Genomic DNA, 72,089 nt, shown 5'->3' on the forward strand with positions numbered 1-72,089 from the left:
TGATGAGAGAGGTGAAAACTAACATTAGTTTTTTCGACATTATAACGTTATGACGTCAAACCTTTTTATGACGTCATTGCGAATAACCTCATAGTGACGGCGTTATAACATTTTCCTGCATGAAGAAGAGGAGCGAACATTTTCGATGATGACGGTGACGATAGAGATGACCATCATGATGGTGATGATAGAGGTGACGATGACAACGTTGATAATTCATTTGTTATATGACGATGATATACATGACGCTATTTTTGAATATTATATACATTACTTTGATAAAGAAGATGATGTAGAGTACGATAGTGATGAAGACGATAGAGATTACAATGGTGATGAAGATGATAGAGGTGATGATGATGATCATAATAATGATGATGATGATGATCATGATGATGATGATGATCATGATGATGATGATGATGATGATGATGATGAAGATGATAGAGATGAAGATGGCAGCGATGATGATAGAGAGGATGATGATAGCGATGATTATAGAGATGACAATGGTAGCGATGATGATAGAGATGAAAATGGTAGCCGTGATGATAGAGAGGAGGATGATAGCGATTATGATAGAGATGAAGATGATAGCGAAGATAATAGAGATGAAGATGATAGAGATAATCTTCAGAGTATGCTCCAGAGTGACATTAGTACATCACATGGAAGAAAAAGAAGAAGAAGATAATAATAAAGATGAAGATGGTTACGATGATAACACAGATGAAGATAGACACAACGATGATAAAGATCACGATGATAGAGATGACTATCTAAGCGATGATGACAAGAGATGGAGATTGTAGCGACGGTGATAAAGATGAAGACGTTAGCGATGATGGTAGAGATGACTATCTAAGCGATGATATACATTAATATGGTAGCGAAGATGATAGGGATGAAGATGATTGCAATCATGATAGATATGCAGATGGTGACGATGATGATATGGATTAAGAAGATAGCGATGATGATAGAGATGATGACGTAAGCGATGATGATAGAGATGAAGATGATGGCAATGACGATAAAGATGAACATGGTGGCTATTCAGCATCGTGGAAGCCAAGAGGCATTGAAACTTTTGAGGCCCACACGGTAGTGTTGTTTCTGTTGTGACTGCGGTTAACAAATTGGATTTTGTTTCAAAAAAGTAAAAACTAATATAACTGTCTTCTAAATCCTTTATTAAGTTTGACTTGTGTAAGTTGACAGTAAAATTTGAAATGTGACGATATTTATGAAATTTTTTGATGATTAAATTGTATTACTTTGCTGTTTGTTACAGGCTCTTATCGGGCGAAGTAATTAGCTAAATTTCACTTACCGGTATACAACATTGAGTACATTTTACTTTCATATTAGTGAAATATTCATTATTAATAATTTAATAAAAAAATGTATATTCAAAATGTTCGATCTTAATCATTCCGTTGATAGCTAGTAAAACTACATAATTCGTTTTAGGGGCTATAATATGGGAGGTGATTTTTTAATTAAAGTGAAAAATCCTGAGCTCCAACGGGAGATTGAATCCCTGACTTCCAGAGTGGTAGACAGTCACTCTAACCACGTAAAGAGCTTAACGAACATCAAGGCTGTTGGAAGTAACCTTAAATCACTACACCCCCCACCCTCTTAGTGTTTCAAGGCCCAGACACACCAGTTTCATGTCTTGCATCCGCATTGCCCGCCCTAAAAATCTTTAAACAGCTCACACGCCTTGTCGCCATTTACGTGAAAAATCCCGAGCTTAAACGGAGTGGTAGACAGACACTCTAACCACGTCACTAAAAAACTAGCACAACAGAAAGCTGTTGGAAGTGACCTTAAATCATTTCATAATTAAAAGCTGCAGTATAAAGATAATTATTCGCTGGAGTGTGCACTGCTCACTACAAAACACAAGAGCATTTATCTGAAGACACAATTATATGGGCACTTGGTACGACGTTATTTAGGAATATTTCTTTGTTCATGTACCGGAAAAACATCGTTGCGTATAACGCATCTACTCTTTGCTTTAAGGTCGGAGACTACATGATGAAGTTGTCTCCCTTAGATAAATCGAAGGACTGCATCCGTTTGTATGTTAATATCTGTAAATATTGCCACCTTACGCATACGATTTAAAGTAGAACAAGGACAAGTTTTTGTATCAATTCAGTTTTTTTTATTTTAAATAAATGCATTTCAATTTTAATTTAAAATGTAAATAAAATATGAATCCATCTAAAAACGTATGTTTAGTGTATTACATTTTCAAGCATATGTACATTATTATGTAAAACATAAACAAATATTCACATAAACAACAAATAAAGAATACATTTCAATATTCACGTATTGAGCATTCGTTAAAAGCAAAGGCAAAGGCAAAAACATTAGTATTTTTGCGATAATTAGATCAATTAGAACCGCGTTTTGCAAAACCAAGGCTTAATGTATCTGAGTGTCGCTAAGTGTGTCGCTTTTATTTGCAAAAATCTTGTTGAAGCGGAAAGTGTCGTCCCAGATCAGCCTGTGTGGTTTGCACAGGCTAATCAGGAACAAAACTGTCCACATATGCATTAAGCCCGATCTTCTAACACGGGGCTCATTTGATCTACAATGAGTGTTCAAGCGCACACGTGTAAATATCGCTAAGTATGGATCAATAAAATCGATCCGTTATGAATCACACACAGTGTATAGTTAATACTTAAAGGGATCTTTTCACGCTTTGGTAAATTGACAAAATTGAAAAAAGTTGTTTAAGATTCGCAAATTTTCGTTTTAGTTATGATATTTGTGAGGAAACAGTAATACTGAACATTTACCATGGTCTAATATAGCCATTATATGCATCTTTTGACGATTTTAAAACCTAAAAATTATAAAGCGTTGCAACGCGAAACGATTGAATAATTTGGAGAGTTCTGTTTTTGTCGTTAAATTTTGTGAAACTACGAAGATTGCTTATATAATGTATAAAATACGTCAACTCTGTGTACTCGGCGGAATAGCTCAGTAGGCTAAAGCGTTTTTACTTCAGGACTCTGGCAGGACTCCAGGGGTCACTGGTTCGAAACCTGGACCGGGCAATGTTCTTTTCCTTTTTAAAATTTTATTCTTGATTTTTTACTGGAGCTGTTACGATCCAATATTTACATTTATCGATATAAAGCATTTAATGAATAAGTTAAAAAATGCCAAAATCTGTGAAAAGGCCCCTTTAAAAGTCATACATACACAAATTAATGAATAGCTTTTCTTTAGCATCGGTACCTCAAAATGAGCACTGCGTCAAACATTACGTTCAGTACAAAATTAAAACATCACAGGCTACAAAAAAATGAAAATGTTGGTACTAAATACGTCGATTGAACAGCATTACAACCAAAAAAACCGAAGCTGATTAGGGCTTCTGTACACCAAATCAAAACACAATGGTGAAGATCCGCCATGACCTCGACGTAATGAGATGGAAGTTCCGAATGCACAAAACGGATTCGTCAAATTGTCGCAACTAACGCACGCACGTCTACTCAGACGCACATTTTTTACCATGCGACCTCGATTCCACTGATTTGAAAAGCCGGAAAACATGCAACTCTGACTCAAGTAAGTTGACTGTCCGTCGTGAGACCAGTCACGTGATATGATAGAGACAATCTGGTTGGTTCAAGACGCATTTGTGCGGCGCTCTGGGGAAAACGGGGCTTGCTAAATGTTCGAAAATTTGCGTCCCAGATCCGCTTATGCAGTCCGAACAGGCTTATCAGGGACGAAACTTTCCACCTTAACTGGATTTTCGCTAAGAAGATAAAAGGAAAAGTACCATAAATACGAAAAGTGTCCTTCCTGTGTCGCCTGCTCGGACTTCACAGGCTAATCTGGGACGACACTTTAGGCACATGAGCGCTACTCAAATATGTCACATGCATTGAGCCCGATTTTCTCAGAACGCCGCTCAAATGTGTCACGTGCATTGAACTCCGTTTTCCAAGAACGCCGCTCAAATGTGTCACATGCATTAAGCCCAGTTTTCACAGAGCGCCGCTCGCATGAGTCACATGCATTAAACCCCCTTTTCCCTAAGCGCGACTCATTTGAATGGTTCCTTCTCCTACAACCATGCCTCATAGCATTTTTCTAGAATGGTAAACAGGACGACAGAATTCAGTGATGTCTTTAAGATAATGTAAGAAGAACACAATGTATTTGTTTTTATCAAGTAAATTCTTTATTTAGATACAAAAATATCACGAACGAAAACTGTTCGCCAATAAGGTGGTCGACTGGGTTCGTCAAAATGAGTCCTTGGCCGCGAATATGACATCATATCGGCGACTACATCACAGGAGAGCGAAACGTGCGAAAGCGATGGCAAAGAATGATGGCACGGAAATTAAACTCTTAACGTATATACATATATACAGAATACATAAATTTAAGAAAGATTGTAAACAGTGTCGTTAAAAGCATCGTAGAGGCCCAGAGGCAGTTAAACTTTGGGAACGGCTGACGGATTTTTGTTATAAAAACTTTAACATGTTATTCTGAAATGAAGTAAAGTTAAACATAATCGAATATGCAATCATTGATCCAATATATAAATGCGGTGTTAACGCGCGAATGATTTATCATTTAGTACCGTTAGAATATCGCGTTGCATGCTAAGTAGTTTTTTTTTGTATTTCGTCAAATTCGTATGGGGCCCCTAAAAATCGCGAGGCCCATAGACATTTCATACTGTGCCTTATTTCAAAATGTGTAATCCGTGACTGGTAGCGATGATTATAGAGATGAAGATGGTAGCGATGATGACAGAGAAGACTTTGAGAGAGATGATGATTGAGATGACGATGGAAGCAATCATGATGTTAGAGATGACGATGGAAGCGATGAGATGGCGATGAGAGAGGTGAAAACTAACATTAGGTTTTTGACATAATAACGTAATGACGTCATTACAGTATAACCCTTTTTATGACGTCATTGCGAATAACCTCATAGTGACGACATTATAACATTTTCCTGCATGAAGAAGAGGAGCGCAAATTTTCGATGATGACGGTGACGATAGAGATGACCATCATGATGGTGATGATAGAGGTGACGATGACAACGTTTCAATAGTTCATTTGTTATATGACGATAATATACATGACGCTATTGTTGAATATTATATACATTTCTATGACAAACAAGATGATGAAGATTACGATAGTGATGAAGACGATAGAGATTACAATGGTGATAAAGATGATAGAGATGAAGATGATGATGATGATGATGATGATGATGATGATGATGATGATGATGATGATGATGATGATGATAGAAATGAAGATGGTAGCGATGATGATAGAGAGGATGATGATAGCGATGATGATAGAGATGAAGATGATAGCCAAGATAATAGCGATGAAGATGATAGAGATGATGATAGAGATGAAGATGGTAGCGATGATGATAGAGATGAAGATAATAGCGAAGATAATAGAGATGAAGATGATAGAGATGATGATAGAGATGAAGATGATAGAGATGATAATGATGATAGAGATGAAGATGGTAACGATGATGATAGAGTTCGAGATAATAGCGATGAAGATAGAGTTAGAGATGGCAGCGATGATGACAGAGATGAAGATATTAGCGATGATGATAGAGATGAAGATGGTAGCGATGATGATAGGGGGGGAGGATGCTAGCGATAATAGTAGAGATAAAGATGGTAACGATGATAACATAGATAGAAATGGACACAACGATGATAAAGATCACGATGACAGAAATAGAAATGGTAGCGATGATGACAGAGTTGGAGATTGTAGCGACGGTGATAGAGATGAAGACGTTAGCGATGATAATAGAGATTACTATCTAAGCGATGATATACATTAATATGATAGGAAGATGATAGGGATGGAGATGATTGCAATCATGATAAAGATGCAGATGGTGACGATGATGATATGAATTAAGAAGATAGCGATGATGATAGAGATGACGACGTAAGCAATGATGATAGGGATGAAGATGGTGGCAATGACGATAAAGATGAACATGGTGGCTATTCAGCATCGTGGAAGCCAATAGGCATTGAAACTTTTGAGGCAAACGCGGTAGTGTTGTTTCTGTTGTGACTGCGGTTAACAAATTGGATTTGGTGCAAAAAAAGAAAAACTAATATAACTGTCGTCTAAATCCTTTATTAAATATGACTTTTGTAAGTTGACAATAAAATTTGAAATGTGACGATATTTATGAAATGTTTTGATGATTAAATTGTATTGCTTTGCTGTTTGTTACAGGCTCTTACCGAGCGAAGTAATTAGCTAAATTTCACTTACCGGTATACAATATTGAGTACATTTTACTTTGATATTAGTGAAATATTCATTATGAATAATTTAATTAAAAAATGTATATTCAAAATGTTTGATCTTAATCATTCGGTTGATAACTAGTAAAACTACATACTAGTACTTCGTTTTAGGGGCTATAATAAGGGAGGTAATTTTTTAATTAAATTGAAAAATCCTGAGCTCCGACGGGAGATTGAATCCCTGACTTCCAGAGTGGTAGACAGTCACTCTAACCACGTAATGAGCTTTACGAACATCAAGGCTGTTGGAAGTAACCTTAAATCAATACACCCCAACCTCTTATAATGTTTAAAGGCCCAGTTTCATGTCTTGCATGTCATGCATTGCCCGCCCTAAAAATCATTCAACAGCTCACACGCCTTGTCGCAATTTACATGAAAAATCCCGAGCTTCAACGGAGTGGTTGACAGACATTCTAACCACGTCACTAAAGAGCTAGCACAACAGAAAGCTGTTGGAAGTGACCTTAAATCATTTCATAATTAAAAGCTGCAGTATCAGAAGTATTTGCTGGAGTGTGCACTGCTCACTACAAAACTCAAAAGCATTTATATGAAGACACAATTATCTGTATGAGCACTTGGTACGACGTTATTTTTGAATATTTCGTTGTTCATGCGGTAGAAAAAAAAACATCGTTGCGTATAACGCATCTACTCTTTGCTTTTAGGTCGGATACTACATGATGAAGTTGTCTCCCTTAGATAAATCGAAGGACTGCATCCGTTTGTATGGTAACATAATTATGTAAATATTGTCACCTTACGCATACGATTTAAAATAGAACAAGGACACATTTGTGTATCAATTCAGTTTTGTGTATTTAAATAAATGCATTTCAATTTTAATTTAAAACGTAAACAAAATATGAATCCATCTAAAAAACGTATGTTTAGTGAATTACATTTTCAAGCATATGTACATTAATATGTAAAACAAAAACAAATATTCACATATACCACACATAAGGAATACATTTTAATATTCACGCATTGAGCATTCGTTAAAAGCAAGGGCAAAGGCACAAACATTAGTATTTGTGCGATAACTAGATCAATTAGAGGCGCGTTTTGCAAAAACAAGGCTTAATGTATCCGAAAGGTCGCTTAATGTGTCGCTTTTATAGGCAAAAATCTTGTTGCAGCGGAAACTGTCGTCCCATATTAGCCTGTGCGGAATGCACAGGCTAATCAGGAACAAAACTGTCCACATATGCATTAAGCCCGGATCTTCTAACACGAGGCTCATTTGATCTACAATGTGTGTTCAAGCGCACACGTGTAAATATCGCTAAGTACGGATCAATAAAATCGATCCGTTATGAATCACACACAGTGTATAATTAATACTAGTCATACATACGCAAGTGAATTAATAGGTTCTCTTTAGCATCGGTAACTCAAAATGAGCACTTCGCCAAACATTACGTTCAGTACAAAATTAAAACATCACAGGCTACAAAAAATGAATTTTGTTAGTACTAAATACGTCGATTGAACAGCATTACATCCATTTTGAACACAAAATCGAAACACAATTGTGAAGATCCGCCATGACCTCGACGTAATGAGATAATAGTTCCGAATTAACACAACGGATTCGTCAAATTGTCGCAACTAACGCACGCACGTCTACTCAGACGCACATTTCTTACCATGCGACCTCGATTCCACTGATTTGAAACGCCGGAAAACAGGCACATCTGACTCAAGTAATTTGACTGTCCGTCGTGAGACCAGTCACGTGATATGATAGAGACAATCTGGTTGGTTCAAGACGCATTTGTGCGGCGCTCTGGGAAAACGGGGCTTGATAAATGTTCGTAAATTTCCGTCCCAGATCCGCTTATGCAGTCCGAACAGGCTTATCAGGGACAACACTATCCACCTTAACTGGATTTTTGCTAAGAAGATACTTATTTGAAGTCAAAATACCATACATTCGAAAAGAATCCTTCCTGCTTGGACTTCACAGGCTAATCTGGGACGATACTTTAGGCACATGCATTAAGCCCCGTTTAGCCATAGAGCCGTTCATAAATGTCACATGCATTAGGCCCGGTTTTCTCAAAACGACGCTCAAAAGTGTCACGTGCATATGAATTAAGCTCCGTTTTCCAAGAGCGCCACTCAAATATGTCATGTGAATTTAGCCCCGTTTTTCAAGAGCGCCGCTCAAATGTGTCATGTGCAATAAGCCCCGTTTTTCAAGAGCGCCGGTCAAATGCGTCATGTGCATTAAGACCCGTTTTCAAGAGCGCCGCTCAAATGTGTCACATGCATTAAGCGCCGTTTTCCAAGGGCGCCGCTCAAATGTGTCATGTGCATTCAGCCCCGTTTTCACAGAGCGCCGCTCAAATGTGTCATGTACATTTAGCCCCGTTTTTCAAGAGCGCCGCTCAAATGTGTCACATGCATTAGCCCCGTTTTTCAAGAGCGCCGCTCAAGTGTGTCATGTGCATTAAGCCCCGTTTTTCAAGAGCGCCACTCAAATGCGTCATGTGCATTAAGCCACGTTTTTCAAGAGCGCCGCTCAAATGTGTCATGTGTATTCAGCTCCGTTTTCACAGAGCGCCGCTCAAATGTGTCATGTGCATTTAGCCCCGTTTTCACAGAGCGCCGCTCAAATGTGTCATGTGCATAAAGTCCAGTTTTTAAGAGTGCCGCTTAAATGTGTCATCTGCATTAAGCCATGTTTTCACAGAGCGCCGCTCAGATGTGTCATGTGGAATAAGCCACCTTTTTTACAAGAGCGCCGCTCAAATGTGTCATGTGGATTTAGCACCGTTTTTCAAGAGCGCTGCTGAAATGTGTCATGTTCATTAAGCCACTCACATGAGTCACATAAATTAAGCCCCATTTTGAAGCGCGACTCATTTAAACGGTTCAATCTCCTAAAATCATGCCTCGTAGCATTTTTCAATAATGATTAACAGGACGACATAATGTTATGAGGTCTTTAAGATAATGTAAGAATGTATTTGTTTTAATCAATTAAACTTTTTATTTTGAAGCTTAAAATCACGCACAAAAACTGTTCGCCAATAAGGTGGTCGACTGAGTTTGTCAAAATGAGTCTTTGGCCGCGAATATGACGTCAAATGGACGACTACGTCACCGGACAACGAAGAGTGCGACAGCTATTGCAAATAATGATGGCACTGCAATTAAAATCAAAACGTATAATGCATAAATACAGAATACATTACTTTAAGAAAGATTGTAATCAGTGCCGGATTAAGCACCATGGAGGCCCATAACCAGTGCAACTTTTGGGATTTCGTGATAAAAAGTAAATTCTGAAATAAAGTAAAGTAAAATATGATTAAATTTTATTTGTGGATGTATAAAAACGATGTTTACGCGCGAATGATTAGTCCTTTATATTGCATATTTAGTAAATAATCACAACCACGGGTCCCCTTTAAGTCGCAGGACCCATAGGCATTTGCCTACTCTGCCTTATGGATAATCCGGGCATGCATGTGCTTGTGATACACAATGCCCCCTATTGCGCTTTGAAGCCGCATGGCATCTATTTTAGAGAACAAAGTAAAAAAAAGGCCAAATACTTCGCATAAAATCAATGGAGCATAACGAACTCACTCTTCATTTGTAATGCCTCAGTCACAAATAATCCGGTCGCCGGCCGATGTGTCCGATCTCCAGGCATCGGGATGACTAGACACGTCGGAGTCGTCCGCCGTCCGATGAGTGACACAAACTATTTGTTATTAATCGCCAACTATGTTCACTCTTAGTGTGACAGTGATCTATGCCTTTGACCATGTGATCCCAATTTCATTAGGACCCAACTATTTGTAAAGACCAAAGCACATTAGAAGTATCTAGCCAGTTAGTCAATACGTTCACATGTTATTTATGGGAAATAATTTTATCTCTCAGTGTTACAGTGACCTTGACCTTTGACTTAGTGACCCCAATTTCAGGGTTCATCTACAGGCAAAGGCCCATTTACATGGGAAATATCTAGCAAATTGGTCAGTCTGCTCACAAGTTATTGATCAGAAACGAACTGGTCTACCGACGGACAGACCGACCGACATCCAGCAAAACAATTTACCCCCTCTTCTTCGAAGGGGTGCATAAAAATGGAAAATATCTAAGTTTATTTTTAGATAGATGTTTAATAGTTCTATGATTTTGAAAACGAATAACACTATTGGTTATATTTTACATGTGTTTCTACATGTAATTAAGTATTGCATCGATTTACATTGTGTCGCGCTTGACTAGGCAAATTGATTCCTACTTAAATATGTTTGGTTAGAATAGTCATGATATAAATAAACGCATTTTAAGTAGAAGATAAAGTTCGGATATCAGAGTGCCACATTTATTGAAAGTATCAGTTATCCGATGTGCCTTGCTTCACAATATAAAAAAACTTATACCATTGTATCAAATCCACCATGCCCCGTCTCTAAAAACCTAATGTTTTTGATAATTATAATGGAAAACAACTTACTAATTTACCTCTCGCACGTGGCTTTTGTTTAGCTCTGTTATCGAAGTGCAAGCCGTATGTCGAAGTATCCGGCTGACCAGCGTGATGTAATAACTAGTTCTTTACTGAGGCATTTGACGATCGATTTGCGTTAAAAGGTATAATGAAAAACATTTCCTTCTCTACAGGTGTACTAATTATGCCCATACTCATTTGGCTTAACCAATTATCTATTCAAGTTTGAAACATTTCGAAACACGGACGTTATTTGTTTACTATTCTGATTGGAATATTTTAAAGTATAAAAACAAACTTCCGCGCTCAATTCCGGATAGTTGTATTTTCAGTAAACAGTTCCTAAGTTTAATGTTTTAATAATTTCTTCATTCGACTCTTCAAAAACGAGACATTTGGACTAAGATTCACGATACTTTATTTGGACATAAACAAATGAATATGGTTGTCGTTGTTCTCGTTTTACTGGGCCTATCAGGTATGGAGGGTTCACTGTTATGGCAACACTTAAAAGATTTTGTTCTTGAATTTCTGCAATGTAGCATGGTTATGTTGTTATTTTTAATGCTTGTGTAATTTTACAGCAGTACATTAATACGTGTATATTCGTCTTAAGTACGACAAGTTCATACGTGGGCCAGGTTATTAAAAACGGCCCATTTATTTTATATAATAAATTACAATTAGTTCTACAAGCAATATTCTTATCACACTTATTTAAGTACCGGTACTTCAGAATAACCGTTTAAACAGATCAAACTCGAATTAAAAATTGTCCAACACAAGAATAATACAAATGAGCTTGAATATAACAACGAGACTCATTATAACCACGACGGTGGAGGTCTTATGAAACATAAGTCCGTCAATCACCGATTTATTTTGTATATATTTTTTAATATGTAGTATGTAGTAGACAAAAATACTTCTCAATACATACGAAAGTATTAAGCTCTAGCATTTTGCTGAACAAGTAGTTGAATCGCGCTCTGTGAAAACGGGGTTTAAGTGTGCTTAAAGTGTCGCCCCAGATAAGCAGTCCGCACAGATACTTTTTGCTTTTATTGTATTAAAGTGTCGCCCCAGAAAAGCAGTCCGCACAGATACTTTTCGCTTTTATTGTATTAAAGTGTCGCCCCAGATAAGCAGTCCGCACAGATACTTTTCGCTTTTATTGTATTAAAGTGTCGCCCCAGACTGCACAGTCCACACAGATACTTTTCGCTTTTATTGTATTAAAGTGTCGCCCCAGATAAGCAGTCCGCACAGATACTTTTCGCTTTTATTGTATTAAAGTGTCGCCCCAGACTGCACAGTCCGCACAGAAACTTTTCGCTTTTATTGTATTTAAGTGTCGCCCCAGACTGCACAGTCCGCACAGATACTTTTCGCTTTTATTGTATTTTTCGTTTAAAGGAAGTCTCTTCTTAACGAAAGCGAGTTTATGCGGAAAGTGTCGCCCCTGATAAACCACGTTACGCAAATGCTTAAGCCCCGTTTTCCCAAAACCAAGCTTAATTGTAAAGCCAAGGTTATACAATGTTGCAGTGGGCAGCACGTGGGCGGGCGAGTGCTGCTCAACTCACTACGACACGGGCGTGAACGAACACTCGGCTAAGTGGTGCCCGGCTTTCTGCTGCGGCTCGTCGCTGACAGGGCTGCTTACCTGTTGTGAAAACGGACTTCTTAGGGCAGCGAGCTACGACCGGTACCCGGTCTGCGCCGACTTCTTCGTCCAGAACTAGTTAGTTGCCCTGAGTGTTTGTGACGGGTGATGTTCGTTGTGTAATTTGTCTCATGCAAGGTTGAATTAATTCTTCTGATGAAGAATTGTTGTTTTTAGTTACCGGTATTACCTTTAATAGACCATGGTACGTGTTCGCGGAGATACATGTGTAAGATACGTATACATGACTGACAAATCGGTAATGTGCGTGTGTTCGATTTATTTGTCTCTACTTTATACAATAACATACATGAAAAGTATAGATGAAAGTATATGATGTTTTACCAAAAGCAATTAAAAATCTTCAAATATTATAGCAGAAGGCATTGTTCCAATACAAAAGTAGATAAACAAATTACGCAATTACTAGTACAAGATAATTAAAGAAAGTACGAGCGACGTTCGATCCGGTAGTTATAATACTGAAATCGCTTTTCCGCAAAAGATATGACGTTCTCAGTGACACCAATTATGCCAATTGTTTAACGTGTAATACTTCTTTAGTTAAAAGTTTCTGCCACTTTTCGACTTGGTATTCAGTAGGCCATGTTCCGTTTTAAGATTGCATTGTAAATTAATAACACACGGTTGCAACGTCAATTCAATTTTCATGTGTTTTAATTATGGGGGTGCTTTAATTATCGGGAAATCTACATCCGAGGAACAAAAATGCGGAACAAACTACATATACAATATTTGTAATTGACTACTTTTTATTTAATCGTTACCAATTTGCTCCAGTTTGAGTATTAACAGTATATGCTTGATGATGTGTTTCGGGGACTTGTTCACTTTTTTTTTCATTAAATGCCTCAACCTGCTTCATTCAACGGAACGGAAGAGCTGAAATTGTTTAAATGAAAACATTTTGTACCAAACGAATGATTTAAAAACAGCTAACTTCACCAAATAGACGAACATGGGTCGTCTGGATCTATGAAAAACGCTTACACCACTCAACTACGCCGACACTTCAATACCAGTAGTACCAGTATCAAGCCAGGTTTTGATACACATTTTTAAGCAAACAACAGTCCAAATGTTGCAATTGCTTTGCGTTTTTAAGGCTTTATATGTATATTTATACATTTTGTTTAGAGTTGGAAAAAAATCGTCCCATTCGAGTGGAGCGGGATTCGATAGTAGTTTCCGTTTATCCGTGTGTGGTAAAGCGGACAAGGATACGACTTTTCGTATCTTGATACTTTGTCCGTTTTCTTTCTTTTTTTATAATATGTTTAAATTGACCAGGATATGATAGTTAATATCCTATTATTGTTACTTGATATTATGCTAAAAAAGACCAGACAACGATTGTTAATGTCCATTTTTCGTTACTTGCTAATATGTTAAAATGGATCAGGATACGATAGTTAATGTCCTTTTTTCGCTACTTAATAATAAATTTAAAAGGATCACGATACGATAGTAAATGTCCGTTTCTCGTTATTTGATAAATTAAAAAAATGAAACAGGAAACGATAGTCAATATCCGTCCGTCGTGAATCGCCACCCCCCCCCCCCCCCCTCTTTCCAAAAAAACAACACCTACAAAGCCCTGACACACACGCGGCAAAATGGACTATGTTTCACATTAAGACTAAAACGGCTTTCAAAACATGCCCCCTTTTTTCAACCAAAAATACGGATTTGCACTATTTATGTATTGTAATTCACCAATGTTTCTGGCAACAAAACATCATGGCAATATTCGGAAGATCAATCTTTGTTTTACATCTAACGGCAACAACCCGTACTTCAGCCACTGGATAAGTAGTTTTGGTACATGATATTCTAATTAACCGAGTGGCTAAATAATCTTATAAATAAAATAGTTCACATGACGAGGCACACAATAATGTTTATGGTATTTTGATTCAAGTACCGTTGGTTTCGCTTCAGTTGGGTTGCGATCGTGATCGGTCTGGGCGGACTGGCCGTCTTGACGTGTATCGGGATCATCTTGGCGTGCACCATCGGGCGACCACGGCAACCCGTCGCGCCCTCGGAGACACGAACACGTATGTGTCTTATAATTGTCTATATGTAGTTCACATCTTCTCAGATACAATTAAACATGCTTACTGACTGTTTCTTTTTCGTTGAATCTATATCATCACCCCCTGCTTCTTTATTTACCATAGGCAAGAGCAACATAACAGTAAGTTAATGATATTTTCAATACTTTTTTGCTGAACCGACACCTCAGTGAAGCCTCGTGCACACTTTCACGATATTTGGTACAATAGCCCAGACTGATTTCGAACGTGGTTCAAATCGCGATCATACGATATTGCACTAGCATCGTCTCAGGTATACGTACGGTTGCTGTAAGGCGGCACTGGTAGGTTTCACCAAGATATGATACGATCTGTTGCGCTAGCGAAAAAACATACGATAAGAGACGATTGTGGCATTTTTTTTTCTGCGATTGCAGTACGATTTAAGAGAGTTAACCACGATAACATACTATTAATCAAGTACTTTTAAGACAATTTAGATACACGATACCTACCGGACCGGTAGATGTGCCTATTGCATAATCGTGAAATAATAGCCGCCAAACGTTGTTATTTCGGAGTAATATCGTGACCTACCGGTAGTCTTTGCGATGTATGGGTTCATCGTGTACACGCGTGAGATGTCAGAACAAATTTTGCTGAAGATCCTACTCGTATCGGTCAAGAACAAATGATCAATCCGTAGTATGTACGTAAATACACGTACCATATCGTACTGTGTGCAGTCTTGTTAAGTCAGCGTCACTCTGTAACGTGTTTTGTCACATTCTTGGCTCATCGTCGTTCCTCCGAATTTGTTTAAAGCGGGAAGCGGACAACGACAACGAGCGAGGCATGGTATTGTAATGCGCAATGGGGGGGGGGGGGGGGGGGGGGGGTTAGAGGGTTAGGGTAAGGGTTAGAGTTAGGGGTCGGGTTTGGGTTAGCCTTAACCCATACCTTAACCCTATCCCGACCCCTAATCCTAACCCTAACCTTACATAACCCAGGGTTTCAAGCAGGACAATCTAAGCGCATCGATCATAGCTCGATCTAGCCTATTCGATAGCATCAGCGTCAATTCGTGTCTGTTCATTTCAAATGACGGAACATTGTTATTGATGTCAAGTGTATGCGTTTTGCAGACGTAGTGTACGTATGATACGAGAACGGTGCGTATGATTGAGCTACGTTGAATGGCTTAAGTGCGTGTGTCTACCGCTTCAGTTATGATTTCAGTAGGATCTTCGTGGAAAACTATAGAATTACTATGACTTTTCACGAACATTCGAACGAGGGACAATATGGACGCGTTGCCTGTATGGCTCATTGCGATATTACTATACGAATCCCGCTTTATTTACCTCTGATCTCTTAAGATGCGACGTTGTAATAGGGGACTTATACTATATTCCATCACATGCTTTCACATGTATTGCTGTTTTTATGAGCCTGACACGGCAATATAATTTTCAAATTTCCAAAAAAATTTGCATTCGCCTTCAACCGTTGGGGCTATACGATATGCTACGAACGCTCACGTGTGACGTGGTGCATAACGATCGAAAAAGATGACCAAATATTCAAGAATCACAAACATACCATTACCGGTAATGTTTGCAAGTCATGGATTATCATAGCGAAATTCGTAACGGCGTGACAGACTTGTTCATAGCAGGATTTAATTTATTGTGCATCACATGGTGTCATTGTAATTAGTACCACAGTATCTATCAACATAGTAAATTGTCTTACATCCACCTTCCAATGTTATTAGTTTTTTCACGTGTTTTTTTCAATCGATTCTTGCAGCCGTTACAAATAGCGCCTACGCCTATGGCGCCCCAACTTACAACAAGCCGACCGGAACGGCGCACGGGGCTGGGATCAACGGGAACCCCACAAGTGTGGTATGGTGACCACAGACCAAGCCAACATGCGCTAGGATCGAGCTTAAGCTAAGGTTGCCTATCGGAGATACAAATGTATTAACAGCCGGGCTTATTGACGACATATCCACTTACACTTATTGAAAAATATACATTACTGATTTTAATATCCATTCAGTTGCAATAGAATTTAACATAAACCAGTAACTAGAAAACAAATCCTTACTGACAAGTGACCTGAATCAAACATATTTTAACGGTATATATTTTTGAATACAGCTACCTTGAATCTCAAATTTGTTTTACGCTCAATAAATCTGATTACACCTGCCTCAATAAATCTGTTTAAACACGTGCTCAATAAATCTTATTATGACTCTTTCTGGTGTTATACAAACAGGGGCCAATACATACAAGTATAGGTCCCTGATACAAATTATAGTAGATCGAGGGGGTGGCCGGGGGGAGGGGGAGGGGGCAACTCCGAAAACTACATCGGACAATACCTCCATTGTTACTTCCCATTTGAGAGTTTCTCTTTGCAGAACCTGTGAAATTTATATTGACTATACATACTAATAATTACAACTCTAGTCTTATTGTTTTCTTTAGTCTTATTTTTAATAGAATAGTTTCATGTGTATAAACCCACACTTTTCTATCTTTATTGGGGAATGTCAATCACTTTCTGATTGATTGGCCAACGTTCAAACATAATTGAAGTTTGATACTTACTTCTGGTACTATGCGCACAATGTAATAAAGAATTATATTTAAAGTGTTTATTTGTCCGATCTCTTTATTGTTAACAAAGTCATTCCATGTTCATGAAACAACACAGTAACCTGCAGCATGTTTGAATTAGAGGCACATTATGCAAAATGGGTCTTAATTAAGCAATATGCCGCCAGCATTACTACAGGCCAGTCTGGTAAGGAGCTGCATTACTACAGGCCAGTCTGGTAATGAGCTACCCTGTCCCCTATTAAGTACCACAAGATTTTGTGCTCTTATTAGTAGATAGGGTAGCGCCAGACAAAACCATGCGGATATGAGGGTGGTCTGGAGCTAAGCTAGCCACATATGGCATAAGACCCATTTTTGCATGATGCTGGTAATTAATGGCTTGTTTTCAAACCCTTTGAAAACATGTCATATATACAATGTAGGTTGCAACCAATGGTTTGCAATTCTACGCAACTTTATATAGTCAGATATCATAACAAACCACAGATAACTCTATAGTAATATAATAATATGAACATATATGTTAAAATTGACCAGGCAATAGCTTCTTTCTGTGGATTTGTTTTGTCTTGCCTTCAACAAATTCTATGGCATTTTAACCCCATGCGAACAAGGGACAACCTTCATTTATCTTCACGGGACATAACACAGCCAGTAACCACCAAAATGTCAACATGTATCTTTATGGGAGATAACAGAAATATCTTCTGCAAGTAGTTCATGTGTAACTTAATGGAGTAAACATGGCAAGTAAATTGGTTTCAATTAATGTATTGCTTGTATTTAAGATACTTTAAATCATATATGCTGCTTTGTAGGACTTGAATTTATACCAAGGTAATACACATAGGTATTTCATTGGGACAACTGTTATGACAGAGTTTCATGAAAATTGGACAATAAATGTGCCCAACAGAGCCGTAACCAAGTTTCACTATAGTGATATAAGAAATACTGCCCCGACCCCTAGCTGCCGTGTTTTTCAACAAACCTGAATAATTTTCCAACTCAGCGGAAATATCATTGGAGTGAATGTGTTGACCACGTTTCATGAAGATTGGACTTTAAATGTGAATTCTATAGTGTTAACAAGGTTTTACTCTAACCATGAAAGGAATACTGCCCCGCTTCCTGGAGGCTGTGTTTTTCAACCACCCGGAAGCATTTTTAGATGGTCGCTTTAGCGACCGTCTAAAGTGCTTAGTGTAAAATTCAGGTCGGTACGGCCTAGGTATGATAAGCCCAATTCCCGCTTACTACGCGCGAAGAAAGAGTTGTATAATTTATGCAAGAGGTTTGAGTTCTCCAATTATGTTTATTCACAAATGGAAACATTATATTAATATCGTGTTAAATGCAATAGTTTCGAATGGTGTTTTATAGAAAAGAATAAAAAAAACAATGATCGTATTGTACGTGTCGCGGAGGAGATTGTTTATGAATGATTAAAATAGTCCACTTTTTGCTGCGTCTGCGTGACGTAGTATTTTCGCTCATCTCATTCATAAATCTGAGGCTGGCGATAAACAAAGGGGAGTCCGGGTGAGAATAACGCACTAGTATAAGGTTACGCTTGTTTATATTCACAGGTCTCAATAAATAATACGTTGACCACGAGTTCAACAATTATTACAGGGATACGATAGACAACATAAGAAATGTTTCATTATCGCTGAAACTGTTGAAAAAACATTTAAATATAACAAGAATATTATAAAAAATGTAGTCTTGCTGTTTTGAAATAAGGTTTGGAATTTTGGTTTCTAAAGAACTTAATTCAAAACAAAAGTTTAATTATAGTGTTTTTTACTTTTTAGTCGCATATTTACCGCATTATAATGTGTGTTATAATAGGCAAACCATACATTAGTAAAATTCAATCTGCCTACGCACATAGAAGGAATGGGTCAATGAGGTGCTGCGTTTCCTTTGCTAACTTCAGTTAGAGGTCAGTTCTTTACGCAATAGCAATCACAAGGCCCCGGCTTCAAAGGAATTGCGGAGCGTTCTTACATAATAAAAGTCGTAGTCGCATGGTATTTGCGTTTAGCGTCCTATTTGGTCACATGGTTCTTTTTCGCAGGTGTTTTGGCAGTCATGATATGAGGCTATTAATAGATGCGCCTGTCGATAAACGAAGGAAAGTTTACGGGCGATAACAACGCAATAGGTTACGCTCTCACATACAACTCAATGACGTAGTACAGGTCGTAAATTGAGAGATTTGGGAAAAAGTTGACGCTTATTTATATTCTCAATTTATAAAACGTTTAACATAAGTTCAACAATAACTTCAGCGATACGATAGACAAAAACAAAAAAATGTTTCATAATCGCTTAACCCGAATATAACAAACAATTTATAATAATAATACGAATTACCTTTTTCATAACCTCGTTCATGCTACTACAGCGGGTATTTATGGAAAACGTTCTTTGGTTCTCAACAGATAGCGGCGATCTTTTGTATTTACGGGTGCTAGCAACGCAATAGTAGAAGGTGAGTAGAAGGTTTAGCTTGTTTATATTCACAGTTCTCAATACATACACAGTTGGATATGAGTTCATCAATTACTACAGGCATACTATAGGCAACCTCGAAAATGCTTTATAATCGCTAAAACCGAAAACAACTAAATATATTATATTAAATATATTTATAACAATAAATGTCTTTTAAAAATGTAGTCGGCGTATACGCTGACTTTGAAATAAAGTTAGCAATTTACTTTTCTAAATAATTAAATACAATTAAACAAAAGTTTAACTATTGTGTTGTGTTTTTCACTTGTAAGCTGCATATTCACCACATGAAATGTGTGTTAGCATTGTCAAACCACACATTAGTGTGAGTAAATAAAAAATATACTACGGGAGATCACTTCATATGTGTCCTCATATGCCTTGTTATGAGTATTTTTCTTCACTATCGAAATATATCGTATGTTTATATTTGATTTAAACGCAGTTTTCTTTCGACACATTTAAATCACACGTCAATAACGCCGTCATGCGAAAATGGGTCTTATGCGTTTCGGCAAGCGTTTGTTAAACCCAACATGTGCTCTTGCGCAGTCAGGCCATAGGCGATGCTGTTCGCTTTAAAATCACTCAATATGTAATGTTTCTCCTTACCAGAAGGAGGGATAGCTGAGTGAGCTATTTATATGATAAGCGCATATGGAATAAGACCCATTTTCGCATGACGAGGGTCATTACAAATCTCATTGCGAATTGAAAATGCCACATTTAAGAACAATGCTTTTTGATACAAAATTGAATTCAAAATAGCAAACTTGTTAATAATGGCAGCCTATCCACACATTAAGGAATGAATTCCAGACGTGCTGACCAAGTACGGTAAACATTGTGGTATGATAATTAAACGATTTCTCTTATCGTGACACTATACTATTTCGCTAATGATTGTTTTCTCATCTTGGAGGCGAAAGTGAAATTCTGCGAGATGGATTGTAACGCGTAATTGTAACAGGGCCACAATTTGTGTCGTTTGAGCATACAGAGAGTAGTCCGGAATTCCTTACACTGAACAGTGCTACATCCTTTGAATTGAGCACATACGCAGTGATGTAGCAAAAATTCAGAGGTTGTATCTCGAATCAGCATATTAAATATTCGAAAATATTCATGCGTGTCTGATGGCGTTATGTAAAAGTCACTAAGATGAAAACTGAAACAGCTTCGCGTAAAAGCGCATTAGTGCTCTATACCTATGTTTATGTTAGCGTTGTTGACACCGAGTGAACTGCTCGGGTAACAAGTAAAGCATAAACAGCAATGTTTATATACTTTTATTCCTCCATATACAAGATACGAAGATTATTGTATATTTTGAATTTGTATATGGTGTCAAAAATCAAAAGTTTTGTACACGGAACTTTCATTATAAATTTAAATTTATGGTGAGATAGTCATTTGATATTAAAAAAAATATTCCTTTAATATGATGGTGACTGCAAATTTTCTTTATATTAAGTTCTCATTACCATTTTCATCATACTTTCTATGCTTTCAGAACTTCCAAAAAGCATGCTGTTTTTATTTTGTCTTAGTTATTTCTATGAAATAATAAGGATGATAAAAAGTGCTCACAAAACTCGACCCGTGCGCTATGACACACACTTTATAAAGTTGAATGGCGTGTGTTCATTTCAAACTTGCGATTGATTTTGAAAAATGAATTGCGTGTTAAATTATGCAATAGCGAACATCTTCAGTGCCTTCAGCGCTTTGATTTATCTCTGCTGAGATATCACAACAGCATTTTTGTGTTTTAAATTAAACACAGGGGGGTGTCCCCACAAAAAAAGGTGATGAAGATGCAAACAAAATTTAAATCGTTTGATTAAACTTTTGTCATTTGACTCTGGGTCTCTTGTAAAGGCGATTTAATAACTTCATACATAATTATGAAGTTGAAAAGTAAATTTTCTATGTTCATGATCGTCTAATTTATAAAACTGCTTGTTTCGGATTGTCAGCAAATAAATTCTTTAAATTTTTCAATAATGTTGAAAATATTTAATTCGCTTTTTCTCAATATCAGTTTCGAAAATTTAAATTGTGGCCTACTTCACAGGTGGTTAGCTTGTGGCTATGATATTAATTAGTGAAAACATCATTTTGAATGATAAATAATCATATTATAACGAAAAATTAAATTTGATGAAAAAAAAATTCACTATCAAATATATAACAAGGTATGCAACTCAAAATCACCCCAAAATGGGGTGCGTCGCTTTGAACAGCCATATCTTCATCAATTTTGCAGTGATTTTCACGATCTCGGTCTTATTCAACGCAGAAATGAATGTCCTTTCTGGAAATGTATATGTCTTGCAATATTTTTACAAATGCTGGGTCAACTTTTAAGAAATAACACGATACACAACTCGCATGATCCAGTTGACAATGATCATGCAGTCTTTAAGACTGAAATCTTCACGGAGTAAAGGGCATCTTCCCTACAAAGTTCATGTACCTCGATACTATTATTCAACAAGAGCACCGCCTTGCAGGTCCAGACCGCTCATCTATTTTCTTTTTAAAGGTGAAGGGACTCTTATTGGGGGGAGGGGGGGGTGGGGGGGGGGGGGAGATTATTGGCAATAAAAATAAATATTTGTGTTTTTTAACTGTTTCAAAAAAAAAATTGGGGGGGTGGGGTGGGGTGGGGGGGTATAGTGTGAGGGTGTGGTGGTCATTTGTGAGATGATCTTAAAAAAAAAAAAAATAGGTGGGGGATTCGGGTCAAGGTAAAATTCAACTTGCCAGGTACAGTAACCTCATGATAGCATGAAAGAATTTGAAGTTTGAAAGCAATAGCCTTGATACTTAAGAAGTAAAGTGGATCGAAACACAAAATTTAACCATATATTCAAAGTTACTAATTCAAAAAAGGGCCATAATACCGTAAAAATGACAACCAGAGTTATGCAACTTGTCCTTTTACTGTACCCTTATGATAGTTTGTGAGTGTTCCAAGTATGTAAGCAATATCTATGATACTTTAGGGGTAAAGTGGACCAAAACACAAAACTTAACCAAAATTTCAATTTTCTAAGAATAAAGGGCCCATAATTCCGTCCAAATGCCAGTCAGAGTTACATTACTTTGCCTGCAGTCCCCTTATGATAGTTAATAAGTGTTGCAAGTATGAAAGCAATAGCTTTGATACTGTAGGAATAAAGTGGACCTAAACACAAAACTTAACCAAATTTTCAATTTTCTAAGTATAAAAAGGGCACATAATTCTGTCAAAATGCCAGTCAGAGTTACATTACTTTGCCTGCACAGTCCCCTTATGATAGTTAGTAAGTGTTGCAAGTATGAAAGCAATAGCTTTGATACTTAAGGAATAAAATGGACCTAAACACAAAACTTAACCAAAATTTTCAATTTTCTAAGTATAAAAAGGGCACATAATTCAGTCAAAATGCACGCCAGAGTTATCTAACTTTGCCTGCCCAGTCCCCTCATGATAGTCAGTAAGTGTACCAAGTTTGAATGCAATAGCATTGATACTTTCTGAGAAAAGTGGACCTAAACGCAAAACTTAACTGGACGCCGACGCCAAGGTGATGACAATAGCTCATAATTTTTTTTCAAAAAATAGATGAGCTAATAAAACGTATGAAAAAATATTATTACCATTCTTGTCGTTACATTATGCATCAAGACTAACAGTCCAGCGCTGTTTGAAACCTTTGTTTACATACATTTCAACTAACTGACATTTTAAACAAACGAGTGATTTCATTGGTCCAATGCGGAGGTGTGTCTTTACAACTGGAGATTTCATTCATAAAGACTGCATGATCATTGTCAACTGGGTCATGCGAGTTGTGTATCGTGTTATTTCTTAAAAGTTGACCCAGCATTTGTAAAAATATTGCAATATATATACATTTCCAGAAAGGAAATTCATTTCTGCGTTGAATAAGACCGAGATCGTGAAAATCGCTGCACAGTTGATGAAGATATGGCTGTTCAAAGCGATGCACCCCGTTTTGGGGTGATTTAGAGTTGCATACCTTGTTATATATATATATTTGATAGTGATTTTGTTTTTCAGAAAAGATAATTTTTCGTTATAATATGATTATTTTTGATTCAAAATGATGTTTTCACTAATTAATATCATAGCAACACGCTAACCACCTGTGGCCTACTTCTGAACTTTTTACTAAAGAAATGTTTTATCAACTTTATTCCACTATCAAATCTTATTTTGCAAGATGTGCACAAAAACAATGGTATACATTTAAATAATGTTGGAGTAGTCTGAATTCGTATTTAGAGATCTATTCAGAGCATTAATATTTTATCAGTATACTCCAGATTTTTACATAGAGAATAATAGGTTAGTGTTGATTATAGATCAGGTTTATCATGCGAGGCTTGGAAAACAAATAGCACGAGCCTTGGCGAGTGCTTTTTCTTTTCGTTTTCGTGCCGAGCATGATAAACCTGATCTATAATCAACACTAACCTATTATTCTATTTATAAAATTTTCCAAATTACATTAGAAGAAAATCTTGGATTTTGACAAATCAACACTAAACATTAACAAAGGGACACAGACATAACACTTAAATGTAAAAGAACACACTCACTGCAAGACTAAGAGACAGGGATATAAAAAACTACATGAAAATAAAGTTTATTTATGCTTATATTCCAAACTACCTGTACTGTTGTTTGTGTATTGTTGTACATTACTTAAATAACTAACTTGATTTAAAGCATGTATGTCTCCGATGGCGACGCAAATTTCAAATGATTTTAAATGAGGCCAAAACACTTAATTGCAATCTCAGGAATTCAACAATCATAAAGTTCAGTCGATTAACAATCATGTAATAGTGTAATAATAATACCTATAATGTCTCGTTAAAATACAATGTTTTGGAGAAAGTCCTTCTAAAAATAGACAAGGGCTTTTTGCTATCTGCATGGATAATATGTATACGAGTCAGATTATGTTAATGTGATTCCTACAATTTATCAAATATATGTTCTAAGTTATTTATAACTAAATAAAAAATATAGATGCTACTTCAGCCGTATTGATTTTAAAAAATCAGCTGTTCATTCTTACAACTTCATTATCAATACTAGACAATATTTGATTTCCACAAAAGAACCAAATGCCACATGTTTAGTGGTCTCATTCATTTCACTTAACAATAGCAAAGTCACAGACAAGTGAGATATGATCTGAGGGGTATCTTAAAGACGGTAGCCGATCCTTTCCGACCTCTTCCTCAGATGGAACATCCAGTAATGCCTTGACCTTGAACCCTGATGCCGTGTACCAAATGTAGTCAATGACATGACACTCCTCAGAGCCCGGCCGGATTTTCCAGGTCGTAAACTTGGGCTCCGTTTTCTTATCTGGGCTCAGGCTTGTGTAGGCGCTGGTCAGCCCACTGGACTTCATTAACTCACAGACTGGTTCTGTGGGCTCTGCGTTGAAATCACCACAAATTATGAGAGGGTAATCCTGGCAATTTTCTAGCGAATATTTACGAATGAACTCACCCTGTAGCTTTCGTTGCTCTCTGTAAGGTTTTTTGCTCTTCAAATGAGTAACACCTACATTGAACACGAAATCACTGTCAGCATTCAAGTTGAAAACAGCCATGATCATCACTTGGTTTGCAGTGTTCATACCTTCTTTTAACGGAAAGCTGTTTGAATTGCGTAGCGTGACCACTGATGGCTTGTAAAACAATGCACAACCATCCGGGCCCCAGTTTTCGGGCATTTCTAAACATGGGGAGTGTGGCTTAGGAAAGAAAAGTCCAACATACCCACAGGCAGCTAATGTCTCTGTCAGGTACTCAAACAGATCACATTCTTCCAGGCATACAATCGTAGCAGAATAACGCAGGATTTCTTCTACAATACGTAGCTTTCGTGTGTCATGTTTAAGAGCTGCTGGAGGGCATGCAATAAAATTGCCATCGCCACTGGTAAGTCCTGTAAAAATATAAAACATTTTAACAATGACATAAAAGTACTAGCATTCAAATCATTCCCTCAGGAAGGCTTTCTTTAATCATATGTGTGTTTTTCAAGGTCTATTAAGAAGTTAGACATTAGTATTCGTGATCAATGTCAGAACAATCTTTAAGTAAATGATAATAATCAAATGTGACATCAATGCCTGAAATATTTTGGAATGATTACCTTATTTAATATAATATAATTTACTGTACTAAAATGTTCAAGCAGAGCTGCAGCTGTTCATCTTGCTGATGTTGATATTTCTGTTGGTTATGTTAAAAATACCGTAGTACTGTGGGGTCAATTCATGTAATTTCTAACAGTCTGGTAACTTCGGACAAATATGCATGTAGAGATACAATACGACATGCATTCAAGGTAACTGTAAAGAATATCACAAAAGAACCGTCTTTCTGTAAACTGCATGTCTAAATATCTGTTCCAAGAATCCCTACCCTGTCTGCATTTACCCGAATTTGGGAGACATTCGTTTTTGAAATTGTATTACTTTCCAAAAAAGTGAGCTAAATAACACCAATAGTCAAATCCAATTTTCAGATCATCATGATTACATAGGGATATACTACAGAGCTAGCTTCAGCTTTTGGATGGTGAAGTTTCCTTACAAAAACTGTCTGAAATTATCCTCCATCCACCATAATGATTATGTTATAGCAAACCATATATCTTCTATGTCATAATCATTTCATCTGGTAATTTATTGTCATATATCTTCTAATATGTCATAATCATTTCATTTGGTAATTTATTGTCAATTTGAATTATATCAAGTTAAAACACTTTCTCATAATGAAAATGTTATTAATTAATTAATAATAATATATTATTTTGAAATAACTTTTTCATGCACTGTTTTACAACTTTTAGTATTTTTTATAATAAAGAATAGTTTAAAAAATACCCTGTGCAAGCATGTTGAACTGCATGACTCGAATAACAGGACCATCACAAGAAAATTGTTGGAAATTTCGTGAAATAAGAGGAGGCAGCCCTAGCTTCTTGATTTTCTCTGTTATCATCTCCATGCTGACCTGGTAGTTTCTCTCTAAAAGTAATAATAAACATGAGTATATTCGGTATTAATTTTTACACAGTAATATTTTGTTCTGTAATATTCTGCTTCATACATTGTTGAAAACTACAATTTGGTAGCTAATTATCGGAATAAAATAAAGTGCAGGAGGTTTTCATCAAACAACACTTTCGTCATATTCTTGTGTATAAGAAGGGAATGTAGGTTTTGTCACACTTACATGTTACTCTTGATAACAAGAGCGCCGCATAACGGGTTCCACGCTCAACAACGGGTGCAGTTTTGAATTAATGAAAGCTTGTCAGATTTTATTTTTTTTAGAGGTCACAGTGACCTTGACCTTTGACCTAGTGACCCAAATATTGGTGTGGCATGTAGAACTAATCAAGGTTCAGCTACCTATGAAGTTTCAAAGTTGTAGGTTGAAGCACTTTGATTTTAGAGCCAATGCTCAAAACCTTAACAAAATGTTAAGGTTTTAGCAAGATGCAGATGGCGGACGATGAGCTGAGCTGGCTATGACAATACCTCGGGTTTTCTCCGAAAACAGCCGAGCTAAAAATATGTTACAATATAAACACAAAATAGACAAGAGAAAATATACATTGACGACAAATTTGATAAAATGCAGCAAATACAAATTAGCGCCTCGAGCCAATGATGAAGATATTTTTTACATTTTAACCTACAATAACAGAATAATTCATCTTTTTATTAGGATAGGAGTTAGTGTTCATGTGTCGTACAAATAGATATTGTTGCAGGAAATTAGAATGATCCATTAAACTAAATTTAGATTCACATCGTACATGCATGATTTACATACTGGCAAATTTGACTGTACAGACATTTTCCGTTTCAGAATTAATTGCTTATTTCGCATTTTTCGACACATGTTCGTCTGAACTTCTATTTTAATTTATATTGAACAAGGGCTGTTTGTAAAACATGCATGCCCCCCATATGGGCTGTCAGTTGTTGTGCCAGCCATTGTGTGAATACGTTTTTTTGTCACCGTGACCTTGACCTTGTGACCTGAAAATCAATAGGGGTCATCTGCCAGTGATGATCACCAATGTACCTATGAAGTTTCATGATCCTAGGCGTAAGCATTCTTGAGTTATCATCCGGAAACCATTTTACTATTTCAAGAAACTGTGACCTTGACATTTGACCTAGTGACCTGAAAATCGAAAGGGGTCATCTGCCAGTCATGATCAATAAACCTATGAAGTTTCATGATCCTTTGCGAAAGCATTCTTGAGTTATCATCCGGAAACGATTTTACTATTTCGAGTCACTGTGACCTTGACCTTTGACCTAGTGACCTGAAAATCAATAGGGGTCATCTGCCAGTCATTATCAATGTACCTATGAAGTTTTATGATCCTAGGCGTAAGCATTCTTGAGTTAACATCCAGAATCCATTTTACTATTTCAAGTCACTGTGACCTTGACCTTTGACCTAGTGACCTGAAAATAAATAGGGGTCATCTGCCAGTCATGATCAATGTACCTATGAAGTTTCATGATCCTAGGCGTAAGCATTCTTGAGTTATCATCCGGAAAACATTTTTACTGTTTCTAGTCACTGTGACCTTGACCTTTGACCTAGTGACCTAAAAAAATCAATAGGGGTCATCTGCCAGTCATGATCAATGTACCTATGAAGTTTTATGATCCTAGGCATAAGCATTCTTGAGTTATCATCCGGAAACCATTTTACTATTTTGAGTCACTGAGACCTTGACCTTTAACCTAGTGACCTGAAAATCAATAGGGGTCATCTGCCAATCATGATCAATCTACCTATGAAGTTTCATAATCCTAGGCCTAAGCATTCTTGAGTTATCATCCGGAAACCATTTTACTATTTTCGAGTCACTGTGACCTTGACCTTTGACCTAGTGACCTGAAAATCTGTAGGGGTCATCTTGTTTTTGTGTAAACATCAAGGATAACAATCAAATATAACTGTTTTATTTATGAAACAAAATTTCACGATTTGTACCAAACTTTATTCGTACCAAATTTCATTTAATTATTGAAAATAACATTGATACAGATAGTCATACCTATTGATTGAAATTTTGTATACTTTATAGATTACACAGTCAATAATGAACTATGAGTGAAGACCTGTATGAGTATAATTCTGAAGGAACTGATGGCAGTGATGCAGTTATAGAGGTACAGACACTGGCAAGCAAGGGGAAAGCAAGGATTATTTGAGAAAATCGTTTTATAAATAGTTTAACAATTTGTATAAGTGCTATGTTTTAAAAGCAATACAATTTATGTAATATATATTTTTGGAAGGTATAATTATTTTATATTTTATAAGAGATATAAGATTATTAATTTAATTAAATGAGCAAATAAGATATTGATTTGATCATAACATTAATACATAAATATGGCATATTTTAGATGAAAGGAAATTATTTAACGCATTGACTTGTTTGTGTTTGACATGAAACAATAACTTGTTTGTATATTAAATAAAATATCATACACATTTTCATACTGTATAAAGTAACTATATACAATGTACAACTAATACCTATAAATAAATACATGTGTTTTAATACATTTATTACAATGTTATAATACTTTTTTAGAATAAAGATTTCAGATTCGGACGAAACTTTGCCGCCATCTGACAAAGAAACATAGCCACCTCTGGAGGAATGTGGTCAGGAAGTTGTATGATCCCAGTCACCATTAGAATATTTTGTAAGTCATGGTGAAGGTAAACATGTTAAAAAGTGTCAAGTGATTTTCAACAGGACTACAATTTTATGCCCCTGAAGGTCGGCATCTAGTAATTGCATTTCCGTCTGTATGACCATCTGTCCGTCATACTTTTTCAAATGTCTGTGCTTTGAGGTTATATTTTACTGTTTACATAGAATGTCAATGGAAGGAGTAGCAGATTGCAGATTGTAAGCCATCATCCAAGTTATAAGACTACATCAATGTTCACTTCATTTTCATCAACACACAGCAATAACATCAGTATTGTGGTCTCATTGGAGCAATTAAGCACTGAAATGGATACACATTTTTCACATTCACATGATATACCGGTAAATGCCTTCTTCATTCTTTCTAACTATCATCAACAACCGTTAAACTAACAGTTCAATTTGTTAACTAATGCAAAATAAGGTTATGGTTGTTTTTCAATGTCATTATTTGCAAATACATGTATATGGTAATCATATAGTATTGCTTATACCTATTTCATCTCTATCATTATCCCCATGTTTCGGAGAAAAAGTGGGGATATTGTGGTGATGTTCGTCTGTCCGTCCGTCCGTCCTGGCCACCTGCTCCTCCTACACAATTAGCACTAGAACCTTGAAACTTACATTCATGGTAGCTTTGAGCATATGTGCGACGTAGACAGTGACAGAATTTTGATCTGACCACTGGGTCAAAAGTTATGGGGGTTGGGGCGGAGCCGGGTCAGAGACTTTCACTCATTTTTTTTATGTTATTTTACATTAACTTCTTCATTTCTGCACCGATTTACTTCAAATTGATACTGAGCCTCTCTTATGACAATACGGTCAATCTCAACTATGCATGGCCCCATTACCAACCCTGGGGCGCCCCGGCCACGCCCACCCAAAATTGCCTTTTACTATAATTTCTTCATTTCTACACAGATTCACTTCAAATTGATACTGAACCTCTCTTATGACAATACGGTCAATCTCAGCTATGCATGGCCCCATTACCAACCCTAGGGCAACCCGCCCACAAAGGCCACACCCACATAGGCCACGCCCATCCAAAATTGTCTTTTACTATAATTTCATCATTTCTACACCGATTCACTTAAAATTGATACTGAACCTCTCTTATGACAATACGGTCAATCTTAGCTATGCATGGCCCCATTACCAACCCTGGGGCGCCCCGCCCACATAGGCCATGCCCACCTAAAATTGCCTTTTTCTATAATTTCTTCATTTCTACACCGATTCACTTCAAATTGATACTGAACCTCTCTTATGACAATTCAGTTAATCTCAACTATGCATGGCCCCATTACTAACCCTGGGGTGCCCCACCCACATCGGCCACGCCCACCAAAAATTGCCTTTTACTATAATTTCTTCATTTCTACACCGCTTCACTTCAAATTGATACTGAACCTCTTTTATGACAATACAGTCAATCTCAACTATCCATGGCCCCATAACCAACCCTAGGGCGCTCCGGCCACATAGGCCACACCCACCCAAAATTGTCTTTTTGAAAAGCATGGGGATATTGTGGTTATCTGCGCTGTCAGTCCATCTGTCCGGGCTACTATCTCCTCCTACACTATTAGCACTAGAACCTTGAAACTTACACACATGGAAGCTATGAGCATATGAGCGAACCCGCACTATTTGGAATTTTTGATCTGACCCCTGGGTCAAAAGTTATGGGGTTGGGGTGGGGCCGGGTTAGAGATTTTTACTCATTTTTTAAGGTTATTTTACTATAATTTCTTTATTTCTACACCGATTGTCTTCAAATTGATACTGAACCTCTCTAATAACAAAACGGTCAATATCAACTATGCATGGCCACATTACCAACCCTGTGGCACCCCGCCCACATAGGCCACGCCCACCCAGAATTGCCTTTTACTATAATTTCTTCATTTCTACACCGATTCACTTCAAATTGGTACTGAACCTCTCTTATGACAATATGGTCAATCTCAGCTATACATGGCCCCATTACCAACCCTGAGGCGCCCCGCCCACATAGGCCACGCCCACCCAAAATTGCCTTTTTCTATAACTTCTTCATTTTTACGCCGATTAACTTCAAATTGATACTGAACCTCTCTTATGACAATACAGTTAATCTAAACTATGCATGGCCCCACTTCCAACCCTGGAGCGCCCCGCCCACATAGGCCACGCCCACACAAAATTTCCTTTTACTATAATTTCCTTATATCTACACTGATTCACTTCAAATTGAAACTGAACCTCTCTTATTACAATACAGTCAATCTCGACTATGCATGGCTCCATTACCAACCCTGGGGCGCCCCGCCCACATAGGCCACGCCCGACCAAAATTGCTTTTTACTATAATTTCTTCATTTCTACACAGATTCACTTCTAATTGATACTGAACTTCTCTTATGACAATACGGTCAATCTCAGTTATGCATGGCCCCATTACCAACCCTGGGGCGCCCCTGGGTCAAACATGCAGCGAAGAGATACGCGTCTGCCTCTGCCGCGCCATTTCTAGTTGCATTTAAATTGTATTTAAATGAATCGAAACGTATTGAATGTTTATTTAATTTTCAATATTTGTCATCATAATTAATGCAGTAGTACTGTGGGATAAAGTAAAACCATGTATCATTTAATTTTTATTTCAGGATTATTATTTTTATATTCCATCCTATGGTAATCGGAGACTAAGAAAACAGTGTAGACAAATGAGGTATTATTGATATAATATTTAGTGTATATTATTTACATTTTGTATTTTCACAGTCGCAATTTTCAAATTATGTACACAATATTATTATTAAAAAAAATAAAATTATATGAGCCTCAATCTTGGAAAATGAGCTTTATGCATGTGCATGTGTCCTCCCAGATTAGCCTGTGGAGTCCGTAAAGGCTCATCAGGCATGACAATTTCTACCAAAACTGGATTTTTGTTAAGGGGAGTGATCCTTAAACGAAAAATACAATAAAAGCGGAAAGCGTCTTCCCTGATCAGCATGTGCTATTTATTGTACATATATAACCATTTGAAAAAATGGTTTGTCATAAAATGTCATATGAATGAACTTTCATGTCATGAAATAACATTGTGCAGGTATAATAAATTAAATACTCATAACACAATTATGCACTTAAAATTATTATATTATTACATCACATTTTCTTAACGAGGTATTTTTTTGCAAAAAAGACACAGTATTAGTATTTTTCATTATTATCATAAAAAAATGTGCATTTCAATTCATTACAGCGTGCAATCCAGGAGGGGGGAGTTCTAAATAACTTGTATACAGCCAACCGGGTTTCTTTGTCTGTGTGAAGTGTTTAATACAATGTATATGTAAAATATGTTAATGCAATCTTTAATTATGTCATTTAAACACATATACAGTACTTTTTAATGTGGGGTTAGATTTTCTTTAAAAAAACGTATATCCATTTATTACCTCCCCTGAATTTTGCAATTTGTATTCTATATTTAAACATTAACTCTTTTACATATCGGGTACAAAGTGTATATTTTCTGATTAGTATTCACTAACTATTTAAAAAAATGTATAATTTGCCATTGATTTTGGTGACATCAAAAATATGAGGTGGTTGCTACAGAGCGGCGAAACGTCCATAATTTATAAAATGCATCCGAAAACACATAAAACATATATTGTTCACCTGAAACAAAACAAGAGAAGATATAAAATAATAATACTAAAACAACAAAATATACCTTATTACTAGTCCAAATTTTTGATGCTCTCAAATATTAAGCTACTTTTTATATGGTTCCAAAGAATTTAGTTCACATAAAAAGTATCTCTAAATTCTTTGCGGGTCTTATAAATGACACTAACCTTATTACAAAAGCGAGAAAACAACCCAGTAAAGGAAACCACGGAGTGTAGATGAATCGAGTATTTGACCCTTACTGTAGTAAATTCAATCTTATGCAAAAACTATTCATCCGATTTTATTGGTTTATACGTTATCTTGTTGCTTATTAATTCCTCTTTCAAAAAAATATAACTTTTAGTATATTCCCGTTGTTATTAATGGATTTATAGCGAGTTAAACACAAGAAATACACATTTTATGTTTTACCACCGCGCATTTTAACGTGTTGTGGCTATCGATCTTTTACAATTAGCGTACAGCGAAGCGCCGAGATTATACATTTTGATGTACCACCCACTCACGTCTTTTGTTAAATTATAGTTTCATTTCTTGGCCGATTTTTACAAATTATATATCATAAGAAAGCTTACGTTACGTAGTAAACAGATATATAAATATATATTAAGTTTTTCTTCTGACTTCGACAGCCCGGCGAGTTATAACTTGAACTTTTGCAAATATCATACCGTTTTGGAGTTTTAGAATCTAGATTTACGGTTGACTTTGTTCGTACTTAATACCAATTTGTAGCGTTTATATTTGGAGTTCAGTTTTAAAAATTACATATTGCTCAGGAGAATAGAATTCTGTATACGATAGAAAAACAATTGTTTAAAAACGAAAGTAATTAAGGAATGAAGGCAGAAAAAAGTAGCGCGCGTTCCTAACGCACTGAACTGATGCTACGGTCTTGGCGATTATGCTTTCGTTTAGAAACCGGCCTTTGAATTTCCTTTGCCATATTATTATATTTTTATGGAATATATTTTAGTATTTTGTTCACGAAACATATCAATAAAGCTTATTATACATGAATCTTAATAAATTAACGATTTCAGCTCTTGTTTATAACACAGAAAGGGTGTTAAATTTATGATGAAACAGCGTATATAGCGGACCCTCTCGATATTATTCGGCTTTGCATGCATACTTGAAATAAAATGGGTGTCAAAAACATTTATCGTTTGCTGTTTATTATCAACGAGGTAATTATGTATAATTATTTGAAATGTTACTCTGGTGTCATAGTCCCATGTTTTTCCCTTAATCGAACAATAACCTTCGCAGTCTTTTGTCCCACCCCCGGAATTGCACGTAAATCTGCCTCTGATGCAGTATTAATTTGAACAACCATTTTTATTTATTTTATGAACTAAATGAAACAAGCACGGGTGTGTTGCAAGTCTATTTAAACTATACAGAGTTGTGTTATGTATTTATTGTACTCTTTAGTTTCAATCTGAAGTTACCAAAATAGTATAAACAATGTATTAAAACCAAGTTGTTGTTTGTTTGTTTTTTAATAACGATGTTAACAAAGTTCACTTAATTAATGGCAACAAAGGCCCACCATACTATACATACCAATCAAACTAATAAGACGTATGTGAGCAGCCAAGTTCCCAGCACCTCCCTCCTTCTTATCACTGCAGTAGAGCCCCTGGATGCAAACTGCAACACCTCTGTGCACCTCCGCAACCTGCGATTGCTAGAAGATTCCTTGCACAAACTGCGCCGCACCCCTGTGTACCACCGCAAACTGCGATAGTTCTAGTGCTTCTGAATAGATACGCATAAACACGTGACGTCACAGCAACAATCGTTATTTTCAAGAAAAAAACGTCTCAGACAAATTTATTATGCCAAACTGGCTCAAATTTGCCTAAAACTAGTTGTTACTGATGGATCTCCACCGACAAACGTACTCTTGACGACCCAAGCAGTGAAACCCACGGTTGCAAAAACACATGGTTTTCCAAACTGGCAAAAGTAGCATGAACCAACAAGGGAGGCAACTTGTGATGTCACAAATCGGCAGTAACCAAATAGTGGTTCTTTATTATCTCGCTTAACATGGGTCTAAATTACGTTTTAAAGCTCTTTTCTGATTGGATTAAACAGTCTGAAATCATCCAATCAAGAAAGTAGAGACATTTATCGTGCATAACATTCAATGCCATGCTCTATGCAGCTATTTAGAAAATAAAAATCGTAAACCAAAAAGTTCGGAATGTTTTTTTTCGCGGTTATAGACGGTGTTACTTGCTGAAATCAGTAAAATATTGCTTTGAAATCATTTATGTATTATTATTGAACAAGAAAGTGGTCGAAAATAAGTGGAAAACATAAGTATTGTGATTAAAACTTGTGTCTGCTACAATTTTACGAGTGGTTACGGAAATTACCGATCGTACAGATGTATTGACAAACAAAGGCCAAATGACCGAATAGCTTTCATATTTCAAGTTTATCAGCCTTGAAAGCAGCACTTTTTCAAATGAGAAGCAAAATCATACATTTATCAACCAGTAATAGTCAATAACACCAAAATCTTTGGGTACATCCATTTCGTTTTTCAGAAACCACGACATGTATTATTTTCGGAAACCGACGATCGGTCATTTCCGGAACATCTCGGTAAATTTCAGCAGACAAGTTTTCGTCAAAAATTCTTATGTTTAAATATTCTACCACTTTCTTGTTGTATACCAATACATAAATGATTTGAAAGTAATATAACATTGATTTTGGTCAGGAACACTTTATATAACTGCTAGAAAAGACATCTCAAATTTAGCACATAAACCATTGAAAAATCATACTTCAGTTTATCCTTCTTATGATTGTTTTATCAGTTACTTTAGCTTCAGCCACCCACTTATTTTTGAAATTATGACACACATATGTTTAAACTTGAGTTATTATATATTTTTAGTTATTTTTATTGAGAAACTTTTATCTTATAACACATTTTTGGTACAAAAATGTTAATTGTATATATATATTGTTTGAAAAAAATACATAGGTAAAGATTTACATAAACTTGCTACACATGTAAAATAAAATGCCAATAATTACAACAAAAATCACTTTTAAATATTATGTTTTTTTTATTAGTCTTAAACAAGTTTTATGTTTTCATTTCAAAATTATAAAACACAATACATTAAAATTATAAACTGCTCATTAATGAGCCTGCAGCAGGGATATAGACTATATCCCTGCTGCAGGCTCATTAATGAGCAGTTTATAATTTTCACAGTGTGTCACAATGTGTTCACTATATTATAGTATAATATAGTGAACACATTGTGACACACTGTGAATAATGAGACCAATTATTTGAAAGAATTCATCATAGCTTTTGTTTATAATAGTGTTCATACATGTATATGTGTGTGTGTGTGTGTGTAATCACATGAGCTTGAAATTCTATCACTACATAAAGTCTATGCATAAATTATTAAAAAAATACCCCACCCACCCCTCTTCTCTATATATAAAAAGACAAGCTGTCTTTTTATATATAGAGAAGAGGGGTGGGTGGGGTATTTTTTTTAAATAATTTATGCATAGACTTTATGTAGTGAAAGAATTTCAAGCTCCTGTGGTGTAATTCTGACAGTTAAGACAGTTTGTCTGACCACTGAAAGTTTATTTATTTTCATTACACATTTACAAATGGGAGAAAATATTGCAAACATTTTATTTCAAGGCATACTTTGCATGTCAACCAAGTTTAATGACGAACTATAGCATTAAACAACAGACCAAATCCGCAAAACATGCACCAAAAATGTTTGTCGAAGTTACGGTAATGTTTATACGGCCCCCGAGTTATGCATCCAGGTGGTACGGAATAGATACACTGACTGGCCTTTATATAATGGTGTTTATCTTTCTTAAATGAAGGTGGAAATGCATATTGATGACTGTAACGAGTAAAATATATATAATTCAAGAAAATAACACGAACCTTTTGGTAACCTCGGTCATTGAACAGATTAATGTTGTCCACCGACTTTTCAGACGTCCGAAAAAACGCGCCGGAAATTCAACCGATCTGAAGCCTCGTTTTGGAAATCCAAGCGCTGGCAGACCAAGAGTTCATACATTTTGTAAACATCCATTCAGTAGACAAAGAAATAATTACTTTACATGAAACAACAGACAAAATTAAGTTTCTAAACATACTCTCTCCGTACCAGCCATTCAATCTAGAAATATGTCGGAATCGGACAGGAGCCGGAATAGATAAACTGACTGTACGGCTAACAACACATCAAAATCAATATTATAGATATTAAAAATAGTTATCAAACACATCCAACGATTATTTCCAATATTATTTTAAATGATAATTGATTTTCTTACCTAAAACGATGGATTGACAATTTGCTTTTACAACGGCAATTCACGATTTTGACATTGTTAAATCACGCGTAACGAGACTGCCGAGATAACGTGAGATTAAGGGTTCGGGGGGGTTCTGCCAGTATTCGCTCTACAGTATACACACCTTACCTATCCGCTATATTGACTTTATAAATAAAATAAAAGCGATAAATTGCCGATTTGTAACTTATAAAAGCAATCTTTATTTTTATTATAACGTTCAACGAACATCTGCTCGATAATAGTTCAGTACCATTGTAATTAACGGCGCCGTAATTAACTACTGACAAAAATAACATGATCATACCTTACTGTACGGTTTGCAGAAACCTGTCAGAAATTAAAACAACTCCAGACTCGTATAATTTTTTAGTGCAAGTTAATTTAAACACACCCACTTATTAAAAATTAAACCTTTTTTATATTAGCTAATTTTTCTAAATTTTCAGAAATAAAAACCAATTGGTATTTGCACATTTCAGTAAACCTAAGACTACTTTATTGTTAAATATGTTTGATTTGTAAATTGTATAATAAATTAATAATCTATATATTTTTATTAGTTCTGTTGCAAGCCTAATTTAAGTTAAATATGTTTGATTTGTAAATTGTATAATAATCCATATATTTTTATTAGTTCTGTTTCAAGCCTAACTTGTGTTTTTAAAATACATAAAAATCATATTGTTGACAACTTTAATATTATTTAAGATCATTATTAAGCAAAAGTAAGTCCCCCAAATCATATCAAATCAAATAAATATTTATTTATTGTCGGTATGGTATACAAACATTATAACTTAAGCTATGAATAGCTTTTGACCGACAGCTTACCCCGGCCAGCTAAACCGGTAGAGTGCTGATCTCTGACTCGCTCATGGGTTGGTAAGTTTAAGCCTCAACTCGGGTTCATCTCTTAGAAATAATTACACCTTAGGCTACCCTGTCTGTAACCCAAATTGCAGTCGAAGGTCACCGACATACATGTATCAAATACAATGTATGTGCTTATGTTAACATTTCCTGGAGATTCAACCACTGAGCAGGATAACTAAGTTAACCCCATATTATTAATGAAACAAATTAAATATACTATTAGATGTATTAAACAGACAAACCAACTAGTACCTACTAGTACTTTCATAAGGAACATCATCCATTAACCATCTATACTCCCAGGTCTTTTGGCTCTGCTACATCAACAGGAATTAGCGTTGGGTTCATGTTTTCTGTGTTAATCATAGGGATTACAATTTATAATATTTCATCCCAACAACAAAATCTTTATAATGATAGTATTCATTTTACAGTCAGGTTTTACTTCTATTAGGTTAAAAACTAAATTGTGAATCAGTTTTTGAGATGAGCTTGTACCAAACACACACACACAAGCTCCTGTAAATTATATACACACTTTAATGAGCAAGTATTTGGACTGTCACAGTTATTGCTTGTTGGAATGTCTCAGACTAACCAGGATATACAAGCAGTCTTCACTTTAGCATTTTTGAACAACTAGCCTGAATCTTTATGCATTAATAGAACAGATTAAAATACCCACTAGCCCGACTATATGAATCAGGAAATTTTAATAGCCCAAATTTAATACATTTCACTAGCCCCTGGCTGTTGGGCTAGGGGTTAGCGTCAAGACTGTAAAAGCAATAACAATTCTTCAAACATTGATCCTTGTCTTGTTTTGAACAAATCTGCCATGACGGGTAGTTAATGGGGATAGCCCAACAAACAACCAGTTAAGGATGACTGTGATACTGATGAAAGTTTCACCAATATGTATATTTAGCCAATGGACATTTGACCAGAGACACTTTATTTAATTCGAAGTAAATGTTTTCTTAGCAGTGTTAATAGTCATGTCAACACATCACATGTTATGTTAAATGACTACATGACAACATTGGATGTGTAGCAACTTAAACCACCATCCATTTTATTATATTTCTGAATGTGTAGGATATTTTTTAATGTAAGGGTATGAAGTAGACACACATCTGAAGTATCTTTATTTTTTTTTTTTCAAAGAAGATAGTTATGTAACTGTGCTGATGTATAATATTAATTGCAAGAGTAAATAACATTCCAGGTGTAGAATTCTTGAGCTTCATGCAGAATGAGATACAGTATTCCAGTTTCTGACTTCTGTTGACACTGTGATGTTCCTGAAAAAAAAGGTTTCTAGAAGTTATAACAATAATCCATTCAATAACATTTAAAGACAGCATAGTTATCTGTTTTAAAATAATTGTTCTTTTCAAAGAAAAGTATTTTAACAAAGGTAATCAAACTTCTTATTTGCCCAAACTTAACAAATAATATATTTTTCCATACCCCACCCGCTTTTGGCATGTTTCGTTTTTACCTACTTTAAACACAATAAAATCAAAATAAAGCATAAACATGAACTACAATTAAATCAAAGATACTAAGCTAATAACAAATTACAAAAAAATCATACCATATAAGTTATATCTGCAAATTATTGGGAAATTATAATTGCATCAACACTGAACTCTATGCAGACGCACTGCACTTTATCGTATACCCCTTCTCATTTAGATTTTCATAAATATTTATGTAATTTTAAGTTGCCATTTGCTACATTATTCAATACTATTTGTATATGAAATAAATGAATTAGTGCTGCTAGAGCGTCTGTTCCTGCTTTATGATTAATTATTTGAAAAGAATGTACGGACTACAGACAATAAAGGACTTTTTCCCCCAGTTTTTGTATATCTGGAAGTATTCAATGTATGAACTTTGCCAAACATAGGAGCTAAAAAGCATTTAAATCTAAACAAATAATTCTTGCCTCAACAAGATACAAACTAGATCCCCCGTGTATTAATTAGATGTCTTAATAGCTTTACTATTTTAGACCATTAATTTTAGACCATTACATTAAAGGGGCCTTTTCACGTTTGGGTAAATTGACAAAAATGTAAAAAGTTGTTCAGATTCGCAAATTTTTCTTTTAGTTATGATATTTGTGAGGAAACAGTAATATTGAACATTTACCATGCTCTTAAATAGCTATTATATGCATCTTTTGACGATTTAAAAACCTGAAAAATATGAAGCATTGCAACGCAAAACGAATTAATAAGTTTGAGAGTTCTGTTGTTGTTGCTATATTTTGTGAAACTACAAGGATTCCTTATATAGAGTATAAAATACATTGGTTATTGTATCTGGAAGGATGGCCAAGAGGTCTAAGTTGTAGGCTTTTTATTCCAGGACTCCAGGGGTCAGTGGTTTGAGTCCTGCTGAGGTTTACTTTTTTATTTTTTTTAATTTTATTCTTGATTTTTTACTGGAGCTTTTTAGATCCAATGTTTACATTTATCAATATAAAGCATTTAATGAAAAACTTCAAAACATGCCAAATCTGTGAAAAGGCCTCTTTAATTAGTAATAACAAATTAATAGTATGTTTTTTTTTGCATTTTCCACACCGTATTTTTAACAATTGTTAAATGAAAAAAATACTTGTAAATTAAGTGCATGGTCTGTTTAACCCCAGATCAGATTTGTTTTAAATAAGAGTTGTGGGTTTTTAACATTAATTTTGGTAAAGCCTAAATATTGTATTACCGGTATATACAGTGCTTATTTTTTACAAAGATTTATTAATACACAAAGATTGGAAACATCATGACGAACTAAAAAAATTTGGGAAATTCTCGCTGCGAATACATGATCTACATCACATGATATCAATCAGGCAGTTGGTGATCTCTCTTTGTTATTTGGAGATCTCATTCAGTATGGCAGCGTGTCTGCCCAATTGATTCAAATAAACTAAATTTCATGACTTCACACAATAGAACTGAAAACATGTGAAACATGAAAAAGTTTCGATATTTATTGTAGAGTTGATATATTATCTGATTTAAAAATAAAACAAAAGATTTGAAAAAATGTATGTCTCTGAGCAAATATAAAGCAACAATACATAACAATACATAATAATAGTATTTTTGGCCCAGTAAGCTTTTTAACAAGTACACCTTTCAATATGCCATTACCTTAAACTTTATTATTTCTTTTTGGAAATAATGAAAGAAGTTTAAGTATAAAGGTGATATTACAATCTATAGTCTGTAATTTTGTGCTTTTATCTTTAATATTTGTGCAGGTATTAAATAACAATATGGCCTAAAACTACATTTTTTCTTTATAAATATTTCTGATTTACGTATCATTTTAAAGGTAATATAAAAGTATACACGGCTATGAAAATTGTTTGATTTTAACATGAATAGTCTCGAAAATATTCATAAGCAAATCTTTGTAAAATCAAAGCTATTTGCATGTTTTCTTATACAAAAATACATATCCGCCTTTGCCCTCAACTTTGCTTTTTCTAAATTAACATTTCATGTTTGAAAATTTAGAGGTAATATAAAAAGCTATAGCCGAATATAAATGTAGCTGAAGTAGTTCAGAAGATATTCATTAGAGAAACTTTGAAAAAGATCTGGCCATGGCATACTTTTTTTATTGAAAAGTTCATATCTGCCTTTGCCTTAAACTGTAATTTTATTTAATTTTTAGCCGGATTTTTTTCGAAAAAATCTCGGCTTATAGATTGATGTTGTCGGGCGGGCGGGCGGGCGGGCGGGCGGGCGGGGTGGCGGCGTGCTCGAAAATGTTAAAGTTCTTATTTCATGGTATAACTTTGGTATGCTTGGACCTAGAGTCTTCAAACTTGACATGAAGGTTGGCCAGGATTAACAGATGACCACTGGTCATTTCAAGGTCATTCATTTGAAGGTCAAGGTCACTGTGACCTTCAATATAAAAAATGTTAAAGTTGTTATAACTTTGGTATGCTTGGACCTAGAGTCTTGAAACTTGACATGAAGGTTGGCCATAACTAGTTAGTAACCACTGGTCATTTCAAGGTCATTCATTTGAAGGTCAAGGTCACTGTGACCTTGAATGTAAAAATGTTAAAGTTCTTATTTCATGGTATAACTTTGGTATGCTTGGACCTAGAGTCTTCAAACTTGACATGAAGGTTGGCCAGGATTAACAGATGACCACTGGTCATTTCAAGGTCATTCATTTGAAGGTGAAGGTCACTGTGACCTTCAATATAAAAATGTTAAAGTTGTTATAACTTTGGTATGCTTGGACCTAGAGTCTTGAAACTTGACATGAAGATTGGCCAGAACTAGTAAGTAACCACTGGACATTTCAAGGTCATTCATTTGAAGGTCAAGGTCACTGTGACCTTGAATGTAAAAATGTTAAAGTTGTTATAACTTTGGTATGCTTGGACCTAGAGTCTTGAAACTTGACATGAAGGTTGGCCAGAACTAGTAAGTAACCACTGGACATTTCAAGGTCATTCATTTGAAGGTCAAGGTCACTGTGACCTTGAATGTAAAAATGTTAAAGTTCTTATTTCATGTTATAACTTTGGTATGCTTGTACCTAGAGTCTTCAAACTTGAAATAAAGATTGGCCAGTACTAGAAGATGACCACTGGTCATTTCAATGTCATTCATTTGAAGGTCAAGGTCACTGTGACCTTAAATGTTAAAATGTTAAAATTGTTATAACTTTGGTATGCTTGGACATAGAGTCTTCAAACTTGACATGAAGGTTTGCAAGCACACTTAGATGACCACTGGTCATTTCAAGGTCATTCATTCTAAGGTCAAGGTCACTGTGACCTTGAATGTAAAAATGTTAAAGTTCTTATAACTTTGGTAGGTAAAAATGTTAAAGTTCTTATCTATCTGCTAGAACTGGTGTGATAGAAACCTTTTGGAGTGATCATAAGGCTGTCTGGATTTCTGTGTAGGTATGTGAAAGCAAAACAATAAATAGTATTATTTCATCTAAGTTTATTTTCTTACATTTGATAATGAAATTGATGGAAACTTCAAACAATATGTTACTAATTTGCTAATAAAAAAATTGAGATCAAACTTTCCTAATTGTCAATTCAAGTTCATATTTGTGACCTTAAATGTTATTGTTGTTCACACAGGTGGTTAGCGTGTGGCTATGCTATTAATTAGTGAAAACATCATTTTGAATGATAAATAATCATATTATAACAAAAAATTAACTTTTCTGAAAAAAAAATTTTCACTATCAAATATATATATAACAAGGTATGCAACTCAAAATCAGCCCAAAACGGGGTGCATCGCTTTGAACAGCCATATCTTCATCAATTTTGCAGCGATTTTCACGATCTCGGTCTTATTCAACGCAGAAATGAATTTCCTTTCTGGAAATGTATATGTCTTGCAATATTTTTACAAATGCTGGGTCAACTTTTAAGAAATAACACGATACACAACACGCATGACCCAGTTGACAGTGATCATGTATTCTTTATGAATGAAATCTCCAGATGTAAAGACACACCTCCGCATTGGACCAATGAAATCCTTCGTATGTTTAAAATGTCAGTTAGTTGAAATGTATGTAAACAAAGGTTTCAAACGGCGCTGGACAGTTAGTCTTGATGCAGAATGTTACGACAAGAACGGTAATAATGTTTTTTCATACGTTTTATTGAATTATGGTATCGAACTACATGAACTTTATAGGGAAGTTGCCCTTTACTCCGTGAAGATTTCAGTCTTAAAGACAGCATGATCACTGTCAACTGGGTCATGCGTGTTGTGTATCGTGTTATTTCTTAAAAGTTGACCCAGCATTTGTAAAAATATTGCAAGACATATACATTTCCAGAAAGGAAATTCATTTCTGCGTTGAATAAGACCGAAATCGTGAAAATCGCTGCAAAATTGATAAAGATATGGCTGTTCAAAGCGATGCACCCCGTTTTGGGCTGATTTTGAGTTGCATACCTTGTTATATATATATTTGATAGTGAAATATTTTTTTTCAGAAAAGTTAATTTTTCGTTATAATATGATTATTTATCATTCAAAATGATGTTTTCACTAATTAATATCATAGCCACACGCTAACCACCTGTGGTTGTTCATGTATATGCATGCATTCAAAACATAACACAAGGTTTGCTCATGCCTTGAAAAGTACTTACATTTCATTTTGACCTTTGAACAATATTTCAGTAATTTAAGTATTGCATTGACAAAAACACGAAAGGTACTTTCCTGTCATTTAAATCAAAAATCCGGCTTCAATGCGGTCATCTCCGACCGCGGAACTCTTGTCTTTATCAAGTATTATTAAAGAGTTAATAAAAAAATGAACAACTGAAATAAAATAGATGATTTTCTATCAAACTGTTACAGCAATGTTCTCTATATTTCTTCAACTGATCTATTTTTTATGAAATTTTCCAAATAAAGTGTAAATTTTAGATTAAAGTATAAAAAAGGGAACTCATATATTGATTTTGCCTTTACTTATTACTGATAAATAATATAAGAAACAAAATAAACATTTTGAATACACATCTGCTATAGAGGCGCAAACGCATTTCATATGCTGCATTTAACGATAATGTCTATTCCTTTGTTGGGACTATTTTAATGCTCATTTCTGTAAATTTTGCTTTTATTTTTGAAATGTGTGAAAACAATTCTTAAAATTACCCATAAGTATAAGTCAATATGTGAACAGTTCCCTTAAATAGAAAAGGCTACCTAGAATATCTTATAGAAAGAGTATAGTCTACACAGGGGTGCCATACGTGTAATAAAAAATAAAGCAGAGTCATACAGTTTTGTCTGCTGTGCATTTGTAGAGGTCCAAGATGGGGCTCTGGACCTTTCTTGAAGTAGGGTGATTAATGCAACAAATTAGGGAACACAGATAGCATTTCTGACAAATTAGGATGCCGACATGTTCAATAGATTATGTAATTGTATAATGCCTTGGTAGTTGAAGCCATAATGGGTAAGTTGAAGCCATAATGGGTACGTTGAAGCCATAATGGGTAAGTTGAAGTCAAAATGAGTAAGTGGAAGCAATAATGGTTTTAGTTGAAGCCATAATTTGTAAGTTGAAGCCATAATGGGTAACTTGAAGCCATAATTTGTAAGTTGAAGCCATAAAGGGCAAGTTGAAGCCATAAATTGTAAGGTGAAGCCATAATGGGTAAGTTGAAGCCAAAATGAGTAAGTGGAAGCAATAATGGTTTAAGTTAAAGCCCTAATTGGCAAGTTGAAGTCATAACAAACAAATTGAAGCCATAATGGGCAAGTTGAAGCCATAAAGGACAAGTTGAAGCCATAACAGGCAAGTTGAAGCCATTATAGGTAAGTTAAAGCCATGATTGGCAAGTTAAAGCCATAATTGGTAAGTTTAAGCCATAATTGGTAAATTAAGGCCATAATGGGCAAGTTGAAGCCATAATGGGCTAGTTAAAGCCATAATAGGTAAACAGGTAAGTTAAAGCCATGATGGGCAAGTTGAAGCCATAATAGGTAAATGGGTAAGTTTAAGCCATGATGGGCAAGTTGAAGCCATTATTGGTAAGTTGCAGCGATTCGTTCAACTCATAATGGGTAAGTTAAAGCCATAAAAGGTAAGTTGAGGCTACAATGGGTAAGTTTAAACCTCAATTGGTAAGTTGAAACCATAAGTGGAATGGTCTGCAGTAGTTTCCCTTAGATCTGTTTTGGGGTTCAAGGAAGTATTATCGTAATTGTGTACTGGTGTAAAAGATATAGTTTTCATGGTGCATTGGACCAAAAAACCTGTGGGACATCCAATTTAGTACAAATTTATAAAATAACACATACTCTAGGTCAATATACTAATTTGCTGTGGCTAACACAATGTGCAGAACTTTAGTGCAGAGAGAAATCTCACCTTTACCTTTTTAATATAAGTAAAGTCAAATGTCCAAGTATTGATACCAGATGAATGATCAAAACTTAACAATATTACAATAATTAAATACAGTTGCAGATATCAGAAACTTAAAAAAAGAAGAAAGAAAACATTTATACATGAGCCTTGCGCTGGGAAAACAGGGCTTAATGCATGTGGGTCAAGTGTCGTCCCAGATTGGCCTGCACATTCCGCTTTACTGAATTTTTTTCGTTTCTATTAAATCTTCTAAAGGAAAATCCAGCCTATGCCAAAAGTATCCTATTTGATTAGACTTTGCAGATGGCACAGGCTAATCTGGGATTACTTTTTTTGCACATTGATAAAGCCCAGTTTTTCAGAGTGGGGCCCATGTATACTTGCTCCAATTGAACCTAGTCCCCTAATACTATTGCCAGTCCCAACCCAATGTCCCCTAATACTATTGGCAGTCCCAACCCAATGTCCCCTAATACTATTGCCAGTCCCAACCCAACGTCCCCTAATACTATTGCCAGTCCCAACCCAACCTCAAAACCCAAACAAACAAAAAATTAAAGCAAATAGAACCTGATTTACCTGTTGCTGGGTCAAAGTCACTGCCATCATTTAGTTGTATAATTTTGACAACAGGAAATCAAATGTTGTGCAATGTAAGCAATCTCAACAAATATGGATGGGTTGGTAAAGTAAACTTTGTATGACACCACTTGAATTTAAATGTCATACTCTGTTTACTCCCACTTTGGTTATGGGTTGAAAAGGACAAGTGCAGTGGTTTGGCACCAAGGGACTCATATGTTTAGCATGACGATCATTCTTAGCAAATTTGTATTAAACTTGAATGTTTGCGAAAAAGATCATACTTTGCATACAAATGTATTAACCATGTTAACATTTGTCTATCATAATGTTACATTGCCAACAATAACTGCTATTATTATCACAGGGATGTTTATTCTGCCATTTTTTTCATGCAATTCTTTATGCTCTCTTAAAGTGGAAGACATTGAGCATTGCACTTGTCACTCTGCATTTTTCTCTCACATTATGTCCTGGCAAAACATTCTTTGTCTTAGCCTTTGCCTTGAGACATTCTAGTTCACCGGTGTGCATACATGTCTGTTTGAGCCTCGGCCTGGGATAAATGGGCTGAAAGCATGTGCGTAAAGTGTCATCCCATATAAGCTTGTGCAGTACGCAGACTTCATGGTCTATCTGGGACGATACTTGATGCACATGCATTAAGCCCAATGTAGACTTCATGGTCTATCTGGGACGATACTTGATGCACATGCATTAAGCCCAATGTAGACTTCATGGTCTGTCTGGGACGATACTTGATGCACATGCATTAAGCCCAATGCAGACTTCATGGTCTATCTGGGACGATACTTGATGCACATGCATTAAGCCCAATGCAGACTTCATGGTCTGTCTGGGACGATACTTGATGCACATGCATTAAGCCCAATGCAGACTTCATGGTCTATCTGGGACGATACTTGATGCACATGCATTAAGCCCAATGTAGACTTCATGGTCTATCTGGGACGATACTTGATGCACATGCATTAAGCCCAATGCAGACTTCATGGTCTATCTGGGACAATACTTGATGCACATGCATTAAGCCCAATGCAGACTTCATGGTCTGTCTGGGACGATACTTGATGCACATGCATTAAGCCCAATGCAGACTTCATGGTCTATCTGGGACGATACTTGATGCACATGCATTAAGCCCAATGCAGACTTCATGGTCTATCTGGGACGATACTTGATGCACATGCATTAAGCCCAATGCAGACTTCATGGTCTATCTGGGACGATACTTGATGCACATGCATTAAGCCCAATGTAGACTTCATGGTCTGTCTGGGAGGATACTGGATGCACATGCATTAAGCCCAATGTAGACTTCATGGTCTATCTGGGACGATACTTGATGCACATGCATTAAGCCCAATGCAGACTTCATGGTCTATCTGGGAGGATACTTGATGCACATGCATTAAGCCCAATGCAGACTTCATGGTATGTCTGGGACGATACTTGATGCACATGCATTAAGCCCAATGCAGACTTCATGGTCTATCTGGGATGATACTTGATGCACATGCATTAAGCCCAATGTAGACTTCATGGTCTATCTGGGACGATACTTGATGCACATGCATTTAGCCCAATGCAGACTTCATGGTCTATCTGGGACGATACTTGATGCACATGCATTAAGCCCAATGTAGACTTCATGGTCTATCTGGGACGATACTTGATGCACATGCATTAAGCCCAATGCAGACTTCATGGTCTATCTGGGACGATACTGGATGCACATGCATTAAGCCCAATGTAGACTTCATGGTCTATCTGGGACGATACTTGATGCACATGCATTAAGCCCAATGCAGACTTCATGGTCTATCTGGGACGATACTTGATGCACATGCATTAAGCCCAATGCAGACTTCATGGTCTGTCTGGGACGATACTTGATGCATATGCATTAAGCCCAATGCAGACTTCATGGTCTGTCTGGGAGGATACTGGATGCACATGCATTAAGCCCAATGTAGACTTCATGGTCTATCTGGGAGGATACTTGATGCACATGCATTAAGCCCAATGCAGACTTCATGGTCTATCTGGGAGGATACTTGATGCACATGCATTAAGCCCAATGTAGACTTCATGGTCTGTCTGGGAGGATACTTGATGCACATGCATTAAGCCCAATGTAGACTTCATGGTCTATCTGGGACGATACTTGATGCACATGCATTAAGCCCAATGCAGACTTCATGGACTATCTGGGACGATACTTGATGCACATGCATTAAGCCCAATGCAGACTTCATGGTCTATCTGGGACGATACTTGATGCACATGCATTAAGCCCAATGCAGACTTCATGGTCTATCTGGGACGATACTTGATGCACATGCATTAAGCCCAATGTAGACTTCATGGTCTGTCTGGGAGGATACTTGATGCACATGCATTAAGCCCAATGCAGACTTCATGGTCTATCTGGGACGATACTTGATGCACATGCATTAAGCCCAATGTAGACTTCATGGTCTATCTGGGACGATACTTGATGCACATGCATTAAGCCCAATGCAGACTTCATGGTCTATCTGGGACGATACTTGATGCACATGCATTAAGCCCAATGCAGACTTCATGGTCTATCTGGGAGGATACTTGATGCACATGCATTAAGCCCAATGTAGACTTCATGGTCTATCTGGGAGGATACTTGATGCACATGCATTAAGCCCAATGCAGACTTCATGGTCTGTCTGGGAGGATACTGGATGCACATGCATTAAGCCCAATGTAGACTTCATGGTCTATCTGGGACGATACTTGATGCACATGCATTAAGCCCAATGCAGACTTCATGGTCTATCTGGGACAATACTTGATGCACATGCATTAAGCCCAGTTTTCCCAAAGGGAGGCTCACACACAACTTCGAAACTGTATTTGAAAGAACTTGGTTCTGCTTTGAAGTGCTTTATCTTACACAAGAATGCGTTTTTAGTCAACTACTAATATAGTTTTTCAAAAGACAAGGTACTTATTTATTATTTAACCTTTTTCAATGGAGAGGTATTAACCTTTGCATAAACTGAATTTCCTATTCACTATAGTTATGGCATATTATTTTATTTTAGGGTGACATGAGAATTTGTGATTAAGACTAGTTCTGATCAACAGTCGACATAATTTTCCTGAGATATGTTTTAAGTCTTAATTGCATCATAACAACTGAAATCTGTGTATCTTTACAATGTTTTAAAATCTGACTGCAATTGCATTTAATATTTGAGATATGGTTGTGGTTTGTAGTCACCAATTATGGGGTGAATTTGAAAAGAATGGTTTGTAACAATGCACCCAAATTCTCTTGAAGTTTATATCATAAAGGTTGAATTGGTTCCTTTATCCTTTGGGTAACAGAAGAAAGTACATGTAAAATATATCCTCTTGTTGTTGGTGATTTATTTCAACAGTTCCCTGTTATTTAGTGTTCACAGTTCCCTGTTATCAAGTTTTCACGGCTGTGAGCCATCAAGGTGGGCTTATGAAATTAAATGCAATAAAATTGTTTTATGTCGAGATAATATTCAGCTTCTGTATATAATTTTACTAGATCTTACCATGACTTCTGTCAAGCATGAGCTAACTTTTCTAACCTTAAAGAAAAAGTTTTTTAGCTTAAATGCTTTGCCTATAAATTTCAACTTTTACTTTGTAGCAGTATACGAGTTCAGTTGTTTTGGGTTAACTAAAATATGGCCAATTAAATACTTTGTGCAATCATAAAGAAGTATCCATATGTCAAGGCTATAACATTTATTCATGAGAGAAAAGTGAAAATTGTTCAATACTGATTCTCACATGAAGACAATGCCATCATCCTTTACATTTGTAATCTACTTCTTTCCTATCAAATACTTTCGAAGCAGATAAAAGTGATAATTAAAATTTAGAACTAAGGGGAAAAACAACTGAAAGAGCAACAGTTGCTTCAAATTGTATTTCTTTTTCAAAAGACTTATATTCTTTTTTTTTTCTGGTAAATTGTAGTGAATCTGGCTCTAGGTCATATGGTAGGGTCATGCATGTGAAGACATATTTAAATACTTTATATAATGTATACAACTTATAGATTAATTTTTCAGGGCATTTGAATATTGTTTCAGTTACAATGTGTTTTCAAGCTATACGTGCTCAATTTACAAAGCAAACAATGTACAAAGCATACAAAGAAAATTTCCTCACAAAAAAAGAAAATTAAGTTTTTAATGTGTATATGACTTTACAATACTTTACAAGTAAAAAGTCACTTCTATTATCATTTAGCTGATATCAATGGTTGCTTTTGTCTTCCAGAGCAAGTGTCTACAGAAGAACATGAAAATCTTTTGGCAAAACATGGAACTACAGAAAGAGCAGACGCCAACAACATTGTTGACACCAGGGGATCTAGGAGCAGGAGATGGCTAGGCCATGTCTTAACAATGCAACCTGACTCACTATCAAGGCTGGTCATGTCTGCACAATGCCACCTGACTCACTATCAAGGCTGGTCATGTCTGCACAATGCCACCTGACTCACTATCAAGGCTGGTCATGTCTGCACAATGCTACCTGACTCACTATCAAGGCTGGCCATGTCTGCACAATGCCACCTGACTCACTATCAAGGCTGGTCATGTCTGCACAATGCTACCTGACTCCACTATCAAGGATTGTCATGTCTGCACAATGCATCTGACTCACTATCAAGGCTGGTCATGTCTTCACAATGCTACCTGACACTATCAAGGCTGGCCATGTCTGCACAATGCCACCTGACTCACTATCAAGGCTGGTCATGTCTGCACAATGTCACCTGACTCACTATCAAGGCTGGCCATGTCTGCACAATGCCACCTGACTCACTATCAAGGCTGACCATGTCTTCACAATGCCACCTGACTCACTATCAAGGCTGGCCATGTCTTCACAATGCCACCTGACTCACTATCACGGCTGACCATGTCTGCACAATGCTTCCTTATTCATTATCAATGCTGGTCATGTCTTCACAATGCCACCTGACTCACTATCAAGGCTTACCATGTCTTCAAAATGCCACCTGACTCACTATCAAGGCTGGTCATGTCTTCACAATGCCACCTGGCTCACTATCAAGGCTGACCATGTCTGCACAATGCTTCCTGATTCATTATCAATGCTGGTCATGTCTTCACAATGCCACCTGACTCACTATCAAGGCTGGCCATGTCTGCACAATGCCACCTGACTCACTATCAAGGCTGACCATGTCTGCACAATGCCACCTGACTCACTATCAAGGCTGGTCATGTCTTCACAATGCCACCTGACTCACTATCAAGGCTGACCATGTCTGCACAATGCTTCCTGACTCACTATCAAGGCTGGTCATGTCTGCACAATGCCACCTGACTCACTATCAATGCTGGCCACATCTGCACAATGCCACCTGACTCACTATCAAGGCTGGTCATGTCTGCACAATGCCACCTGACTCACTATCAATGCTGGCCATGTCTGCACAATGCCACCTGACTCACTATCAATGCTGGCCTCGTCTTCACAATGCCACCTGACTCACTATCAAGGCTGGTCATGTCTTCACAATGCCACCTGACTCACTATCAAGGCTGGTCATGTCTTCACAATGCCACCTGACTCACTATCAAGGCTGGCCATGCCTGCACAATGCCACCTGACTCACTATCAATGCTGGCCATGTCTGCACAATGCTTCCAGACTCAATATCAAGGCTGGCCATGTCTTCACAATGCCACCTGACTCCCTATCAATGCTGGCCATGTCTGCACAATGCCACCTGACTCACTATCAAGGCTGGCCATGTCTGAACAATGCTTCCTGACTCACTATCAATGCTGGCCATGTCTGCACAATGCCACCTGACTCACTATCAAGGCTGGCCATGTCTGCACAATGCCACCTGACTCACTATCATTGCTGGCCATGTCTGCACAATGTCACCTGACTCACTATCAATGCTGGCCATGTCTGCACAATGCCACCTGACTCACTATCAATGCTGGCCATGTCTGCACAATGCCACCTGACTCACTATCAATGCTGGCCATGTCTGCACAATGCCACCTGACTCACTATAAATGCTGGCCATGTCTGCACAATGCTTCCTGACTCACTATCAATGCTGGTCATGTCTGCACAATGCCACCTGACACACTATCGAGGTTGGCCATGTCTTCACAATGCCACCTGACACACTATCAAGGCTGGCCTCGTCTTCACATTGCCACCTGACTCACTATCAAGGCTGGTCATGTCTGCACAATGCCACCTGACTCACTATCAGGGCTGGCCATGTCTGCACAATGCCACCTGACACACTATCGAGGCTGGCCATGTCTTCACAATGCCACCTGACACACTAATAAGGCTGGCCTCGTCTTCACAATGCCACCTGACTCACTATCAAAGCTGGTCATGTCTGCACAATGCTACCTGACTCACTATCAAGGCTGGCCATGTCTGCACAATGCTTCCTGACTCACTATCAATGCTGGTCATGTCTGCACAATGCCACCTGACTCACTATCAATACTGGCCATGCCTGCACAATGCTTCCTGACTCACTATCAATGCTGGTAATGTCTGCACAATGCCACCTGACACACTATCAAGGCTGGCCATGTCTTCACAATGCCACCTGACACACTAATAAGGCTGGCCTCGTCTTCACAATGCCACCTGACTCACTATCAAAGCTGGTCATGTCTGTACAATGTCACCTGACTCACTATCAAGGCTGGCCATGTATTCACAATGCCACCTGACTCACTATCAAGGCTGGTCACGACTGCACAATGCCACCGGACACACTATCAAGGCTGGCCTCGTCTTCACAATGCCACCTGACTCACTATCAAGGCTGGTCATGTCTTCACAATGCCACCTGACTCACTATCAAGGCTGTTCATGTCTGCACAATGCCACCTGACTCACTATCAAGGCTGGCCATGTCTGCGCAATGCCACCTGACTCACTATCAAGACTGGTCATGTCTGCACAATGCCACCTTACTCACTACTAAGGCGGGCCATATCTGCACAATGCCACCTGACTCACTATCAAGGCTGGCCATGCCTTCACAATGCCACCTGACTCACTATCAAGGCTGGCCATGTCTACACAATGCCACCTTACTGTCTATCTAGGCTGGCCATGTCTGCACAATGCCACCTGACTCACTATCAAGGCTGGTCATGTCTGCACAATGCCACCTGACTCACTATCAAGGCTTGCCATGTCTTCACAATGCCACCTGACTCACTATCAAGGCTTGCCATGTCTGCACAATGCTTCCTGACTCACTATCAAGGCTGGCCTTGTCTGCACAATGCTACCTGACTCACTATCCATGCTGGCCATGTCTGCACAATGCTACCTGACTCACTATCAAGGCTGGCCATGTCTGCACAATGCTACCTGACTCACTATCAATGCTCGCCATGTCTTCACAATGCCACCTGACTCACTATCAAGGCATGCCATGTCTGCACAATGCCACCTGACTCACTATCAATGCTGGCCATGTCTTCACAATGCCACCTGACTTACTATCAATGCTGGTCATGTCTTCACAATGCCACCTGACTCACTATCAAGGCTGGCCATGTCTTCACAATGCTACTTGACTCACTATCAATGCTGGCCATGTCTTCACAATGCCACCTGACTCACTATCAATGCTGGCCATGTCTGCACAATGCTTCCTGACTCACTATCAATGCTGGCCATGTCTTCACAATGCCACCTGACTCACTATCAATGCTGGCCATGTCTGCACAATGCCACCTGACACACTATCAAGGCTGGCCATGTCTGCACAATGCCACCTGACTCACTATCAAGGCTTGCCATGTCTGCACAATGCTACCTGACTCACTATCAATGCTGACCATGTCTTCACAATGCCACCTGACTCACTATCAATGCTGGCCATGTCTTTACAATGCCACCTGACTCACTATCAAGGCTGGCCATGTCTTCACAATGCTACCTGACTCACTATCAATGCTGGCCATGTCTTCACAATGCCACCTGACACACTATCAATGCTGGCCATGTCTGCACAATGCTTCCTGACTCACTATCAATGCTGGCCATGTCTTCACAATGCCACCTGACTCACTATCAATGCTGGCCATGTCTACACAATGCCACCTGACACACTATCAAGGCTTGCCATGTCTGCACAATGCCACCTGACTCACTATCAATGATGGCCATGTCTTCACAATGCCACCTGACTCACAGTCAATGCTGACCATGTCTGCACAATGCCACCTGACACACTATCAAGGCTGGCCATGGCTGCACAATGCCACCTGACTCACTATCAAGGCTGGGGACGTCTGAACAATGCTACCTTACTCACTATCAAGGCTGGCCACGACTGCACATTGTCACCTGACTCACTACCAAGGATTGCACTGAGATGGACTGTACTGGGGAAAAAATTTACGGACGACCTTAAGAGACATGGCGCGGAACCGTGGAGCTAGAGCTCAAGAACAGAGGCCTTACCCTGCATACAGAACCCGCAACAGCAGCTGACAGACCAAAGTGGTGGCTCCCTTACAGTTGGCTCAAGCACCAGATGGCCCAAGGATGATTGAGTGAGTGAGTAACTTATGCTTGATATAAATGATGAGAATTGTTATGCTTCTGTGATTCTGTTGTATTGTCATAGTGTATTGGTTTGTAATTCAAATTGATATGGTCATGTGACTTAATAAAAACACTGAGTGTGAGATTATATATATTGAATAGCATTCAAATGAAAGCTTACCTGTACAACTACTATAAATTATGTTACACTAAGGATTGAATACATGAGACTTACACTCTGTCTGCATCTATTCTATGAATAACCATTGGGTATGTAAAAAGCTTTCGTCTGTATCTATGGATCAGAATCATGGGACAGCCCCACTGAGTGAATGGCATTAAGCATTGTCTTTGCCTGTGTTTTTAACTCTTTAACCACCCAGAAAGGGGTGGATATTGCTCTTACTTACAGAGTTTAATGACTTTAAATGTTGGGATGATTGTTTATAAGGATTTTAGGCTTCGACGATATTTGGTGCAGTTATGGCCCAATTTTGCTGATTTTCAAACATGCAAGTATAAGTCACCTGAAGCTTGTATTTTAAAGTCATCTTAAATTGGTGGATTTGCAATAACTTTCACAGTTCAATGAGCTTATTTGTAGATGATAAAAAAGAAAGGAACTTTGGCTGCAACAATTGTGGGCACAATTATGACCCTTTGTTTTTCCACTGATGAATATACAGTTGCAAAACTGTTTGTATAGAGCTCCTCTCACTGTCAGTGTTTGGCAGATTGGCTCAAACTTGCACAGCTTAAGGTGTAGATGATCTTTATGGTCGAACTTTGTCTGTGATCAGTTTTGGCCCTCTGTCCTTGTGTCTGCTTAAGAATTAATTGTTGATTTATCTGTGTCCAAACATGCCTTGCAGGGCATCTGTGTCTGTGAAACATTTCTTGTGTATAACTTAATTTAGAACATTATAACTAACCCAGTACATGTGAAGAATGTAAGTGGATTACCCAAATATGTTGAATTTTAATTTGAGTTATGAAACAGTGTCTGTTTTTAGCTCACCATGGTGAGCTTTTGTGATCGCCTTTTGTCCGTCGTCCGTTGTGCGTCATGCGGCGTCAACATTTGCCTTGTTAACACTCTTGAGGCCACATATATTGTCCAATCTTCATGAAATTTGGTCAGAACATTGGTCTCAATAATATCTTGGATGAGTTCGAAAATGGTTACGTTTGCTTAAAAAAACATTGCTGTTAAGGGACAGGGCATTTTTCCTTATATGGCAATATATGGCTATTGTAAAACCTTGTTAACACTTTAGAGGCCACATTTATTGTCCAATCTTCATGAAACTTGGTCAGAAGATTCATCCCAATAAAATGTTGAACGAGTTTGAAAATGATGTTGGTTGCTTTAAAAACATGGCCACCAGGGGGCGGGGCATTTTTCCTTATATGGTTATATAAGGCTATAGTAAACCCTTGTTAACACTCTAGAGGCCACATTTATTTTCCGATCTTCATGAAACTTGGTCAGAAGATTTGTCCCAGTGATATCTTGGATGATTTCAAAAATGGCTTCAGTTGCTTTAAAAACATGGCCACCAGGGGGCAGGGCATTTTTCCTGATATGGCTATATATGTCTTTAGTAAAACCTTGTTAACACTCTAGAGGCCACATTTATTGTCCAATCTTCATGAAATTTTGTCAGAAGATTGGTCTCAATGATATCTTGGATGAGTTCGAAAATGGTTACGTTTGCTTGAAAAACATTGCTGTCTAGGGGCAGGGCATTTTTCCGTATATGGCTATATATGGCTATAGTAAAACCTTGTTAACACTCTAGAGGCTACATTTATTGTCCAATCTTCATAAAATTTTGTCAGAAGATTGGTCTCAATAATATCTTGAATGAGTTCGAAAATGGTTTTGGTTGCTTTAAAAACATGGCCACCAGGGGGCAGGGCATTTTTCCAAATATGGCTATATATTGCTTTAGTAAAACCTTATTAACACTCTCGAGGCCACATTTATTGTCCAATCATCATGAAACTTGGTCAGACGATTTGTCCCAATGATATCTTGGATGAGTTCGAAAATGGTCACAGTTGGTGGAAAAACATGGCCACCAAGGGGGCGTGGCATTTTTCCTTATATAGCTATAGTGAAACCTTGTTAACACTCTAGAAGCCATATTTATTGTCCGATCATCATGAAACTTTGTCAGAAGATTTGTCCCAATGATATCTTGGACAAGCTCAAAAATGGTTGCAGTTGCTTGAAAAACATGGTCACCAGGGGTGGGGCACTTTTCCTTGACTTATGAATCTTCATGAAATTTTGTCAGCATATTTGTTTGAATGATATTTTGGATGTGTAAGAAAATGGTTCTGGTCTGTTGAAAAACGTGGCTGCCAGGGTGTTCACTAGTCATGAAAGTTGGTTAGAACATTTTGTTCTAATGACATCTTGAGCTGCACAGAACAGGTCAGTTCCTTTGAATCTCAGGTGAGCGACTCTTGTTTAAAAATATTTGATGTAGGTCCCTGGAGCTTATGTTTTCAATTCCTCTTTAAATTTATTAACAGTGGATCTTGCTATAAAATTAACAGTTTAATAACCTTATTACGTAGATTATCTAAAAGAAAGGACTTTGGCTGCAATGTTTTTTCTAGAATTATGACCCTTTGTCTATTTTTCCACTAAACAAGATGTAGACCTAACTCCTTAATAACTGGGCGAATATTACGCATCTTGTCAAGTTCACAGTTGAATGAACTTTATGTGTAGATGATTGTAAATAAATAAATAATGGCTGCAACACAATTTGACAGAATTATGGCAGAATCAAAATTTTGTACAACTCCTCTAACTGGTTGGCAGATTTTGCTCAAACTTTCACAGAAATCAAGGATCTTTATGGAATGCTGTTACGGAGTTTTGTCCCTTTTTCTGATTGTCTGCTGTAGAATATGTAATGGATTTGCCTGCGTCCAAACATGCCTTATAGAGCTTCTGTGTCTGTGAGACTGTCAAGTTTATAACTTAATTTTGAACATAATTAGTTACAAGTTTATGTGTTGCATTACCTGTAAATGTTGAGAAATAATATTTCATTTGTCCTGGCTAATACTTATCAGGAATACAATTAAATACCAAGTGTAATTTAATAAGGATACCATGTTTCTCATTAAATGAAATTAATGTGCTTTAGTACTGCTTTATTACTATGAACATAATCTATGTCATATGAAGCATGAAATAAATTCATTAAAATAACACAGAAAATTACTAGATGGTTATTGACAAAAATAGTGTGTGTTTTTTTCCATTTATGATGAATGATGTTGCAAATTTATGTTCTCATAATAGTGAAATGTTACGCAAAAATAGCATGCATCATAACCTGAAGAAGAATATTCTGCTAAACATAAGTTTGTATTAAATAGGTTCTCGGATGTTTGATATTATAAGGTACACATACAATTAATCTTGTTATAGACCTTTCCTGTTTAAACTCTTATTGCATTTGAATGTCGTTTTAAATTCTTGCGTTGAATTAAAACTGTATTTTTGATAACTGTTATACATACAATTTGTAATTGCTGAATGGTAGAATGCTAAAAGTTACTGCCATCTTCATTTTTCTAATTTTCTGTATGCATGATTTTTGTAGGCATACGTTCACCATGAATGCTGCTGGACATATTTTTGTAAACAATTTTTTTTCTTAACTATTTCATCAATATATTATTGTTGTTAAATAAAAATAAGGAATTAATGTGCATTTTTTAACACCAGTCCTGTCTAAATTGATGGGGGGAAAGATAAAAATATCCATTAAACTTGTAAAATCATTTTAATTCAAACAGGAGTTTGTTGTTACTAAAATAGCAAGAAGATTGTATTGTTACTTAATTTTGTCCTTATCATTTTCCATTAAATAAATCATAAAATTATCAACATATCACACCTATATCTGATGTATAAATATTTACCTGATATAGCATTGGCACATTCAAGCCTTTACACTGTCATGTGTAATTGTCTTTGTATGTATAATGAAAAACAATAAATAATGGTAAAGTATTTTTCCAATTTCCAATTGATGATTGGTCTATGAGTTATGACAGGTTTTCCAATTACTTTTGTCTGATATCATTGTCACAATTCCACAAAACTGAATAGAAACCTAGGCTCTATATTGACAGCTGGGTGAAAGGTAATTTCCAGAAAGATGAAAGATTTGATAATCAGAGAAATTGGATATCATAAATAATCCTGCATGTATCTGATGAAAATTGCATTCATATTCAACATACGTTCAAAAACTATCAGGGTTATCAAAATTTGCAAATCTTTGACACCAAATTGTTACAAAATGCTTTATTAAATTTTTGGACAAGGTATTAAGTTTTGAATTTGCAAAAAATAAAATGCATTTAGATTTAGAATTGCAATGATCCACTCAATATATCTTGTTTAGCACTGTCAAAACAGACTGATGGACACATTTTTTTTTTAACTTTTTTTTTTAAATATAAAGAAAGTGCACACTTTATTCGCTCATCTATTTTTTGAAAAAAAAAATGAGCTATTGTCATCACCTTGGCGTCGGCGTCCAGTTAAGTTTTGCGTTTAGGTACACTTTTCTCATAAAGTATCAATGCTATTGCATTCAAACTTGGTACACTTACTTACTATCATGAGGGAAATGGGCAGGCAAGTTAGATAATTTTGACCTTGCATTTTGACATAATTATGTGCCCTTTTTATACTTAGAAAATTGAAAATTTGGTTAAGTTTTGTGTTTTGGTCCAATTTTTTCCTAAAGTATCAAAGCCATTGCTTTCATACTTGCAACACTTACTAACTATCGTAAGGGGACTGTGCAGGCAAAGTTATGTAACTCTGATTGGCATTTTGACAGAATTATGTGCCCTTTGTTTACTAAGAAAATTGAAAATTTGATTAAGTTTTGTGTTTAGGTCCAGTTTTTTCCTAAAGTATCAAAGCCATTGCTTTCATACTTGCACCACTTACTAACTATCGTAAGGGGACTGTGCAGGCAAAGTTATGTAACTCTGACTGGCATTTTGACGGAATTAGGGGCCCTTTATACTTGAAAAGTTTTGTGTTTTGGTCCACTTTACCCCTAAAGTATCATAGATATTGCTTTCATACTTGGAACACTCGCAAACTATCATAAGGGGACAGTAAAGGACAAGTTGCATAACTCTGGTTGTCATTTTTACGGAATTATGGCCCTTTTTTTACTTAGTAACTTTGAATATATGGTTACATTTTGTGTTTAGATCCACTTTGACTCTCAAGGTCAAATTATAAAATTTTTGCTAAAATCGCCATAACTTCTTATAACTCATAACTTCCCCCCCCCCCCCCGAATCTCCCCTCAATTCCCCCCATTATTTTTTTTTAATTAAAGATCATCTAATAAATGACCACTACACCCTCACACTATACCCCCACCCCCACCCCACTAATAATTTTTATGCCCCCCGGTAGGGTGGCATATAGCAGTTGAACTGTCCGTCAGTGTCAACCAGTCTCTCTGTCTGTCCGAAAAAAACTTTAACATTAGCAATAACTTTTTCACTTTTAAGATAGCAACTTGATATTTGGCATGCATGTGTATCTCATGGAGCTGCACATTTTGAGTGGTGAAAGGTCAAGGTCATCCTTCAAGGTCAAAGGTCAAATTTATGGTGTCTGTCCGTCCGAAAACTTTAACATTGGCCATAACTTTTTCAATATTGAAGATAGCAACTTGATATTTGGCTTGCATGTGTATCTCATGGAGCTGAACATTTTGAGAGGTGAAAGGTGAAGGTGAAGGTCATCCTGAAAGGTCAAATGTCAAAAATATGGCGTCTGTCCGTCCGAAAACTTTAATTTTGGCCTTAACTTTTTTAATATTGAAGATAGCAACTTGATATTTGGCATGCATGTGTATCTCATGAAGCTGCACGTTTTGAGTGGTGGAAGTTCAAGGTCAAGGTCATCCTTCAAGGTCAAAAAATAAAAATAAAATTAAAATCGGCGTTCTCATGAAGCTGCACATTTTGAGTGGTGGAAGTTCAAGGTCATCCTTTAAGGTCAAGGTCATCCTTCAAGGTCAAAGGTCAAAAAACAAATTAAAAATTTCAAAGCGGCATTATCATGAAGCTGCACATTTTGAGTGGTGGAAGTTCAAGGTCAAGGTCATTCTTCAAGATCAAGGTCATCCTTCAAGGTCAAAGGTCAAAAAAAATATTCAAACACCATGTGTTTCTGACAAATAAATCTCTTGTTTTTTTTCAAACATGGTTAAAAAACACAAATATTTGTTTTTATTATTTTATTTTTGAAATACCGTTCAAGAATCACCCCCCCCCCCCCCCCCGGTCTGCACCCGCAAGGCGGTGCTCTTGTTACTATTATGCACTAGCAGAGTTTATGACTATTCAGTACTGTGAACAGCTTGAGTCACCTTGTTTTAGTATTTTTGTTTTAGTATTAAAGGGACCTTTCCACAGATTTTGGCATGTTTTGAAGTTTGTTATTAAATGCTTTATATTGATAAATGAAAACATTTGATCTAAAAAGCTCCAGTAAAAAAACAAGAATAAAATTAAGAAAGTCTATGGCTTAGACCACTACGCCATCTGTGCTCATACAATGAGGGATGTATTTTATACTTTATATAAGGGATCCTCGTAGTTTCACAAAATATAACGACAACAACAGAACTCTCCAAATTATTCAATCGTTTCGCGTTGCAACGGTTTACAATTTTCAGGTTTTTTAATCGTCAAAAGAAAGAATATAATGGATATTTTAGAGCATGGTAAATGTTCAGTATTACTGTTTTCTTATAAATATCATAACTACAACGAAAATTTGTGAATCTGAAACTTTTTATTATAATTTTGTAAATTTACCAAAACATGAAATTTTAGGCTCCTTTAATACATTGTGCACAGTTTATTACTATGAAGCATTGTGCACAGTTTAAGACATGTTGAATAATATTACCAATATATCACTGCACTATTGAATTTTTGAAAGAACAGTCTATTGTTACTTGGTTTAACAATATTTTCATGAAAAAAACTTGAAGAGTGAGAGCTTGTCTTCAAAGGTGTCTTAATTGTCAATTAATACCAAAGCAGCAAAATATGTTAACCAATATTCACACTTCTTCAATCAAGAAGTGTAAAAAATGGAATTACAGTATGTACCCTTATCAGACAAGCAATAAAATGTTATCAATTAGAGTTTTCACATATAAACACATTGATTTTTGCATTTCCCTTCAATAATAAACAAGTACTGAACATGTTTTATCCCTCATAAAATTGAAAAAGAAAGATTTTCTTCTGCTAGTTAAAGTAAATTACAAGGATAACTGTGATGTAATTTTTGCACTTAATAAGAAAAGCATTGTAGATTTTTTTGCTTAATTTTTGTCATTGAATATTGCACAATATTTGTGATATTAACCAGCTTATAACACCTGTTATGACGTTGATGTGGTCAAACAAGGTAAAAAAATGTTTTTGCATTTAGAATGGCATGCATCCGTTTTGAGGTTGTTGTTTTTTTCCGTAGTTTTTTTATACAAAAGTTTATTGGTGTGTTTATTTTAGTATTCAAATTGAAAAAAAAAAAGATTATAATTTTACAAATTGGATATACCAATAACAAGTATGGTAATTTACAATTAAAAATCATAATTACTGGTGTGTATTCATATTTGGAGATACAAAAACTGTTGGTGGTTTTGGATAATGTATTGTAACAGAGGAGTAAATCACATGATAGTCAAGATGGAGACGTCCATGCCGTGACAGTTATTTTTCGCCGTTGTATGCCCTTTATTACTTTTGTTTAATTTTTAAATGAAATTCGCTTTCCAGCCTAATCAGTGAAAAGGTGATATACTTTTATTTCGTATTAAAATTCGCATTATCTCTCCACTTTACTCAACACAGATTTTCTGAGTGGGGCTGTAATAAGTTCATCCCACTAAAAAATTTCGCAGCCAGTAATGTCGAGATGTAGAGCAAATATTCATACGTAATAAACGCTAGTAACATTCTTGCATATATGGCTGGAAAGTGAGAGGCATTTTAAAAATTAATACGTAGTAGAGAATATTAAAAGGTGAAAAATACCTGCCTCTGCATGGATGCCGCCTATAATCTTGACCATCACATGATGTGTAAACAGGTTTGCTTTTTAAAAGCTATATCATCAAATAAGTTAAATACTGTTGTGTTGTTGTTGTTTTTACGCTAGTTATTATAAAAAATGAAAACAAAAGCATTATAATTTGTAATACATCTTATTTATTGTTAAATGGAATTCCATTAAATAAAGAACTGCATTTGTAAAAAAATATATGAATATATTATAATCATGTTTTCAAACAGGGTATGAACAATAATGATGTCAAAAGCAAATGATATAACATTTGTGACATTATTTGCTGATTTGACTGAATTATTCTTATTTGTTGAATTACTTGTGTCTACTCCAATATCTGTTGGTTATGATAATTTAAGACACAGCGTTGGTTGTATTGCAGATTTGCACACACATAATTATGCATAAATTATTTATTGCTTGAGCCAATTATTTAATTTATTTGATCATATATATAAATAGAATTATTGGAAAATGAAAATATGTGAATAACATATTTCTCATCTATGAGTGGAAGGTTTGACATAAAAATCTTGTGTTGAAAGTCAATGCATCTATATTTCCAATAAAATATCAGTTCTTAGTTTTTGTTCCCGGCCCATACAAACCATTATACATGTAGCTGTTAAACTTATCAAAATTATGAAAAATAAATCATGATTCAAAAGCTGCGGGGGCTTAATGCTTTTTTACCATCTTGTTCAGCTTGAAATCTTTTTTATTTTTTACGCTCAAAGTCATTTAAGGATTACAAAACGTGTAGCAGTGACAAATATTGAATTCGCTCTATTGAACCATCCAGGAGTAAACTTAGCAGACAACTCACCATTTATTTCTGAAAGATACATCAAACTGGAAAACAAGATAGCGTTAATAAAAATTTAATCGGCATGAATGGCTTAACATTTTTAATGGGATTTTCGTGAATTGACACAATTTTTGTTACATTCAGGAATACTTTGAATTTGGATTTTTGCAAACGGTATAAAGGTGTATATAGTGAACACTGATTGAAGGCTGGATTGTAAGGCTATTTTTCAGGAGGCTTTCTGAACAATAAAAATGTTACTGACATAGGAAGGAGTGCATTGTCTGGTAAGTTAATTACTCAAGTGACTGAATCCATTTCATAATGGTATTGTGGTAAATTATTTCCAAAAAGCAAAGACTTTATTAAACGAAATTAGAACAAAAATCCAGGAATCATTTCAAGCACTTATGAATGTTTCAAATTGTCACAGTTCAATTATTAAACTTTGAATATATTTTACCAGATAAATTAAATGTTAATGGCAGATCTACAGATAACAAAAGTTGACTTTTGCACATTTACTTGGTATATATTTAAGATTAATTAAAGGGGATTCAGCTGAAACAGAAGTGTTCTGTAGATTGATAGAGAGATCATCAGGGTTTAAGTGGCTTAAGTTTGATGGCATCCCTTAATCTTTCTCAAAGACACTAGGGCACAGTTCTTCATTGGAGATGGACTGTAACATAATTGACCAGTCGCCAACTCCGCCCACATTTTGTCGATCAGCCAATCAGATATCGATTTTTCACACACCCCTCAGCAACGCTTATCTGGCCGCCATTTTATCCGACAAACAAAGCGTGTTGTACATATGGAATGGACGTAATTTTTAAGAGTTTACACAGATTTTATATCAAATGCATGATCATTACTGTTCGATCATTATTCAAAATTGTAGGTGCTATACATACTTTATAAAAGGTTATTAATTTATCTTTATTTCTTGAACATATGAACGAGTAATGAGAAAACAAACACAATAAATAGTTTAACCACACCAGGTGTGTGTTCTATAAAACGTGTTATACCGTTAGATGCACAATATTATTAAGCAGTTTGGGCAACATAATAATTGCCACACGTGCTTATTAATCTCAGCGTAATTGTCGATGATTAATAAATAACAGTATGTTGCGTGGATCTCAGAATGAAGGAACATTAAGGCATTGTTAGGTACTGTACACAAGAAAAGAAAACTATTTAATTACTTAAATGATTTCCAATTATATATTTATTTTCTGTGGATCATAAACAAGGGAAATCATTATAAATTGTTAACTTAAATATTGTTTTAACTAAAGTAAAAACAACAGAAAGGTGATTTCAACGCGGCTTAGCCAGCTTAAAGCGACTTCAAGTGTAAAATGTACGGCTTATAATACAACAACAACATTTCTAATACAACATATATTGATACGGGGAGAAATGTGAAAATTGCAATTAACATATAAGGGCCATCTTGTTATAAATAAGCAAATGCATAATATGCTAAATGTATTCAATTCGAATGTTCGTGAACAGCACCGTAATACCAACATTTCATTTTTTGATAGTGAAATGTAACAGGTTCGCATTAAACATAAATGAAATAAAATGCATATTAGACTATCTGTTAATGAAATCACGAAATTAGGCCTGTATTAAATTATGGTTACAATCAAAATTTAATTTATATCTAAATAAAAAAATCGGTGTCTTTTTAAAAATAACACAATAAAACAAAGATCTAAACATTTTTAATAACCAAATAACCCATCATGATATGGATTTGCATTTAATAAAAATATTTTCAAAATTATATATGAATAGCCACCGGGTTCACTGTCAGACGGTTGAATACAAGTTCAAAATCAATATGAAATAAATGCTCATTTTTACAACGGATTTTTCATCAACTCCCTATATAATATGTATAAGAAACGTTTCTGATAGTCAGTCTGCCGTTAACTCATTTATTTTGATTACGCCATTTCTCTCTAAAGTTTTTATGATTGTATTAACATTTTACAAAGCAGTTTAGTTTAGTGTGCGGCTTTAATAATTTATATTATAGAAAAGAGCATAATACATCATTGCAAATGTAGAATTTCCCTCACGTAATCCGCTATAATTGCGATCTGCTTGTCGGAGTTTTCTAATCACTAGACCAAGTGACTATGTGGGCGGAGCGATCGATAATTTGGCGACTGGTCAATTAATATATGACTTGTAGATCAGAATCCTGTGTAATTTTAAGAATTATTTGAATGAGAAAATTTTGTATTTGACTAAATTAAGATGGAAACAAAAGAGATTTTTTTGACCATCAAAGTTGGGCTCTAAAGAGTGTGAGTGCAAAAGCCATTGCATGTTATGAAAATAATTGTCTCAGAAATAACAGAAGATTATGCTATATTTGCATTTTTTTAGAAATTTTAGTAGCCAATTAGAGATTCCAATAGCTACATTGTGTTTTTTTTTTTTAAATAATTTTTAAAGAATAAAATATAATATAATCATGTGAGCTCACATCTTCTTACTTATTATCCCCGCCAAAATGAAATTTAATTCGGAAGGGGATATAGTAGTCTCCGTCTGTCTGTCCGTCCATCTGTCTGTCCTTCCCTCCGAAACTTTGTCCAGAGCATAACTCCGAATCTATTCAATGGATTAACTTTACTTAATATAGACAAATGGCAACTAGGAGGAGTGCAGTGACCAAGAACCATAACTCTATCTACCTTAATTTTTTAATTATCTCCCTTTATTTAATTTCAAAGTAAATTTTTGTCCGGAGCATAACTCTAAATCTACTGAATGGATTTTCTCGAAACTTGAAATATAAACAGATGGCAAGTAGGAAAAGTGCAGTGACTAAGAACCATAACTCTATCTACCTTAGTTTTTGAATTATCTCCCTTTATTTAATTTCAAAGTAAATTTTTGTCCAGAGCATAATTCTCAAATCTACTGAAGGGATTTACTTGAAACTATAAATATTATCAGATGGCAACTAGGAGAAGTGCAGTGAACATAAACCATAACTCTATTGGCCGTAGTTTTTGAATTACCTACCTTTCTTTTATTTCCATATATTGTATTCTCTACAGCATAATTCTAACACTATATAACTAATTGATCCTTGAAATATAAATAGATGACACAGGTGCCAATTGTTTTCAAATATTATTCTACTCTCTAAAACAAATGTTCTCATACAAGCAAACACATTTCGGCAGGGATGGCCATGTTAACATGGCTCTTGTTTGCCATTGTTTTCGTACTTCTTGCTAATATTTTCGTACCACATACGCCCCATGATACTTTGTTCTTTTCTTGTAAAATGCTTTCAATTTCTCTTTGTGTTTTTTTCTGAACAAACCTATGGTATGTTGATTTAGATGTTGTGTTTATCAATACAAGTTTTAAGTATGTGACAATATATTTCCTTTAACAAATTGAGGCAAAATATTATTTTGAAGACATGATAAGTTTTATAATGAGTACTGTTTTTTTGTTTTCTTTAAACCTCATACTGCCCAACTTTCCTTTCATTTTCTTTTGAATCAGTATGTTTTTCACTGAACAACAAGTGTCTACATGTCACAGAATTATTTGGTTATAGAATAATGTCATTGTCAAAATAAATATCTTTCACAGACTCACCTGAATGAATTAGTACCTTTTATGTAATAAATAAGAACAAAAATAGTTCATCTTTACTGAATAGACATCAAAAATTGTTAAAACGGACTTTTGCAACTTTTATATTTATCCAATTGTTATTTAACATTTCCTGTGTTCAATCACAGGACCCCATTCCCATTTACAATGTAATGCCAAAATTCAGGGGTATTTTACCCAATTGGACTCGACAAAGTACCAAATTTATTAGAAGGGACAAAATCCTATTTACAAATGAATTGTAAATTTAAGTTGTAAATCTTAATATATTTGTATTATTTGTAAGGCATGTATAAACTTAATTGAAATTAATTTAAAATATTTAATCATCATAACACTAGCATTACCGTAATAACTCTAAGTTTTCAGAGACTCTAGTGAGTAAGTTTTCGGACTCCCCTTTTTGGCCAAAATAATTATTTTTCGTGACTCTTAATTTTCAGACATGGGCGTTTTCATCAAATATTGACTCTAAATTTTCTGACAGTATATTTTACAGCACTATTTTAACAGATTTTGGTACTCCCCTGTGAAAATTTGTTCTAGAAATTGGAATGGTTTTGGAACTGTTCTAGAACATCAAGAACAGTTCTAGAATGTTCCATATTCGCATTCTAGAACTTATGTTCTGGAATTGTTCCAGAACAGTTTTCTAGAATAATTCCAGAACATTTGTGGAACAAAGCTTAGTTCTGAAACTGCCCCAATAATATACAAGAACATTTTTAGAACATTTCAAGGACAAAATATGTTCAAGAAATTTCTAAAAATGTTCTAAAATGTAGTTCTAGAACACATTTAGAACTATTTAAGAACCAGTAAGTTCTACAAAAGTTATAATGGGGAATAAGAACACATATAGAACAGGTCTAGAACCAAGGTCTACAATTGTTCTACATATTTAAAATAAACTAATTCAGACAATGATAATTTGACTTCAATTTCAAATTAGTAAGTTCTACAAAAGTTCTAATGGGGAATAGAACACATATAGAACAGGTCAAGAACCAAGGCCTACAATTGTTCTACATATTTAAAATAAATATGTGTAACAGTGTGATATTACCTCCCTTTAAAATGTTATTTCTTAGATTAATTATACTTATTTTTTATATATAATGTTGGTGTGAACAATAGTATACTTATTTTCTAATTGTGTAACTATTTGAAGTATATTGTTGTACTTAAATAAAGTTTATATATTTTCTTATATAAACTTTATTTAATAATGGAAGTTAAGATCAATCATCTCACCAGTTGGGCAAGGTAATCAGGTTATGAATAGTTCTCAGTTACAAGTTCTGAGGGGAACAATGTCCTAGAACTGTAATAGAACATTTGTTCCAGACTTACTTGAAGCAAACCTTTGGAACTGTTCTAAAACATTTCTAGAATTGTACTGGGACAAACCGACTAGAACTGTCCTGTAATCATACTGAAAATCTACTAGAATTTTTTAGGAACATTTGTTGAACGTTAAATGAGAATAATTTCTAGAACAATTGTTCTAAAACAGTTCTGGAAATTTATACAAGAACAATTCTGGAATAGTTCTAGAACAATGGTTCAATAATTGTTCTAGAACAAACCTTTAGAACTGTTTTAGAACTATTTGTTCTACAAATTATTCTCATTTAACGTTCAACAACTGTTCTTAAGTCATTCTAGATCATTTTAAGGATGATTCCAGAACACTTCTAGTCATTTGTTCCAGTACAATTGTAGAAATTTTATAGAACAGTTCTAAAACGTTTCGCAGGGGGACAGTATTTGCTTATCTTGTAACACTTCAACCATGGATTTTTACAAACGGATTAAAGCCATAAAACCTGGAAGAGGCATTCCTGAGGACAATGGGCCATAACATTTGCGTAATGTATACCGGTAGAAAACAATCACTTATCACCCAATATTAAGGAAGCAGTATGTTTTATGTTTTTACTACTGGTCTGTATCATTTCAGGAAAGTCTGAGTTAGCAAAGCTGTGAAGTTGTTTTTATTTCAAAGTAGAAACACTATTGTGCATTGGGTTATTGATGTTATTTCAATATAAATATAATTTTCTGACATTTAATTTTTGTCTTGCGGACACAATTTAGTAAAATTATTTGTAAGTGTCCGAAAACTTGAGTAATTTAGGAAGTTTCTTATTAAACGGATTTATTTCTTAATTTTGTGTTCTGTACAATAATTCACAACTCAAAATTTTGTGTTTGGTTGGGTACAATTGACCCATTCCCAAGGCAGTTAAAAAAAAGAAAGGCATCTCTCACCAGTAATCTTTCTGATCACTTTTAAATGTGTCTGGTTTGATACAGTCATATTACTCCTGATCAGGCAATAACATTTAAACTGAGCAATAAATCCTGTATTTTCTTCCCAAATAAATGTCAAGTGTCAAGTTAATGTATAAAAATAATGCAGATTGATTGACATGTCATTTTGTACTTCTGCAGAATTTTATTTAGCTTTTTTGTTGTTCAAAAAGTGCAAACATTTCTTCTGTTTCTGTTACTGTTCACAAATCTTTTTCTTCCTTTTGTGTTTTATAAATTATATATTAATTGTTCGAATTCATGCTGTGAAACAGGTTATTACGATTTCAATTTTATTTCACACTGAAAAAAACTTTGAATGGCTGCGTTTTATTAATTTCTGTCAAGATAGTAATTAAGGGTTCCAAAGGTGAAAATGGTTGATAATCGAGAATCATTCATGAATTAATATGTTGTAAATAATTTTATAAAGCTTATTGAAAGCCATTTGGACCTTGTATTTGAAAAGCTCTCCATCTTGAAAAACTTTTGTAGTTTCCTATTTGAAGAGCGTCAATTAATAGACCATTCAGATTAAACCCCGCCTCCTGTAAAATGAATCTATTGCAATATTATTGGCAGATTTTCTGTTAAAAGCCTTTTTCAATTTGCATATGTTGATTCAAAATGCGAAAGCAAATATGATAAAGTTTGAAACAACAAATGAAATGTCCCTTTGGAATGCTAGCATTTAAATGCAATGGAAATAAATAAATACAAAATGCATCAAATAGGCCATAAAAGGCATTTTATTGCGTGTAATTCAAAACAACAAAGTCTTAAATGTATCTGGCCATTTGTTGTAAGCAGTTTTGTGATTATTAATTGAGTTTCTGTAATTTTTTATGCCCCGGTAGGGTGGCATATAGCAGTTGAACTGTCCGCCAGTCCATCTGTCAGTCCGTCAGTCTGTGCGTCCGTCGATAAATTGCAATATTGAAGATAGCATCTTGATATTTGGCATGCATGTGTATCTCATAAAGCTGCACATTTGAGTGGTGAAAGGTTAAGGTCAAGGTCATCCTTCAAGGTCAAAAAAAAAAAAATCAATCCAAAAGAAGTAATAAGCCTTAAAAGGGAGATAATTTCTAAACCTTCCAAATGATATATTGAAATTTTATTTCAAAGCGGCGCAATAGGGGGGCATTGTGTTTCTGACAAACACATCTCTTGTATGTATTTTTTAAAAGGTATCTTTTCAAAGGCATTTGGAGGATTCGATTACTTATATAAAAATGAACAAGACTTAACCTTTTTAAGCCCCCAACTCCCTTCAAAAGAAGGCGGCACATAGCAGTCTGTGCAAAATAAATGTCTCAGCCATAACTTTCCCATTTATTGATGAATTTGAATTAACTTCAAATGTCCACCATCACAAGGAATCTTTTTTCGCGTGTAACACCCTTCTTTCTATGGCAAATGTCTAGGTCACACTTAGAGGTCAAATTCATGTTTTTCCATAAATCAGCTTAAA

At 35.9% G+C, this 72,089-nt stretch overlaps 1 protein-coding gene and 3 long non-coding RNA genes across 4 annotated transcripts; 2 read left to right on the plus strand and 2 right to left on the minus strand.

Moving 5' to 3' along the window:
• The first annotated feature begins 12,418 nt into the window (after positions 1-12,418).
• On the plus strand, positions 12,419-16,731 carry LOC127876836 (uncharacterized). Its single transcript, XR_008048100.1, has 3 exons — positions 12,419-12,609; positions 14,494-14,612; positions 16,404-16,731. It is a non-coding gene; the product is annotated as an uncharacterized LOC127876836 (long non-coding RNA).
• Positions 16,732-23,941: 7,210 nt separating this feature from the next.
• Positions 23,942-34,732, minus strand: LOC127877671 (nocturnin-like). Its single transcript, XM_052423765.1, has 3 exons — positions 34,715-34,732; positions 26,683-26,826; positions 23,942-25,733 (listed from the first exon to the last, which is right to left on the minus strand). The coding sequence occupies exons 2-3, from the start codon at positions 26,804-26,806 to the stop codon at positions 24,928-24,930; spliced, it is 930 nt and encodes a 309-aa protein (XP_052279725.1). The 5' UTR covers positions 26,807-26,826; positions 34,715-34,732; the 3' UTR covers positions 23,942-24,927.
• Positions 28,821-32,281, plus strand: LOC127877672 (uncharacterized). Its single transcript, XR_008048521.1, has 3 exons — positions 28,821-29,004; positions 29,443-29,550; positions 32,219-32,281. It is a non-coding gene; the product is annotated as an uncharacterized LOC127877672 (long non-coding RNA).
• A 4,921-nt stretch (positions 34,733-39,653) lies between the features above and the next one.
• LOC127877673 (uncharacterized) lies at positions 39,654-40,190 on the minus strand. Its single transcript, XR_008048522.1, has 2 exons — positions 40,117-40,190; positions 39,654-39,820 (listed from the first exon to the last, which is right to left on the minus strand). It is a non-coding gene; the product is annotated as an uncharacterized LOC127877673 (long non-coding RNA).
• Between the last annotated feature and the right edge of the window lie 31,899 nt (positions 40,191-72,089).

The sequence above is a fragment of the Dreissena polymorpha genome, chromosome 4 (genome assembly GCF_020536995.1).
Source record: "Dreissena polymorpha isolate Duluth1 chromosome 4, UMN_Dpol_1.0, whole genome shotgun sequence".
NCBI classification, from domain to species: Eukaryota; Metazoa; Mollusca; class Bivalvia; order Myida; family Dreissenidae; genus Dreissena; species Dreissena polymorpha.

Bases quoted from the DNA above. Each gene is read 5' to 3' on its own strand.
- LOC127877671 (XM_052423765.1), bottom strand. From the start codon at position 26,806: ATGGAGATGATAACAGAGAAAATCAAGAAGCTAGGGCTGCCTCCTCTT. The intron at 25,734-26,682 runs GTATTTTTTAAA...ATATTTTTACAG, and splicing joins GTTCAACATGCTTGCACAGG to GACTTACCAGTGGCGATGGC.